We start from the raw sequence: 69,150 nt of genomic DNA, 5'->3' as shown, positions 1-69,150 counted from the left end.
GTGTTGGCGGTCAGTTCATTTGTCATTTTTTGAACATTGATTGATGCTTTGCAATTTGGTTTCACACTTGTACATAGATTCGCTGGATTGTGCTTGTGATGAGTACTTGTATGTTAGAATTTATTCAGGATGATTCACTTGTGTTGTCTTGTCATTTTGTAATTCCCATTTGGGTGGACTACACTTTTGCGTGAATTTATTGGATCAGGTCTTATGTCGCTCACTCTTTGTATTACTTTATGTTTATTTAATCTATTTTTCTATTTGCTTAAAAAAAATCTCTATTTTTCTATTTAATCTATTTTTCTATATGCACCCAAACTAGCATTACAAAAAAGCTCCTGCTGTATCATTATTTTCGGCAGAACATATGTCATGAATTACTTCCCTCACGCTGCAAAACTGCTGCAACCGTGATGATACTATGTTCTCCAAACCTGTAGATTGTATTGCTTGTGTACTATAATTACAGCTGAACAGGACGTGCCACCTCGTCTTCAACATCATGATAACAAAGAGGATGTGTCAATGGGCACGGAACACACTTTTCTTGAAGCCGGACACGGGTTGGTAAACACCCTCTGCATATTCTCCACAGGAGATGTTTAGCCTTTGGAGGAGCATGAATTTTCCAAAGCTTTGTCCATTCCTCTTAACTTATTTAAGACTAAATTAATATAACTTGCTCCACATGGTTCAAAATCAAAGTTCTTTTGGCCTATTCTTTCCGACCCCTACAATTTGAAGAGACAATTTGGTAATTTATCCATCTCTTTTAATACAGTAAAAAGTATTTTAGTCGTCATCATGGAAAATAAAAAAAATTAAAATTCCTTACATTCTGAACTTATGCTTTCATATGTTTCTGAAGTTGTCTTCACACAAGTCATCATTCCCAAGGACAACAAAGGAGACACCTCCACTCCATACATAACACATTGACATTTTTCAAGATTCTGTAATTGTAGAAACAATTGTGTTTTTTTACGTGTATGTAAATTACTTGACCAAAAACATAGAAATAGTTCTACTATCTTAGTGGATACAAGACAAGAGGGAGGGAGCAAGTAAATCACTCATTCCCTGCTTCAAATGAGAATATTAAACAGTCTCTAAATTCCTAGAAGATGAAGATGAAGATGTACCCTTTGGTCAAATGAGTATTAAAGAAAGAGGTTCAAAGTTCAATGGCAGATAGTGACAGAATGAGACATAACATTAAGATTGTTTATGTACTTTTATTTCTTTCATGGACAAAATTGGTGGTTTTACTAAAATTGTTGTAGCTCATGAAACATAACATTGCAGATCACGAGCAATCATCTGCCACAATTATATCATTTTCAGAGCCAAGCAATACCCCACCACTGTTGGTGGAATCCAAGGTAAGCAAACATGTCTATGAACAATGAGGAGTCTTTCCTGCCATAGTGACAGAAAAACAAAGTCACTGTTATATCATTGTCATCTTCACAAGTGGGGGAGTACTCTAGCTGGCCAACAACACAATGCATACATGAATGCAAACATAATAATCAAATTAAGATGTTAATACTGTATAAAGAAATTCGGTTATCTATTACCTGCTACCACTGGAATCAGTAAAAGAAATTTCTAATCACTGATATAATTTTTTACTGTACAAAAAATTCTACACCAATTTGTTAAGGCTTCCCTCTAGAAAGCTTTCATACAACAGAACATGTAGTTGATTGATTCAACCCATCTTTGAGATCGATACACAAATTATCCTCGAATATGACTCAACCTCAGGCTAAGTATGCAGTACCTATTTGATCTACCAGATTTACTGTGATTCATTCTGATGACAAACTCAAATTATCAATGGCAATGGAAAGATCAGATTCCATCACACTATCACATGCCTTTTGTTGACCATCATCTTTGATAGAATTTTCCTCCTTCCCTTCTGCTGCAGCTACACATTCCTGAAATCTGAAGCAACTGATGAGGTGATCGTTGGTTAACCCAACAACCTGCATGAAGGAGTATATGACTGTAGGACCCACGCCACGGAAACCTCTTCTCACCAAGTCTTTGCTAATAACTTCAGCTTTTGGTGTTTTAACGGGAACCTGTCGAGGATAACGGAATTTGCTAACTATAGGCTTGTGGTTCACAAAACTCCAAATGTAATTGTCGAATGACCCAAACTCTTCTATGACCTGGCATCAGTAAAACCTGTAAAAAGTTAGTTGCAACGACAATCATAGCCGTGATGCAAATTGTGCAAAGTGCAATTATGGCAGTTGAGTAAAAGAATACATTGTAGTATTTAATGTTATGTGACTTAGCACATAGCACATACCAGCTAAGCATGTTGGCTAGTTAAAGAATCCAAATAATTAGGTCTCACATCATTGTGGCAAACTAGAATATAGGAAGCTCAAACTGTACGATAGATTAATATAACGGTTTGTCCCATATGGGACATGAAAATTAAATGAGGACCAGGACCACAACCCAATTACCCTCATTACCTAAGCCTCCCAAATCAAATAATCATTAAATACCATTTTTAAGCCATTCAATTGATTCAATATACCTCTCTTATTAGACTCTCATTATCAATGGATATGATGACTTAGAATATTACCAAAGATCTCAGAAAATCAACCAGTTTTTTTCCCCCAGAAAAGGGAACAGTTCTTTAATTAACGAAACAGAATGGAATTATCCTGCTTGAAAGGTTTTTCCTTTTATGAAAATTATTAGACTTACTTTCCTAGTCAGGTATTTCTTCAAAAGATCAACACATTAAATAAAGCTATAGTTATTTTTTTCTCAAAGGGAAAACCTCCAAACTTGAAAAATGAAAATCATTAAGCAGTTGACTTCTTTCCTGACTAGCATATCCTCAGGATTCATGAATAGGAAAAGTATAAAGTCCCACCTAGAACAGATAGTAACATCACTTTGTTTCCTGGACATGTTATTAAGCCAATGTACACCCACCCAGAAGCACTTGGGCGAGGAATGGTTCAAGTCTCTTCCAGGTTAACCAGAGGTCTTGGAATTGTAGCAGCGTTAAAACTCTTCCGCAAGAGTTTTGCCGCCCATTGTGATCCTATCAAGCTCGAGGGATTAATCTCTAGTAGTGTGTGGATATACCCAAATTTTACAACAAAAAAAAAAACCCATATACACCCTATACAGAACTATATATTTAGAATATGGCAGTAAAATACCGCAAGCCTGTAATCTCTCGGCTTCCACTACCAGTGGTTCTCATCCAGAAATTATTAACAAGTAACCGTGATCTAACCCAAGGGGGCAAATTCCATAACGAAAGTAGAAAAAGTCACGAGAAAACTAATATACCTTTGATACTTGGCGTGCATTCTCAATTATTCCACGCAATTTCTGGTCAGGAAGTAAGGAACTTGCAGTGGTTCCAGGCGTCATCATCTTCTTCTCATTTAATTTGGAGACAGCAACTGGATCGAAATCAGCAAAAACTTCCCTGCAAAGAACTTTTGTTAACAATACTAATGCGAACAAAATTGATGACAAAAAATAAGCTGCATATGAGGTAGCAACCAACCAGCAAATGTTTGAGCCCAAGAAGGAACAATAATTTTAAAGAAATAAAGAAATCAGAACTTCTACATTGATAATACCTAAAAATATGTCTCTTGCTTAGAATGGCTGGCCAAGAAAGTTCAGATAGGGCACTTGAAAGAACAAGAAGCTCAAACAGTTTCCTACATGTGATAAAGAGTAGCAAGCAAAATTTAGAGGAAGATACATTCCTTTTCCCAACCAACACAACAAGACTAATTTTAGTGTATAAAAACATACTTGTCATCATGTACTGGAACTCCCCATTCTTCATCGTGGAAAGTAGCATAATATGGCTCTAATATCAACAGGTAAACATAGTCAGGAAAATAAAACTTTGTAAAAAGGCCAAAGTAGTTCAGAACTTAAAACTCAAAATACGTATTATAGAGGAATTTCCAGTAAAGGTATGGCGTGTGCACATTCATCTGTAGTACCATTGACCTGTACTTCTCTTGCAATTCTCAATTTTCTCTTCAATGATCAAAAACATCAACTAAAATTCATCATAAGAGGTGCATGTTCTATCCTATTTTGAGCTACAAACTCATTGCATGAATGATATTCGAAGCACAAGCAATGGAATATCTAAAATTAATATACCAGACAGCATTATTATTCACAATAATTTATCTGGAAAAAAAGATAATGACGCCCAAATGGAGTGATTATATGTTTAAAGTAAAATCTCAATCTTCAAGGGCTGAAATCTATCTTTAAGTTTAAATTAGTCATACAATGCACAATATCTCGATATCAGCTCAAATGCATTTAAACGGATGGAATGAGACCAGACATTGAAATTAAACTGCAACGGCCATATTCATGAAAGCAATTCAGCATCCAAAAGTATCATGAACCGAACTATCCTACCAAAGGTAGTACATGGTAATAAACAACTTATCATTAAACACATAATTATGCCCCTGTCTGTTAAGTTTTAACATCAGTATAGCATGACTTCTTAAAAATTGAGTGAAATTGGAGGAAGGAGTCGAACAAACCAGTATTAGGAGTGATCCAAGCACACCTCTTCTTGGATTGTGCGCCATCAGGAGGAGGAGATTCCAACACACCATCAGAAACAACACTTCTTGGCTTCGACACAGATCGCTTCCTTGTAAAACCATAGCTATTAGACCGAGTCAATCTTCCAGTAGACGCTCGGCTATGAAATGAGTCGGTGGACGCATCAGAAGAACACGAAGCATTCATAGACAAATTAGAATGCAACAACTGCTCGTGTCGGCGCAGCACTGAAGATACACTGGGAGAATGTGACTGAGGAGAAGCATCTTTCTCTTTGGCCAAATCAACCTCCCTGCCCAATTTATCAGTCTTCCTCAGTGGCTTCGAAGAATCTTTCCTAGAACTATAAGAACCTGTCTTATTTCCAGCAGGACCAAACACAGGCCTTGCTTCTGAATCAGCAACATTCATAGACCTCAATCTAGGACCTCCTGAGGCTGACATTGACACAAATCTTTCTAATTTAGGTTTCACAACCCACCAAAATACACAGTCACCTACCAATTTCTTCTTCTCTTTTAACCTCACCACTCACCCTTTTGAAAACTCTAATTATCAATCAAAACTACCCAAAAAAATCTACTGAAACCCTCACTTTTTATTTCAGCTGGAAGCTAAAGAAACACAGAAAAAAGGATCATATCGAACTTTTAACAAACACCTGGTGCACAATGACGTGGCCCAAAAAAACAGATCTTGAATTTTCAACCTTCAAAATGAACTACAAAGAACCCCATTTATCTGAAACCCAAAATGGAAAAGCTATAAAAAGTTGAAACTGATTGGATTTGGGAAAATGGGTTGACTTTTTTTGGGAGCAAAATTAGGGTTTAGGTAGAGTTGCGTTTAGTTTTGAAATGAGCTAGAAAGAACCTCGAAAGGACAAGATTCCGTTCTGCATTGTGGAAAAAGCAGAGTGGTCTTCGATGGTACCTCAAAAGCCTGGTGTCATGCCAGTAACACACGTTCCTTAATCAGAAATTCATGGTTCCACTTTTTCCCAGTAAAAATAGCAAGGAAATTTTCCGAGAAAATGCTGGGAAAAAGTGGTGTTTGGGAGTGAAAATTAACATAAACGTGGAACAATGGAGAGAGAGAGATGGGTTGTTCACTTGTTTGATGATTTATCTTTATTTGGTGAGTGTGGGGTTTGATGATTTGATCAAACAAAGAAAGCAAAGGTACAAAGTACTATTAACAGGAAAATATATGCCAAGCATGAAGATAGAATAGAGAGAGTAGGAAAGAAAAATAATTATTAAAAGGTAAGACTGTGAAAATAAAAGAAAATAAAAGTGTCAACAAATACATATCCTTAGGACAATGTTTCAGACTCAAAGTGGTTAAAAAATTAGGTAAAAAAAATTATGAAGATTCACTCCTCAACCAATTGATCTATCGGGAAACAGACATTTTTAGTAACATTTTGTTTTATATTAGGAGTTGGCATAATTTTTTTTGAAAAATGTTAAATAGGCACCCGGTCCACTAGTTAAACTCAAATAAGGAAATGTTATCTTGAAACTCGTGCATTCAATGCATTAAAAGTGTAAGAAGTTATTTTTATCAGTATTAACTTTATGTTTTATTTCTATTTTTTGTATGCTTAAAAAATGCACCGGGTGTAAGGTTTAACATGACTTTTTTTTTTAGACAAAGGGCTAAAGTTCAAAAGGAAAAAAACTACAACGCTACTAATCCAGGGAAGAAAACACCCCTATTATCATCAGCTAGCACTTGCATCAAGTTAGTTGGTGGTTGGTGGTAGATCAAGGTTCCATGATTTTGAACACACCCCATATTAGCGAGTATATTCGCACATCTGTTTGCTTCTCGATGAATATGATAAATTTTAACATTTCAATCTAAGCTCAAGAGACTATGAATTTTCTTGATGATAAACCAGAGACATTTCCATGATCATGTTTGTTAATGATATTTACTATAAATTCTGAATCCATTTGCACTTCCAACTTGTAAAACCCCATGCTTCTCGTCATAGATAAACTTTCCAACAATCCTCAAAGTTCAGTTAAATACGCAGTTGTTGATCCTAAAGATTTAGAAAAACCATGAATCCAATGACCTTCTTCACCACAAAATGACCCTCCAGAACCAGCACTTGTATTATGACTCTTAAAAACGTCATCCGTGATCCGTGTTAAGACAAATCCAACCATGCTCCGGAGGATACCATCTCATATCTTCTATTCACTCTACCCATGTTTTTTTTTTTTGACAGTAATTCACTCTACTCGCGTTGTTTTGCTAGCTTCGATGAGAATACGTACTACTCATATAATATGTGTCAATAAATTCATTCATAATAATTTCCCAAAAGGATCCTGAAAGCTAGTATCATGTGCTCTTTGATTCCTCCATTGCCACAAGTAATGACAACCCATTTAACCTCTTAATTCCTCCCAGTATGAGTTCTCAAATTCAATTCAAACCATTGCTCTCTGGTATAAAGAAAAAACGTGCTCCAATGGTTTACTTCTACTAGGTGTCGCCACAATATAGATGCAAGGGGACAATCCCTTAATTTTGACAGTGAAATAAAAAAAAATAAAAAAAAAAGAATTAATTTTGACAGTAAATTAATTAAAATAATGACATTGGTTGTAAGTTGGGACATTTCTATTTTTTGGCAGTAAATTAATAATTAAAATAATGAGAGAACAATGTCATTGGTTGTAAGTTGGAACATTTCCATCTACAAATTGGCTACCAGTTAGCCAAATATACAAGATATTGAAATATAACATAATTTTATAAGAAAAATTGACATTAACAAACTAAAACTTTAATTTTAATAATCAAAATTAATTTCTTGACACATGATGAAAGATTCATAGTCTTTAATTGACTATCTTCAGAAAAAATTATTTCTAGTGTTTGCTTGATTATAAGTGGTCTTAGAAATTACTAATATAAAGAGATGTTGCCTAGTCATTTTTAAGGTTTAAAAGAACTTTAAATTCGGTGATAATCAGTATAAACCTCCCTTACTCAATATGGTGCCAACACAATGAGTCACTCGCAAACATTTTAACATGTGAATTACAATGTTGGTCAATACGGTGTTGCTCGTCAATGTTGGTAATGTGATTAGATGAGTTTTGTTGTACATAAATGTTTAGTGGCACAGTTTGTTATTCGTATACCTTTCGTTTATGTGTAATTATCTTATATATAATAGTATATATTTTTTTTTTGAATAAACCAAGAGTACAATAATGATAATAATTATTGTATACTAAGATTTGATACTCATAATAGCATAAGAAATACTACAAGTTTTTATATCTTCTATAAAAAATTAATATGTTTTGATACCCATTACCATACTTTCATAATAACAAATACCCAAGTTTTGTCGAGTACCCAAAACAACCATCAATCAGTAATCACCAAAATATTCATCAAATCATTAAATTAATCTCAAATTCATTACCAGATTAGGGGAGAGTTTGGGGAGAGGGAATAATATGACCTACTTTGGTACAAGGAATAAACAAATGTAGAGATTAAATAATCATTAGTGCACATAACAGTTACAAATAATAATTATATAGAAGACAAATAAAGAGAATCATTGAAAAATTGCTCACAGTCCATTGGTTTTCATAGTTGTTCCATTCCAACTGCAAAACTAACATCTTTTGTTTTTATTTTCCCATCTGGTTAAAATATTAAGTTAGATGAGTGATGACAAAACAATAATATTTGATTTTCTGTTTGAGATTAGAATTGGAATTTATATCTCCCATGCCATACTTAGGACATGTTTGATTGAATTGATTTATTTAAAATTATCTACTTGCATAAACACTTATGAAATTGTTTAAGAGAACTTATCTAAACAACTTAACATATTTATAAGTTATTTTTAGCCTATTTTCATAAGCACTTATATATGTTATAAGCTGCAAATTAAATGTTTATCTAAGCATGGCATTAATTATGGTCCTGGACTCCATACCAATCTTAACGTTTTTGTTCAATACATGCTTGAGCAGTCACAAATCACAGCTATGTCTCTATATCGAATCATTTGAGTGGTAATGATATAACACTGCAATACTACAATTGTCCTCTAGTACCATGAAAATGGATTATGCCAATCAATTCTATATTTGTTCAACTACTAGCAAACTGTTTCAGACAAGCTGAACGGATGTACAAGCAAATAAATGCAACACAAACTGTTCCGCTAAAGACTGCATAAGAAGAAAACCAAGAAAAAAATAAATAAAGGATAAACACAGGAAGCTGTGAAATTACAAGAGACCAGCTAATTGATTTTTATATTACAACTGCATGGTTTATGAAAGATGAATTCAGCAAGGCTTAATTTCAAAACCTATGCTCAGAAGGGTTTTAGCCGATTCTATTGCTTTCTCACCCCCTAGTTCCATGGCTTCCCCAGTTAGTTCTCCTTCTTTGCCTACTGACCACTTAGTAGAAACTTTCTCGTTTTGTGGCGAGTCCGGTTTAGTCAACTGCAAATTGTTCATGGAGACAGGTGCTGCTGCGGCCACAAGAGGAGCACTTGGTGGGCCATGTCGTTTCTTGGGCACAGGAGTGTCATGATCATGTACACCCTTGTAAGTTATGATGACAGCATCTGAGTTGTCTACAGCAGTCTCAATGTGCTTCCGGACAGGACATCCAGCAGAAGTGCATCTATAGTAGTTTCTGAAATCAAGCAATAGATATGAAAAAAAAGAGGAAGATGTTTCAATTTCAGTGGGCTTTAATATCATTCATAAAGAAAGAAAAAATCAGTTTGTCAGTTAAATTTGTTTGGATACATTTTCTTGAAGATCAGGTTTCATGGATGCATGTAACATGATGCTACCATATGATGGATGGAAACATTTCAACATTTTGTAGAACAAAAGATGGAAACAGACATGTTTCGGTCGGTGACGGATCTTTTGAGTGATAGGTGGAAGCCATGTCTACGATGTTCAAGTTCAACATGTGTGTTGAACAATGTCCGACATCTACACATCATGTGGTTACATTTAATTACTACTATTTTCTTATATAGAATGTTTTCCATATCTAGCATAAAAGTTTACGGTGCACTAGTGGCCACAATTGTTTTCCAAGAATCAAACCTACCGCCAGATAAAAAATAAACGGGTTAACCACTACACTTCCACACCTCGATACACAAATTACACATTACTTGTGCAACATATTTACGTGTACATTCCTTAACAATTTGACCCCCTCAAAGAAATCATCCAATCTCTGCCACTGGTTTCAGTTTAACACAATATTAACAAACTTACCTAAGCCTCTTGTTTCATAACCTATAGGCTAGAGTAATTTGCCTAAACCTTTCATTTATTAATTTTACATTGTCCATATTTCTCTTAGCTTAATTTTGAGAAAAATACAGCCTTTTTAGCTAAAAGGTCTCTTAGCAACATTTATACTTTAGACACACTCTAAGCATAAAATAACCCAATACAAACATGCATACAATACAAGTGCCTTCAAAAAATAAAAAATTGCAAGTTTCATTTATCTAGTCTACAGATTTTCATAAAATTCAAAATATATTTGATGCTTTATCAAATAACTTCATTTTTTTTACAAGGCTTTATCAAATAACTTCTTTTTTTTACAAGGCTTTATCAAATAACTTAAAACTATATTTTTTTATAGAATCAAATAACTTAAACGTAAGGAATATGTCTGTAAAATAAAACACTAAAATAACATAATTATATATGTCCAATTTATCAAGAATTTGGTGTGCATAATCGTTAAGATAATTTAATGTGTACAAAGAGTTATTGTGACAAGAGTTACTCTTAAAGTTAAGTGGATCTCTACCCATATGACCAATATTTATTTTTTTTTACAAAGTAGAAAAAAAAGGGCACCACCTTGAAATAAGATCTTGGCCTTCTTGCCATTTTTCAAATTGCATAAATAAATAAACACAGCATGCAACTTATTTATTGGACTTTTACTTTTATATTTTAGGTTTATTTTGAAAAATTAAACACTGTTTAAACCTAAAATCCAAATACAACTTTCACACTTTTTAACTAAAGATACTGATTTATCAATGCACTAATAGGATCCATATCAAGAACAAATTAAAAAAGAACAAAAGAAAATAGAAATTACGCATACTTGGCTTGTGGATAAAGGCATATTTACCTGGGATGTGGATTACCCTTCACCATTTTTTGTCCATATTTGCGCCATCGGTATCCATCACCTGATATCCCCACATCTCCTGCTGCATGTACAACATACTTGGGTTTCTTTCCAGGATTTACGGGAGAATCTGAGTGAATTAAGTCGTCTTTCTCCTTTCTGGTTATCAAATTAAACGAGAGAACATAAATCATTATATCCTGCCACAATTAGAATAAATAGGCTTATTGTCTAAGCTTTATCAATAAATAATATGATTCCATATTCGGACTTGCCTTCGCTTTGGCTCTGGCTCGTCAAGATGTTCCTCCTTCAAAATAACTTTACCATTACCATTGATATTTGATGAGTTTTGTGGTTTCTTGTCAGTACCACAAGGTGCTTCTTCTTGAGCTTTGGAAGATGTGGATGGGTCGGATTCTTTCAGAACATTGACGGGCTTAACTAAAACACTGTTCTGTGCAGTAGGTTCAATAGAAGGTGCTAACTTGCTTTCCCTAACAGAATTTATCTTCCGTGGGGGATCATGACTGTGCTCACTTCTATAAACAGTCTCTATCACATGACCTGAATGATCCCAGCATTCAATCTTCTTAGCACAACAGTTTGATTGAGTACACCTGTAATAGCTTCGAGAACTTGTAGTAGGACTCTTAACTTGCTTCTGACCATATTTCCGCCAGTTGTATCCATCAGATGATGGTGTCCTTGGAACAGTAACAGAAGATAAGGGTTTAGCACCAGAAAGATTTTTTTTGCCTGCTGGCACAAGCATGTTACTAACATTTGGAGTAGAAATTTTCTCTATTCCTATGGTTGGACTAGGAACAGATGATAAAGAGTTTGTAACAGAATTTGGAGGTGAAAACACAGTCGATGGAAGCTGATTTCCAGTCTGAGTTGGAGGTGTTTGGGCTTCTTGTCTTGCAGTAATTTCCTTTTCAGGAGGTCCAACCGTTTCCTGAGCATGAAATGGCCTATTTTAGTGCAAAAGAAATCAAATACATAGGATTGTACATTACACGCTACTCTCTAATGCTAAATTTGAATGCAAAAAATATGCTGTGTTAGGAATTGTTCATTTAAGAAAAGCAATCCATTATTACTACGAAGTAAAAATTGTTAGATGGAAGCTCAAAAAAGGTATATATCTCTGGCAATTCGCGACTAGATTTTCTAGCACTAAATGCACTATCAGATAAAGATCTCTTTAGTATGTCAGATACCAGTATTAAAATTCAGAATTGAGCAGTGTAAAAGAATCCTAAGAATCTTGACAAACATCATACTGTCATACAGGATAGTAGGAGTTACATAAAACATGAAGTGTCAATTTTGGAGCTAGTCTATCGTTAGACGCAACGAGTAACTCAACTTTTATGGGATTCTGGATCACTTTGTAGACTGAGATTCTGGTTGTTGCATCTCATTTTCTTTTAAGATTTAAGAAATTTCATTCCTCGTTTTTATGGGATCAGTCAAAATATATACTGACTATTGAGTCGTGCAAGTTCATGATGAAGCTGAAGCTTCTAAGGCTTAAATAGACCAATCATGAAACAACATTGCTATTTAGTACGACGGGGCACATTAGTGAAACTCATGAAGGCTGGTGTGCTTAACGCTGGATAGATATAAGTTCCAGATTTGGTGGAATAAATGTTGTAGTGGTGGTATAAATACTGTCAAAGTAACTGCCATGTCGATCGCGGATTTTCATTTTTGTGACAAAAAGCATTTCTCGAAAAAGGATACAAACAGGAGTTCCAGAAAGCCTTTTCCAATAAGAAGTTTCATAAATCCTAAACCCTAGCTATAATGAATTACTGTGAAACTGACATTTAAAGCAGAAATTAATATCTATCTATGTTGTTCTCAGATCCAGAACAAAAAGGGGAGTAATTAATATTAATGTTTCAAAATTTTCAGTGGAAACTTCACAGTTACATTCAAAACCGTCCCCTAAAAATTTTCAAAATTAACATAAGCATAGCATTACATTAAAAACCCCTAATCAAATTTTTCAAAGTCGAATTTCCCAATTATAACCGTCCCCTAAACCTAAATCCCCAACTCCCATAAATGATCAAGCAAAGTATAAAAAACAAATCAAGTAGATAAAAAAAAAGTCAAAAACTTGAACGATCGCACTTTAACCGAAGCTCAAAATTCCTTCAATAAAACAAAATTTCCAACGATAAATTAATTCTCTCTAACCTTATTTTCAGCTTTAACGCTCGAATTCATCGTATTAGGGCTCCCTTGCAAATCTGCGACTGTCACATAAATCGAATAATTCACTATTTTTTTAAAAAAATAAATAACAATAAAGACGAATTTTTTGGATTAAAATTGAAGCGTACCGAAACTTTGATTCTGCAAAACCGGAGATGGAAAAGCAATTAGGGTTTCTGAATTGTGCTCAATCGGTTGTTCAATAGAACTAGGTAAATCGTCTTTCTTCGACTCGGTGGCAGGCGGTGATTCAGTGACTCGTTCCTTTTTTATCTCTTGAGTTTTTTGTTCATCGTTAGTTTCCGAACAATTTTCTTTTGGGAGAGCTTCGGTGACTCGATGCTCAGCCATGGTGAGTTAGAAGCTTCTAGAGAATTTGTTTGTTAGAAAAGTGAAACGAATTTGGGGGTTTTAGGAAAAAGCACGGTTTGTGTGTGAAGTGTGTGTGTGTGTGTGTGTGGTGTTGACTAATATTGACTCACTCGTTCACTCACTCACTACTCAGGTGTTTCTCGGTGGTTCTTTTCATATGATGCTCTTTCTCGTACCAGTACCAGGTGGTAATACACGCCGTTAGATTCTCCGTTATTTGTTCGTTGTTTTGTTAACACCGTTAGTCTTTTGACTTGTGTGTAATAGTGTGTGATGTGATGTTTTCCTCTTTCTCTTTTGATATACTTGAATCCTACGTGGACAAATCTCTACCATCCTTTTTCTTTTCTTTCTTTTTTGTCTCTTCAACTTGAACTAAAATGAAGAATTTTGGTCTTCTAAATTATTAACACGAACTATCCTAAGGAATAATTTGAGGATTTATGTATTAGATAATACAACTTTAAGTATTAGGTTTTATATATTTGGTGTAGGTTGGATTTGTTCGATTGTTTCGGTTTCGGTTGGTTTGAATTCGATATTGGATTGATTTGATTTAGTTTTTTTCTTTCGGATGATTTTTTTGTTGAGTATGAATTGTTGTTCTTTGTTGGTGGTTGTCTTAGTTGGTTTGATTTATTTTCAAGATTAATTCTGTAACAAGCTTAAAACATAGTAGTAAGATTTAGTTTGAGTTGTAATATTAGAATAAGATGTTTTGAATTTTTATTATTAAGTATATTCTTTGTTTTTGTTTGACAAACAATCGATGGTTCATTTTGATGTATCGTGAGTTTGAAAGGAGGTATTAGATAATAAGACTTTAAGTATTTAGCTTTACATGTCAGTAGTCGTCCATTATATATTATTATAAATTTTCTCGCAACATTTTGACAAGGTATGTGTTGTAATCTTATGAAATTCTAAACTTTTTTGTTCTTTTCAATTTTGTATCTCTATTGTTAACATTATACTATGCAAAAGTTTTTTTTTTAATAGAGACAACGATTGGACTTTCCTTCATGCGTTTTATTACAGTATTAGTAATTTGTGTAACATTTATTTATGTTGAAATTGTTGTACTTTATAAGTTGTTTATTAGACTTTTGGCATGTTATATGTTTTTTTACCCTATTCCCATCGTTCAATTGATTGAAGAATCTTTGAACGTTCACTGTTATTTTTCAAATTTAGTAGCACCTATCAAGTGCTTACTTCAGTAAGATCAGAGTTCATTTCATTTACTCGTACTTTTCATAAGGAAAGTAATATGGTTGTTAATTTTTTAACCAAGATAGTTGTTATGAATAGTGATTTGATATCTCTCTATGGAGTGTATCCGGTGAGAACTGATAATTATTATGAGAAACGATAACTATTAATAATAACCATCAGATTTAATAGACACGTCAGATTAAAATTTTCACGCTCACTTAAAATCTCATGTGATCCTATTTATGCATATTGGAAAATCTTCCTATATAGTATAATTTTTCATAATTTAATCCTATAATCTTTCCTAATTGGTTTGGACTATTAAAGTTCTTTTTAATATTTTGAACCCAAAGTTATTTCCTATAGCCACTATGTTTGGTCTAGTGGTGAGGGGAGTTTGGGTAGTATCAGTATGCTAGAGGTTCTAGGTTCAATCATCAGCGTAAACAAAAAAATAAATAAATATCATTTGTTTTTATTTTATGGATTTAAGGTGTGTTTGGAGAAAGAATAACGATAAGGATCAGTTAAATTTTATTTTAGTTGCATTACTTGAATAAAAATAAATAAAAAACTTAAAAATGTCACAAACTTTATTTATTTTTATTTGTTACTTACGATTTATATGTTATAACATAAAATTATTAACAATATAATTTTTTACAACTTTTGTTATATCAATTTTAGTTTATTTTTTATAGTCAAGAGTCAACGGTTTAACCTGCAAGCTTATGCGGACCGGACTCGAACTTACATATCATAATTCGTTTGTTCGTCCGGTTTAATGCATAGGTTTATGCGGGGTGGGTTAAAAGGAGCGGGCTAGCCCGCATACCCAACCTTAGTCCAAACATACCATAATACACGGAAATGATGGTGTCCGCAAACAGGAGAGGTAGGTAAAGGCGCATTAGGAGATTGAGAGGAAGAGAGGCAAGAATATGGGAAAATTTTAGAAAAATTCGTGATCCATATAGTAAACACGGGTTAAACAGGATATTTGTACGTCATCGTGGAACTTTTTGCAATCGTAGCAGCAGTGGTGGAAGATGCTTAATACGAGGATCAATCTTTGGTCTAAGCTTCAACTAACGGAAATGACTGACTTGAAATCTAAAATAAACGTAAGGGACTAAATTGATACTTTTTAAACGTAAGGGACTAAATTAAAACCTAAAATAAACGTAATTGACCAAATGTGTAGTTAAACCAAAAAAAAAATAGTACCGCTTTGAATAGGAATATGCACAATCAGAAATCAACCAATTTGGCTTATTATGAAGAATAAAGCTACTTTAAAATGTTGACTATGTATTTCATGCAAGGTCTCTAAAGCAGATTCGTGTCTTGTTAAAATACTACTATTACTCATAGAAAATACAGTATTATTGCTTACTTATCATCAGCAAGGATTTAAGATGTCGATGCCTTTGTAAGCGAATCACATTTGTATACAAAAGTTATTTAAATTTAAATATTTCAACTGTATTACATTGGAATCTTTTTGCTCTTCCATAAACATTTATTTTATTGTACAATTTAAAAAACGAATACCATAAATTAAAATTAACGTCCTTCACATTTCACACATTAGCACATTACCACCCACTCAGATTCACTAATGGGTTGATTCCTACAAGAATTTCAAGGTAAATGAAGAGTTAAATTTTGACATTCTCCGATAAGCTCATGACACTAGTTTATTGAGGGATGGCACAGAATTTCTTTTAAAAGTAAAAGTATTATTGCTTAAAGTGAAATGACATAATCTACCCCCCAATAAAAAAGTGAAATGACATGAAAATTGCCTCTGATTTTCTTTCATGTACTAAAAATAGCATGTCTTTCTATTTATTTGGATGTCTTCTAGGAGCAAATTCTAGAAAATACTCGACTTGGATTCCAATAGTAAAATATATGAAGAAACGAATATTAAAATTTATGTAATGATATTTTTCTCTGAAATTATCTCTACATTTTGACACTTGTTTTCCTATACCTTTAAAAAAAAATCTACTCTTAAAAAGCTAGATTCTAATTATTTTTAAAAGTTACTTCAAAATTCTTAAAAAACAGATACAACATTCTTAAAAAAAAAACTTATTTTAAAACATTTTTTATATGCTAAAACAACACCTAATGGAGGTGCACAAAAAGCGTACTTCAAGAGTTTCACCATTGAACACAATCTATAGGTGCAAACACGAGTTGAAATTTACTTCAAAATTATGTGGCACGGTGGAGTCATCTTAAGCTACTCATTGGAGGTGCATATCCAGTACCACAGTTATTATCCTAAATTTATTTTTCAATCAATTATTCGACAATTGCACAAAGAGGAGAGTGATAGGGCTCAATATTAAACTCAACAAAAACGATAAAGATATAAGAGACACTTATAACAAATTCATCCTCTACCAAAACACCGGAGGGTTCAATAATTAAAAAGACGAAAGATAAATATGGTTCCTTTTTTTCCCTACCTCAAGCTTTCATGAGATTCAAGCTCAAGGCAGTTTCCATTTTGTCAAGTTTATTGCGCACACATGCATATGACAAATTACTACCTGTTAGCACATTTAAGAATAAAATACGTGCTATCACCCATAGTGACTTCCAGAGAACCATTTTAATTTTTAGGACCAATGTCCTTCAGGGCACATATCTGTTCTTCTCCCATTGCAGACATGACAGAAACCACGAGATCTTTTCCTTCAGCAAATCCATCTTTAATCTATATGAAAGTATAAAAGAAATCCATTAAAGAGGCACAAAAAATATGTGGGATAAATTCACAACTAAAATTATAAAACCCAATACCTGAGTAAGCAGACTATCATCAGTGGGAAGCTTCAGATCATCCTTGGTACTTCCGTTATCAGTCAACAGACTCACCTAAAAGAAACACTCAAAAAGGTTAAGAAATGTTTTTCTACTACTCTTGGACAATATCAGAATGATCAATACTTTCTTCGCTAGAGTCGAGTGGGTGGTAATTTCGTTGTAACTTTTCTAAGTATTCCTTGTACTTAGAAAAGTTAGATTTTAGGTTATCTAATAAAATTTTGTTGTTTAAAAAAAAAAAATCTGTCTCTATTTCTTGCTATGTGGATGAGTTTGTCTTCACTCACATCAGCAGTTGGAGTCCTATTCTTCATTATTTTTCTTTTCAAAACAACAAAGTTATATTTATTCATCTTATTTTGACATATGTACCAAAAAAACCCTTATCTTGAATTGAATATATAATAGCTTTTTGAAAATAATAAAAGGTTATTCTCATTCCTTTGGTAGATTTTATTGTGAAATATTTGACTTTCTTCATGTAAGGAAAACATGCCAAAAGACTAATATTATCTTCTAAAGTAACCTTTCATAAAGCATAAATCTCAGTTCTCAGGACATGATAGCAATCTCAATAGACAAATAAAACATTATCTATTTCAAAAGCTTCAAATTAATTTGTTTCCACGAAACCTCGAATATCATAAGTAAAGAAAACTTACAAAACCATCTTCAGAGATATCAATCAGCTGATAATCAGTACGATTCACATGAGGAACCTGAAAAGAAACAACAATATGAGACATAATTACACTGCGAGCAAATATTAGACACGTAAATGAAATAAAAGCTAACTCACATCACAATTGTGGGATGAAGGAACAATATCTTCAAGCTTTTTGCCGTTGAAGATATCAATTGCAACAAAGTGACACTTTGCATGTCCATGCTTTCCTGTTTTTGAAGTAGAAACTTCAACAACCTAAACAGACAAATCAACCAACAAACATAGCACCCCAGAAACAAAGTTAAAATCATATTAACAAATAAATATTACAGAAAAACTATAATTTCACAGTCCTTATTATAAAGGAATTGACATCTAATTATAACTTAACTGATTGATAGATAATCCAGTTATATTAAGTTTATGTATCGAATCTAACTCATCGACTAGTAAAGTTAATCTGGTTTTATAATCACTTTTGAGACCTAATTTTTCAGTTGCAACTAATGTTAGATCTAGATTTAAAACAACATATGAGTCTATGTTTCAACATAATCCAATCAAATCAAGTTCCAATTTTTTTTTAGGGTTCAAACGTTAGCGGTTACTAATCAAGTGAATCAACAAAAATCAAATCAATTAATATATAAAATAGAAAACGCATAAGAAGAAGAATTTTATAAACCTTGCAAGGTCTGCCCTTGATGACGATGTAACCGTTTTTGCGGATGGTACCGGCCTGCTGAGGGTAGGTTTTGGAGGCTCCGGCATCGGCAACTGAATCAAAGTGGTGTTCCTCGTCCGACATGATTGATGATGTTTTTCTGTTTGTGGTTTTGTGTGTGTGTTTGTGAGAGAGTAATGAAGAAGAAGAATTTAGGATACGGGGTCTTCTCTTTTTATTCTAAACCTAGATCCAATCCTCACCCTGTCATTCGTTATTTATTTTTTTCCTTTTTTGGCCTTGTGATACACATTCTATTTTTTAAAAAATAATTTTATTTATTTGTTAAAAAAAAATCACAATAGTACAAGCTAGATATTTTCTAACAATATTTTCTTTTCTTTTGGCTCAAATAAAACTATATTTTCAACACTAGGGTCTAGGACCACGTTTAATTTACTGCTAAAAAAAATAAGGGGTCAAACATGATTATTTTAGTGTACTAAATTTTATTTTAAAACTAAACAAATTAAGGGCAATAGAATGAACAAATATTGAAATTTTAGTCTCACCGGTAGTCTATTTGAATCTGCGATAGTTTTCTGCGGCAAGTTTAAAACCACGTCAAAATTTTCACGTTTGTGTAGCTTTTGTAAATTTGTAGCTACTCATCGTAGTTTTGCAGTGACAAAATTACTTGATGTCACAACTGACCTTGAACCAGATTAGACGGTTAAGTGGACCAGATGATGATGTCAAAAAAAATTACAAAAGAAGGTCGAGGCCGAATAAGAAACTAATTAAGAAATACAGACATTTCTAGTCGTACAATTAATTATACTCAAGAACATAGACTTCAAAATTAGAACCAAACATAGACTTATTAGAATAGTTTTACTCTGCAAAGTTTAACAATTTGGATACTTCCCTTTCAACTTTTAGTCGATTAAGCAATTGATCTAGTTGTTGATGTTGCAAGTGATTTTTATGATTCCCGTCCCAACCCCAACCTTTTTCGTTCAAATCTAGATCCACAACCACGTAATATATTTATCTTACGTGAGTTTTATCTTCATTTTGAGAAAAACTTAAGCCTCAGTAATATATCTCATCTTATAACCCATTTGGGGTTGGTTTAGTGGTGTTAGCTTGGTTCTTGAAGTGTGTTAGCTTGGTTCTTGAAGTATGCTGCTCCCAGATATATAAACACTTATACAGTATACCAAGTTACCACACATGTATACCAAGTTACCACACATAGTTGATAGAATTCACCCAAAGAAAAAACATAGTTGATAGATGTACACATATTAAACATATTCTAAGAAGCAGCATGAGTCTATATTCAACCCTGCACAAGGATAACCATGGCCAGTTCTTTAAACAGTATGTCTGGTTTTTTGTTGAAAATATTCTCAAATCACATAAAGTGATTTGAAAAATTCTCCATGGGAAATAAAACATAGTTGAGCACATTAAATGTAAAGTAACTACAGAGTTCTTTTGAAATAAATGTACTTTCTAGATTGCAAGTTGCAAACCAACCATCATATATTTGGTCACATTTGTACTCAAAGTAACTATAGAGTTCTTTTGAAACAAATGTACCTTTGCAATTTACAAACCAAGCATAACATATTTACTACAACATGCTGCAGTAACATGTCAGTTAAAAGATGAACTTCTAGTGTATATTCATCAAAGCTAGACACTTTTTGATCTACCAGAAGAACTGGTTGAAGAAAAAACAAAAAAGATCAGCATTACAAACAGAACTCAATAACTTAATAGCTCCACATTTGCTCCATGGTTGCATAGGAAGCTCTTAATCTAAGTACGAGAAAAACAAAACAAAAAGATAAGCTAAATAAAAAATGACCACAATTCTTTTACATCATGTGTTGCTAAATTCTAACTAGTTGTAGGTTCAATATCCTTTAGAAGTCCAACTATCTGCTGCATGGTTGGTCTCTTGAAAGGTAAATCAGCCGTGCATAGATATCCAATCTTAAGAGCTTCCTCCATTTGTTCATCCAATCCTGTATCGCGAATTTTATGATCAATAGCTCTTGAAGTTTGATTCTTCCTTACAAGTCCTCTAACCCAACTTACCAAAGTCGTTGCTTCTTTGTCATCAGTATAATCATCTCCAACCGGTTTCTTTCCAGTTAGTAGCTCAAACAGAACAACACCAAAACAATATACATCAGATTTCGGGGTTGGAGAGTCATCAAATTCCGGTTGAGAAAACTCCGGTGGAACATAACCAGGTGAACCACGCGCAATCTCTTCGTCCAAACCACTTCCGAAAATCTTTGCAAGTCCAAAATCAGACAACCTAGGCTCCAAATCATAATCCAAATAAACACTGCTAGCTTTAACAGCTCTGTGAATCATTGGAGGAGAGCATCCATGGTGAAGAAATGCCAATGCTCTTGCAGTTCCAAGAGCGATTTTGTGTCGAAATCGCCAAGTTGTGAGTAATCCTTCAGAACCAACATTTTGAATTCCATTACTATCAGCAGCTTCTTCCCATGTGTCTGTGCTCCAATCATCTGTGCTTTGAACACCGAGTGGCAAATCATAAAGAAGGTTTTGCAAGTTTCCATTCTCCATGTAATCATATATAGCAATTCTTTGATCACCAGCTACACAATAACCAGTTAAAGGAACTAGATTAGGGTGCTTGATTCTACCAAGAAACTCAAGCTCTCTAGCAGCTTCTTCATCTGTTAATGTAGAACCAACAACCAAAACTTTAACTGCAACATGAATATTTCCTGGTAGAAAGCCTCTATAAACAGGTCCAAATTTTCCTTCAGCCAAAAGGGTACCTCTGTCGAAATTTGAAGTTGCAGATAAGAGATCTGCAAAGGTTATATTCAACAACGGCTTCTCAAAGATTACTACTGGAACTGATGTTGCTTGTTTCACATCAGCCACCCAAGTTGTTGAATCAGTTTGGAAGGAAAATGGACCTGAGATATTCTGTTCTTCTCTGTATGAACCTGGCTTTACTTCCCACATTTTCTGTTTCCTTCTGCAACCGAATGCTATAAACAAAATCCCGGCAAGCGCGAATATCAATACAATGGTCAATACAAGAGCTAACTTCATTCCCTTGTGGTGAGTGTCTCTTCTTCTTTTGAAAAAACTCGGATTCGCAGCTATTGGACAACTGTTAACTGATCCAAAGAACGATGTTTGCAGGACATCGGATTTGATTTCTGATGCACAAAGGGTTAAGTTATTATAAGAGAAGTTGTATTTCTTCATCTTTGGGAGATTTTCCAAGACAGATGAAGGGACTGGTCCACTCAAATTGTTATGTGAAAGGTCAATAACTTGGAGGTGTTTATTCTTCAAAAAGGGAATTTTCCCATCAAGATGATTCATAGAAAGATCAAGTGCATTCAAATTACCAAGTTTTGAGATATTGTCAGGAATGTGACCAACAAGACTAGTTTTGGACAAGTTAAGATATTCCAATCCTAATAGTATTTCAATCTGTGGGAATTTCTGTCTTGTAAATCTATTGCATGCAAGATTAAGGTGCTTTAAATTCACTGAATTGTTCAAATTTTGGAAAATTTCACCACTAAGTTGATTCTCAGACAAATCCAGATAAACTAAATGAGACCAATTGTAATGTACCTGAGAAATGTGACCTTGAAATTGGTTTCTGCTAAGGTCCAAAACCTCCAACTTTAACTCAAAGACTTCAACAATAGAACCCTGAAATGAATTTCCTGATATATTAAGACTCAAAATGGACTTTAACCCTGAAAAATCCGAGACACCTCCATCGATATTATTCTCGGCAAGATTCACAGTCCTAAGCTTAGGAAAAACATCACCGAAACCATGTGGAAGTGTTCCACTCAGTTGATTTGATGAAAGGTCAATTGAAACTAGAGACTCACACTTGAGAATTCCTGAAGGAATACTTTTAACAAACATGTTATGGTGAAGTTTAAGAACCTTCAAATTCACAAGGGAACTCAAAGCTTCAGGAATTTCATCAGAGAAATTGTTTTTTGACAAGTCAAAGTTTTCAAGTAAACCAAAGTTTCCAATGTTGTTAGTCAATGAACCTGAAATTTGATTGGAAGAAAGGTTAAGGCTTTTGAGAGAGTTTAAACTCCAAAAATCTGAAGGCAAAGAAGTGATTTTGTTTTTGCTAAGATCCAAAGATTGAAGTTTGCTAAGTTTTCCTAAGGTTGTATCAGGAATAGGACCAGTGAGACCAATACCAGAAAAGTTTAACTGAAAAACATATACTTTATTTGAATCACAGAAAACACCTTTCCATGAACAAACAGAAGATGAAAAGTTGTAATCTTTTGAGGATGATGTTAAACCCATTTTCTTCAAAAACTCAGATACATAAAATTCATCAGTGTTTGGTTGCTGAGAAGCTAAATGCTTGAACAAAAATGTTAAAATAAGAACAGATCCAAATACTCCTAAACCCATTTGGGAATGGTGTTCTAATACTTAAAAATTATGGAAAAATTCAAAACCTAACTATCATAGATTATGGATGTTGTGCTCTTTAACTCCATTGGAGCTAACCCTTTTGTGCATTCAGTATCTTTTCATGGAAAAATGGTTTTTTTTACTGCAAAGTGTATATATAGTATAGAAGGACACAAGAGAGAGTAAAAGAAGGAGCTAAATAAGGTTAAAGGTAAATACTAGTTGTGTTCTTGAAGAAACAAATTTAGTTGCTGTGACTCAAAAGGTTGTGGTTTGGACTATAACAAGAGAATGTGGGGAATGGTTGTCTTTATCTAGACTCAAAGATGATTGTGAAAAAGTTGTCATGCTTTTTTACTTTGTTTTGTGGTTTGGAAGGACTTTTTTGTCATGGAAATATAGAAACTGATTTTTCAGGAGGGGCTTTTTCCACATGCAGTGCAAAAACAAAATGTTAAATTGTTAATTAGTGTCGCATGTGTTTAATTCAGTTGATAAAGACATTGCATTATATATGTGTGGGGTCAGGATTCGAATTCCGATTATCTCATTTATTTATTTAAGGGTGGAATTTCTAGTGACTTTGACAAAAAAAAATGCTAATTAGTGTATCGAGGCGCTAATTAAAGAAATTTAATATAGCAAAATTATCTTGAGTTTTATGGAGTTAATATTTTAAAAATATAAAAAGATACAATTTTGAATACAAGGTTTTACTTTTTTTTTTTTAATTTCTTAACTAGTCTCACGAGAACATTAGTTAACATGACTCTAAACAAAGTAACTCTCATGTTATCCGCACGTGGTGTGACGTATTTTAGGGTATAATGGAACTTTGGCGCTAAAAATAGGAGTTCACATTGTATTCCCTTTTAGCTCATATCAAAGCTAAAATTAGTTATATATAACACTCACACTCTTCAACCATCAAAATAACGACAAAATTGTCAAGACTCATATGCAACCTAAAACACCTAAAACAGACAATATCTCAATATAAAAATATCATTGTCTTGAAAATTATGCAATCAATTTCTTAAAAAACTTTAAAATTACTTTTTTTTTTCAATACATAATATCTACTCTACTGTATAGCTTAACTTGACACCTTAGGACACAAGTTAGTGTATAACCTTCCTTTATTACTCCATAACATGGAGGAAATTAGGAAAAGGTGAACATGAATGTTATTGAGTGCAGGGAAGTGGGTTTGAGATTCATAAATGGAATTGATATACTTATTGTTGAGGTTGACGGTTGGTGATTGTAAATATAGTATTAAAGATTTGTTGGTGTGAATTTAATGATTTTTCATTGAGTCACTGAGTGAGTGTATTTATCACCACCACTATAGTTAGTTGGAAAAAATCTTTTAAATTTTTATACAATAACTACTATAACTAATTATACTATGAAAGAAAAATACCATCATATCTTACTTTCCTTTCCTTCTTTCTGGTCTCTATATACAAACCTTTTTTATGATACTACAATAACTACATGGAGTACCTAGATTAGCTTTATTTTCTCCTAAAACTAAACATAAATCCGAACATAGACTGGTATGTGTACTTGTGATGTTTTAGTGCTTCCTTGATATTGACGGTGTGTACACCCTTCAAAATAAAATAATTCAAGAGAAATACTTTTTTGAACATTGAAACTTCTATATAAAATGTCTCACACATAGAGTTAATGGTATTTCATAACTAATCGATTGAGCAGCAGCTCGTAGATCACTCAAAAAAAAATATTTATTATTTGACCCATATCCCGACATAAGAAGTCCAATGGAAGCAATACTCGAAACAGCAATCCATAAAAAAACACTGATATTGAAATCAGATAAAACAAAGTTATAGTCAAAGAGAATTACTGATATATATGTTTGAAGTTTATTTTTTTTTGTTAAATAGTTTAATTGCTAGAAATTTTATCTTTAAAGTGAATAAACGAAGTGTTCGGAGTTCGAACTATAACTAATACATATAAAATATGGTGTCTCTAAAAACTAAGTTATGCTCACTGAGACGATACATTCATTTATTCACTTTAAAAAGTGTATCTCTTATACTTAAAAAAAGAAACTTCAAAGTCAAATAGTATAATGTACTATGATTCATATGTGTATTTTTGAAATACATATATAAATTTCAAGATAAAATGTAAATGAAAGATAGAAATAAAAAATGTACAACTTTATATCCAATTTTTTTGATAAAAAATAAAAAAAAAACTTTATATACAATTTTTATATTTTAATGTTCCAATAACACAATTGAGAGTAAAAAAAATAAAACATTACAGATGGTAATTCAAAATTTGGATCCCCTCTTTGCCCTCAAAATAAGGTAATGTTGAGCTAATATCCTATACTCCGTGACTTGTACTTCAACATAATACAGCTGCCTCTATTGTATATTTGTCATCACTATCTTCCATTCCATTTCCTCTTCTCTTTCTTTAGTACATAATTTTTCATCAAATTTAAGAAGATTTGTTCTTTTTTGTGCAATTAATGTTGTTGGTACAGTGAAAGGTTCACGGTTGTTACCAATATATTATCATGTCTCCAACCCACTAAGTACCAAAAATCTTTAAAATATGAAAAATGTTAATGTGTGCCTTAAAAACACATATTAAAGAAATAAACTTTTTATATTTAGATAGATAGATACATGTTAATATGGGCGGATTCTAGGGTGGGAGGTCATGATAGGTCTCTCACCAATGCACCACATGTTTTGTGGACTGGATTGAGTGTGTATATGATATTATGGTGTACTGGTAGTATTATAAAAAATTCCTGATTTTTTTAGAAAAAAGTTTTCGATTTTTTTCAGAAAAAAAGTTCTCGATTGGTAAGAGACCTATCATGATCTCCCACCGTCGAATCCGCCGTTAACATGACCTTTAAAATATTGAAGCATTTGATAATGATTTAATTTTCAATGGAGTTGAATAAAATGTATATTTTTGACTTTAGAGCATGGGAAAAAGTCCCATTTTTCCAAGTGACCCCCCAATTTATGCATGCTAATGCTATTGCTAGGGAAATGGATTTCCTGCTGTTACAGCAGGACGCTGTAACAGCTAGGGACTGTCCGATCATAATCGTGTGGCTGTGATTATTTTGAGTAATTTTATAAATGAATTGTTCTGATCGTCCGATCTGATAATGGATGGCTGAGATGCAAAACAGCGTGAAACTGTGTGATTCCCAACAGCAGGGAATCCAGATCCCTATTGCTAGTATGCAAATAAAATACTAACATAATGCGGGCCATTGTGAATGTCAGACTCAACTATTGGGACAATGGCAATAATAACCAATAATCTACCATGTGGACCATTTTTTTTAACTTGATTTGAGTAGTTTAAAGTGTAAACAATCATCTATTTTCACTTTGGATTTTTTAACTTTTTTCGACCAATTTCACGTGAAGCAATTCAACAGGGACCAACATTGTCCATAAAATTATCCTTTTGTTTTGCATTTGATTAATCTCTATCAAGTAATATTTAGTGAGATTTTACTTTTTAACCACATTTTTCTATCTATATGATTTGAATCCAATAATTTGCTTAAAGAATCTACCTTCAATTTTATTCGGACCAATGTATTGTTGGTGTTGGTTTTCTTTCTTTTGTTTCCATGTTATTTTATATTGCCTAATGTCCATTATTTTTTAACATAGTTTCATTTTGAGTCTCAAATCTAAATTATAGCATGTTCTACCAATTTTGTGGTCCATAAACCATATATAATTCCTTTCTTTCTCCATGACTCAACTTGTTTGGATCTACATTGGAGCAATATTTCTCCAACACCACTTTATTTTACAAAGACAAATCTTCACATACAAGAAATATATTATTTGGTTTTCACACATGGCAAGTTGGCTTCTTTGTGAAACATGCGCAGAAAGTCAGTTTTTGACAAACCTTCACTTTCAAGTTGGGTCAAATAAGCATAAATATTTAGTATAAATTGAGTTTAATTGATATGCACCGACAGTGTAAAATAGTTTTATAAGATCGTCCAATAAAAAATCATCATTTTGTCATGTCATATCAAGAAAGTGGGGTGAAGTGGGGTGATGTGGCGGAATACATGGTTGATATTGGTTGATAGTGTAAAATTATTTTACATTGTCGATGCATATCAATTAAATCCAAAATAAAAGAGTAAGAATTTGTTGACGTCAGTTGTCAAATTTAAGTTTTATGTAAAAAAAATGGCATGTTGGGTCATGGTCCAAAGATCATCACATTGTACTTTCAACAACTACATATATATAAGTAAGTTTGACACCATATTTTAATCCAAAATCTTAAGACATTAAATTCATTGGACTCTCACTTATAAAGTGTTGAACATTCACTTTTATATTCAAAACGAGACTCATCTCACAATTGAAATAAACAGCTGATAAATTATCTTATAATCAATAAATTTACACTGGATAACAATCAAGCAATTTTTTTTTTTTTTATAACGACAAACAAGCAATATATTGATACTGTGTTCAATCATCAAAAAAATATCTATATAATTCGTATTTCACACCGGTGGACGGTGGTTCAGTGGAAGTGTGTAATGTGTCAAGTATGTAATTACTCGGAATAAAATATATGAAAAATTATTTTTTTTACGTTTGAGTTGACTTAGAGTTTATACAAAAAAAATATATATACTGTACTTGTCTGAATTAACATATAAATAATGCTTAGACTATCTTTTATAAACTCAAAAAAAAGTAAAATTCCATTATAAAAATAAAAATAAGTCAATCCAAATAGACATAAAAATAAACGTTATAGATTTGATCTAATGGTTAAAGATTTAGTAGTATGATAAAGGACGAGGTCCTGAGTTTGATCTTAACTCTATTTCAAACCCAAAAAAAATTAGCCATAAAAAAATTGTTTATAAATAAATATTTCACTATGTGTGTAATTGAGAGAAAGAGGAGTACACTAAATTAGGACAAAATTACATTGAAACGGATGGTTTTACAACCTAACATAACATGAGATGCTGACATTGCTAAGCATACACTGAGAAGTGAAAATCGAAAACAAATGGTATGGGGACATGCAGGGTCTAATGATGGCACTGATTATGAAGGACGAGGTTGGGTTCATGAGTAACATTAATATGTACCGACAAAACTAATTAATAATCATAACATCCCCATAGTATCCATTTTCTTAATCATGCTGCCACTATACTTATTATTCTTCAAACCACGTCAAATAAGTGTTTATGTACGTCCAGGACCATCTCATTATTGCTCTAGTTTAATGGGTTTAACTTAATTTTTTTTATCAAAATTAAATAAATAAATAATTTGTTTTGAAAAAGTAATCAGGAAATGAAATATGTGATTGTGAGTAATCTACATAAGAAGAAGTACATTATTATAGATAATAAAATATGGGTCATGCTAACTAGTGCCCCCAGGGCACTAGTTAAGGATACAATAAAAGCAATTTTTGCATTGAAAATGACACTTTTTATACTTTACAAACATTGACTACACAAATTTCAATGTAATTTTACTATAATTAGTATCTTTAACTAGTGCCCCGGGGGCACTAATTAGCATTTTCCATAAAATATATACCTTCGTATTAGAAGATAGAACATTCATTTGGGAGCAAATAGTTGAGTTCATCAAGTGCATTAATTATCATGGGTAAAAAAAGTGTTCATTTCATAACTATAATTAAGAAAACTTTGTTCATATTTAAGTTGGTACAAACATTATAATATACAGAGGTTGAAATTCAAACTTAAAATTATCCATTTATTTTAAGGAATAAAATTTTGACTACTAAACTAGATCTTGACAAAAAACTAAAATAAAAAATTATAATGGAATTGATTTAGTTATATTAATATATACTCCCTTCGGTCCTTTTTACAAGAAACACTTTGAAATTTTTATTTAATCTTTTTTATAAGAAATACTTTGACACAATTCCATATGTACTCTTATTAAATACAATCAACTAATTCATTATAATGCTAGTGCATTAATTAGAGATGCCTATTTCTCATACTAGTCAAATGTTAGTTTTGGAATATAACATAAAATGTTAGAATCATTAATGAGAAAATTTACATTCCTTGGTCTGTGTGATTTTGTCAAAGTGTTTTTTATAATAAGAATCGGAGGGAGTATTCCAGATAACCACTTATGGATAAAAGAGAATCAGACAATAAACTGCAACGTTAAACCTTTTTAGATGAAAAAATTAATCCTACTAATATATAACTTTGATGTAAAAAATTGTTAAGAGATCACTACGTTTGATGAGATGTGCATAGAAGGAAAGCACATATTGTAGTGCTAGTAAATGTCTACCAGAGTCAATTTCTATATTTAAGTCTTGAAGAACAGTTGATGGTTGAATTGTATGAAGTTCACATTAATGATCATGCCACAGAACTAAACCAACAAGAATAAATAATCTATGTGCTCCGTTCGAAAGTCAATGTCCTTCATTAAGGATCATGTCAAAAAATTGAAGTCCCTGTCTGACAGCTTTAAATTCTTCTGGACAGTGCAATATCATTCATTCATTTGTTTCAGCTTAAAAAAAGTTGTTTCTAACTTTTCCCATTACCAATAAATGAAAGGCAAAAAAAAGTCAACGAAAAGAAATATATGAGCGAAATTTGTCCCAAATAGTACTTCACTAATTTATCCAAGTTATCTTGCGATTTATTAATTTTTAAATTAAATCGCACAACGATTAATTAATGTTTTAATTTCACTTAATCATAAGCCAAATACAAATTTCAGTCCAAAATACATTATGCAAAGCTCATATAACATAAAATTCACGAACAAAATTTGCGCTACGACGTGCAGCTATTACAAGAGAAATAAATAATACAAAGGGTTTCATTTTACACTTTTCCAAACATGCATGCAACTAATAGTTGTCTGGATTGTGAAATGAGAAATGCCCTACAAAGAAACCAAGGTGCATAAATAATTCTAACCCTCTTCAGTTCGGCTACAAAGACAATATGATGCAGCCAACAAAATTTGTACCCAAAAAAATAAGGTAGATGCTCTCCTCTTCACTACATTTTCAGCGTTTGATGTCGACAGATAATAGAAATGAATTTTGGAGTCATATCCTAAATGGAGGGTTCCCTGAGCTCGAATGGTTCAATTTTGCACTTTTAAACTTCGATTTCTCGTTAGCGTTCAATTTTGAACTTTTAAACTTCGATTTCTCGTTAGCAATTTGTTGGAAAAGATTTGGTCCACCAAAGCTCTGCTTCAACCTTAACTTCTTCCTCTTCCCCATGTCATATTGCTCATCCCTGTAAATTTTTAGGCAGTAAGATACAAATTTATAAATATATGCAGGGTTTTTTTTAACGGAATAAATAAATATGTGCAGTTATTCATCAAAAGAGTCTAAGTCACAATCCCTACATAAAAAATTCATACATTGCTATTAGCAGCTCTAAGGTAATGGTCAGTAGAGCATAACAACATGAAGGGGTTATTTTATTCATAGATCAGAACAAAACATGTCCAATGTACGATGCATTGCCTAAAGGACGTGATTAGTAATAAGTGAATCTACAAGCCAACATTCTACATAAAAGCAATCACTAGGTCAAATTTGGAAGTGAATTAAGCCTAAGTACAATATAAGTCCTGCTTATCTAAAAAACAAATTCGACTGAGTAGGAAAAAAAAAACCATTTAGGCACTAACAGATTTTTCAAAGTAATCATTTAACATAAAATTGAGCTACATCATATTTGGAAATAAACATTTACCACATCCCGGGAGAAAATAAATCACTTTCAAACCATAGGACTTCAAAAAATGATTCAGGCATTCAATTGGTTCCAACACAGAAATGCACAAACTAAAACAGACCAAATTACTTCAATTACTTCCATAGTATACAAGAAAGGAACCATATATTTAGAGCTCACCATTCATCCCCAACATATCCAATGTGTGCGATCTGGTCATTCTTTGATTCCAAGGGCTCAGATGAAGGTAATTCCACATCATCCCAACGTGCAACTGTACCAAACGAGAACATTATGTTATTATACATAAAGGTGTCAATATTGAAAGTACAGAGGTGGAAAAGGTAATACAAAAATGCAAACATAAGATAACAAATTGAGCTAGTTTAATTAAAGTAGCTTTATGTTAATCAAGGATGGCAAACATTTAAATGACATTTAGCATGTGACATGAAAGATCTTGCACAGTCTAGAACCGAGAAATAAAAGTACATAGATGTGGAACACAAACTTTATGTGTCGTGCCAAACAAATCTGAAATGAAAATGCCAATTGAAACATACCAACTGTCTCCTCTAGACCTCTAGTGAGCATCCTCATAACACTATTATGCATTTGATCTGTCTTATCCTCCTGTGGACTAAAAGCATGTGCAGCTTCAAATTTATTTTCCAATAAACACTGGGACATATTTTCTATTTGTGTAGCTGTTGCAAGCACAGCACAGTTCTGGTCCATCCTCTTCCTCTTCTTCAACTCTCCTTCAGCATTATGTTCCATCAGAGATACATCATTACGTTTCATGTTAGCAACAGGCATAGGACATGGCTTAGTTGCTTTACTTTCAGAATAACTTGTTACAGAGGGAAGTAACTGTGCTTTTCCAGAAGTAGATAGTCCAGCATCTGATGAGCTAGCAGGTTTATTCAATTTTTCGCGGCGTTTACTTTTTTTGTGATCCTTCTTCCGCGGCCCTAGGTATGCCACATAACGGAGGATCGGGCGAAGTCGCATGATTGATCCGTGGTACTTTGGAAACTTCTTCTTTGGTTTTTTCACTTGCTTTTGATTAACACTTGAGTCACTCGAGGATCTATTTGATGAACCTTTAAGAAGTTTCTGAGAAACAACCGCATTCTCAACCAATAAATTGCATGCTTCCTCCTCAACCGAAGCATTTGAAGTTCCAACCTAAATATATAAAAGTAGGGTAAATACACCAAAACAATAAGGCCACAAGATATAAACAGGGGATACAATGAACAAATTTTGGTTTAGTTACCGAAGTTACAAGACAAGCTTTCTCTGAGAAATTTGTGACTGAATCTTGAGCTGCAACAGCATCAACTTCAGTGGGGGAATTCATCTGGGAATGAATTAACAGATAAGTAATCAACAAAACTGAAATAGCACCAGTTTGGTCCAAAGAGGATACATAAAGTATTTTGAATAACTTACCTTCTGAGACTGTGATGTTCTGTCACTAACATTTTGACCAATAAGAGTTTGGGGATTACTTATAGCCGGCTCTTTTAAAGGAGAACCTACACCCTCTTTTAAAAATGCATTCTTGTTGAACAGATTAGGTCTGTCATCAGCTGTTGCATCTAAACATTTCTGATTACAAGGGACCTTATCTTTTCCAGGGTGATCTAAGGATGACAAGCATTCAAGTTCTGATTTAGCAAAAGAGACATCGACTGTTGAGTTCTTCTGAGCAAGTTCCTTAGAAGTGAGTTCAGATACAGGGGTTTCACCATGCATTAAGCCTTTTGCTAAAATGAAACTATTCTTTTGCTGAACCAGAGCATTATTCGCACATGAAACCCTTGATGGATCCGCATTTAACGTATTTTTCTGAGTTTCAGCGGTCAAAGAAGGTTCAACACATAACTTATTTTCCACGTGACCATTTGGATAATCTTTAAGTGCATTGTTTGAAGTTGGATATCTACTTCCAATAACATTGGTTTTCACATTTACCTCCTTAGGGATATCAACAGGTTTGCTTGGAGCTACACTTTTTCTATCACGAACATAAAATAACATGTAAGCTTGCTGTTCTAGAACTTTCGATTCACTGACATGACTTACCTGTCACAACAGTAAAAATAGGGTTAAAATGATTAATTAACTTAATGCAACTGCAGAAACAGGGTCCCTAGTGTCTGGTTTTAAGAAACTATTCCACCACAGAACACTCATCAATACAATGATTCACAACTTATGCAAGGAATTCATGACATATAATTCATCACCTTTATGTACATCATCAAAGCAGGAGTATTTATTTATCCAGTTCTAATTAAAAGCACAAGTTAACATAAACAGAAATTGGAAAGAATCTCGGATTCTGGTGAGACACAAATTAATCAAAAGAAGACCAATGTTTACTTATTTTTCAATAAAACAAAAGGGTTCCAGAAAAGATATTTATTCTTGATGATATATTCTCTTTACTTATTTGCCCCAACCAGATAACCCTAACTGATTTTTCTTGGGTTATATATATTTATAAAATGAATGCCAAGAATTACACAATTCATAACACTAAATATCAAATGATATTAACATATTTTCAGTACCCGACTGTCATCCAAGGTATACCACATGTTATTTGAAGTGCGAACAAAGCAGTAATAGTGGCCAGAATGAGTGCTGAAACCAGAATGAACAAGGACCCCGTATAATGAGTACTTGCAATCTCCATCCTGCCAAACAGGAGAAACTTGAAAGTAAGAAGAATAACATAACAACGTCTTGGGAAGATACAGAAAGCAGTCAAATAGAGCAACAAATATTTTGAAATGTTTTCCAGGCCTGTCCTTTTGAACACAGTAATCACTTCACAAATTAAATATTTTGGACACTAATTTTGTATTTTATTTTTATCTTACAAGTGAGATTACATATAACTAAAAAAAAGACCGTTGCTTACTTACATATGAGCCACTGACAAAAGGTTTCAAATCCAGTGCAGAGTCAAACTCAACATTCTTTTTAATCTTTTTATGAGGATCATAAGCATAGAATCTCTTTAGATGAATTGCCAGCACATAAGGTGCCTTATGAATTGTCAGTTGTTTGATAGCCTGCACTTTTTGTTTGCAATGTTGACAATGGTATTGCTTCTCTCCCCCATCCAACAATTCTGAAGCTGTGAAATTTGCAAGTGCCTTTTGCAGTGAATTTGCCTTCAATATTTCAAGACTTAAGTCTAAGAAAGGATCAAACTTGTTGGATGAAAAAGAACACTGTCTGCATTTCACCTGGAAAAAGAACCCAAACAAACTTTTTGAGTTGTTGTCATCCATGAAATCAAAACATATACTGATTTTCCCGGTTTATGGCTTAAATATCAACATAACTCTTTGAATTCTAGTTGTACTTAACTTACCCCTACGAAATAAGCTTGTAAAATGGGGAGTGCCACTATTTTATATACTCAATACAGGCTCTATCTTTTATTCTCTGTGCAACTTGGGTCTTTTCTATGACCCCCTCACGCCCAACTATTTGGGCTTAGAGCGTCAATATAAAAGATGGGCGGCTCGAATTGATAGGCTTATACCATATCAGGTTTTTATATTGGGCATAACCCATTGCCACACTTATAAACTCATTTCAAGCCCTCTTTTTTTTCTATGCGGGACTTAGGATTTTCTCAATACCTATTCACACCCGGCACTATAGAGCTTGGTGTGGGGGTATAAATGATGGGTGACCAACATCAATAGACTCTGAAACCATATTAGGTTTTTATAGAGTCAACTCATCCTTACAAGTATGGTTTGTAAGGTGAGAGGTGTCACTCTTTATAACCTTTTTTCAGGTGGGACTTGGGTTTTGCCACAATAATAATCATCTTCATAAAAATCCCACCAAATCAAGTACCTGACTTCGAAGACGACCACCGAAGATCTTGTGAACCAAACTTTTCTCAAAAGCACCAGGTGATTCACTCGGTACTCCAGAGGGCAGGCAACATTTATGCATTGACTCAAGTAAGTTCACCATATATTCATGTGCATCCTCCTGCCTAGATTTTCGGAAATTGCGTGATATGCCTAATCTTATGTCAGGAAGCACAAGTATGCAAGGGAATAAAATGGAAAGTGCTTTTAACAAAAATCGGGGTAAGGGGAGGGGACTATACTTAAGGGTAAAACCAAAAAGCAATCAGCATATAGTTAAACTTAAAGCATGTTCGATTTTGTTCTAGAGAAGAGTAGTCAACAAATTTCTTAGTTTCCTAAACCTTATAAGATGTAAAATTATATATTATGAAAAACCTTTTCAATCTTTTCCCTAGTTTAAAGAAGCTGAGCTTAAAAGGAGTAAATCAGCAATGTGGAAGCTCCAAAAAGATGCATGTGGACAAATCCCGTGTTTATTAACTATAAATAAGTCAAGAAGTTGGTTCTAGGCTTTTAGCCTTATTTCAAAAACAGACTGCATGAATAATGTGGACTTTTGTGTTAAAAACGATAGAGACCCGAGTACGAGGATAAAGGAAAAAAGGCTATTATTGTAATAAAGAGTTTGGCCATGTTAAATAAAAAGTATAAGCAAACCTTCATTACTAATTTATTTAAATAACAATAAAAAACGACATAAGGATACACCGCAGATTTCCAACCAGATCACTCGGAGATATATTTCCAGTTGATTGCAATGCACGACTAACATGATTCTGTATTGCACAAAGAGCACAAAACCCAGTAACTCGGCCTATAAAGATAAATATTGCAAACTATAATTAGAAATTCTATGTCACATATAAAGGGAACTAAAAAACCAAATCATTGACATAATGTGTCATTGAAGTAAATGTATTGCTCACATGAACTTTTATGTTTGCCACTTTGCAGATACGCAGCTAAAGGCGCAGTATATGTCAAACACTGTAACACTGAATTCAGAAAACAAGTGTTTCCAAGATTCCATAATCCAGCTCCCTGAAAATTTACAATAATTTTTTTTTATAAATTAGCCAATAAAAAAATATTTAAGCTAGCTAAAAAAGATCAATTACAATTGAATTTAACCATTGCAAATCAAATTCAAACAAATTAGCATCTCAAATTTCAAACATCACCGACCAAATTTTGAGCTGTACAAATAAATGAAATTCGAGAGAAAACTAAAAATAAAACAAAAACTCACAATTCTGCGAAAGGTAATTCCAACGTTGAGCTCTGGATCCAAACCAAACTCGGAGAATTCGGAACCATCGTGTTTTTTGGGAGGTGGATGAGAGGTAGTACCATTAACGCAAACAAGTTGCCGTTTTTCGGTGGTGGTGGTGGTAGGGTTTAGGGTTTCGATATGGAAATCATTGGAAAAGCCTTTAAAAGGTTTGTTGTTAGGGACAAAGACGATTTTTCTCTGAATTAGATCGTGTTGTTTCTGAGTTTCGGTTTGAGTTTCGGTTTCAGCCATTGAAGAAAAGCTTCGATTGGATTCGATTTGGGAGTGAAACGAAAGTGTAAAGTTGAATGTGTAAAGAGGAACAATATAACATAACAGAAGAGAAAAAAAAATAACAGAAGCGAAAGGGTTTGAGCTTCTGCGAAAGAGAAAAAGTGAGTGTAAGGTGGCTGCTATTAAACCCTACACTGCTCAGCAACACGACAAACGACGCTGTTTCTTTCTCTCACGTGTGATTAACCATTGGGCCTAGCCCAACCCGGCCCATAATCATAATCACAAACACCACAACTTTCATTCTAATGTTTTACTATTCACACTGCTCAAAATCTGCATTGTCTGTATAAAACCCGACTCGACCCGTTAACTAGTCTTGTCCTGTAATTTTTGGGTTAGGTATGACCCTAACCCAAAAAAAAAAAAATAGAGACATAAATGTGAATAAGACATGAATAAACTGAAGTATGGATCGAGTTCGGATTAATCCTCGAGTTTTATTTTTCTCATATTCAACATTTTAATATTTTTTTCCTCTCATGTCTATCGTGTGCTATACTTTTCTTTTAAAAATAAGGTTCAACGACTCATTTGCATAAATCGATTGTATTGATATATATATATATATATATATATATATATATATATATATATATTGAAAAATATAAATGATCTTGTTCATATTTTTTTGTACTTATACAATTTAAATTTTTTTTTTTTTTTAATCTTTGTCATCTATGTGTATGAGTCATATTAATCTCTCATTCGTATCGTTTTGATTATATCAAATATCCCCAAAGGGATATCAAGTAACCTTTAGATTTTGTATAGTTATATTCTGTTTGTATCATTGTTCTTGTAGAATTTAAATTTGAAATTTATTATATTTATTTATTTAACTATCATGGAGCATTTATATTTGAAAATAATATTGATATTTCACAATATAGTAGTATATGTTAAAAGAGTTCACGGACATTCAATTTTTTGGGCCACATGTTTGAATTCATAATTCTTCACTTCATCATGTTTACTGTATGTGGTTCTCGCCACTAAGTTATTTAAAAGAAAATGAACTACCAAATTTGTCAATGACTCTGTAAGTCACTCTCAAATACTTATGAACTACTTTAATAATCTTAATATTTTGGTTAGATGTTTATTGAAAACGAGCTTTCATATGTTAATATTTTGATTTTAAACATGTTTGTTTAAAAACGTTAATGTGTAGTAATAATGTTGATGAGAATATTTATGCTTGATAACTATTTATTTTTGTATATTGTAAATTGAATTGCATAACACATACTAACTGCGGGGAATGCAAAATTTTCAAGGGACAAAGATATATACCTTAAGGAAACCTGTAAAATTGAGATTATTTCTTGATTCCAACATTACATAGTCTCACATTTAATTTGTTCGCATTTTTAGTATAAGGATTATATTAAAAAGCATGAGAGCGACTACAATGAATTTACGAAAATTGGAAAACATTGTTATTCTCTTGAAATGAACGCCGAGTATTTAAAAAGTGCAAGGTAAGCTTATATATAAAAAGTGTCAAAATCTTTTAAGGTATCAGCAGTTATTGAATTTTAATATTCGAATTGGTCTAATACTAATAATTTAAATTAATGATCTTAATGTCCTGGTCGGATGTTTATTGGAAATGAGTGTTCGTATATTTAATATTGTGATCATAAATATTTTTTGTTGGTTATATTTTGTATATTTTGCTTCTTCATTCCCAACAACATGAGAGTAGATCTTCGTCAAGGCATGCTGAGCAAGTAGTAATTTGTCTTCCCGTGATATTAAAAGGGTGAGGTAATTTAAGTTGGATTGATTATTTGTATTCCATCAATTATTGTGTTACTCGGCAAAAAAAATGACACTTTTACCATATCACAGAAAAGATCAAACACAGACGGACTATTAGATTAACTATCTAATCTAGTTGTAGTATCTTTTTAATTTGTCTCCCTTCCATATTTCAAGTTAAAAAGAAACTGCTCCTATATTAGATGGTTATTTTTTCATAAAGATAATTAATCTAATTCTTGTTTCTCTTCGTCGAACTTGAACCTTGGGCTGAAATACGTTATTCGGTAGGAAATGTTGATGAAGATTTAATGAGACGATTGGAAATGCTTCAACAACTGATCCCTCACCAAATCTTCCATCAAATAATCAGTTTCTTGCTAAAAACTTTGACTTGTGCGCTGAATGTGATGGATAATTTTTAAATATGACCGTTCCAAAATATATAGCTGAAGAAAATTGGATGAAATTTTGTTTCAAGAACGATAATACTTTCAAAGTTTCTCATGCCAGCGTATATGTGGGGATATATTTTAAGGGAGCATGTCATGACGCGAGGAGTTGTGCATTGTCTGAATTATTCGTTCACTTTCTTAAGGATGAGTTATATGAAGTTACGTTTGAGGTAATCCATTTATCTTAATTATAAAAACCATAACACGACCATAAACGAAAAAGGTTATCCTTAATTATAAGAACACATCATTTTATGAGAAAAATAATTATTATTAATGTTGTATTGAACGTCTTCGGTGCCTTACTTCGAAAGTCAATCATTTGTATAATAAATTTGTGGTGGTATGTTGTATTTTATTGTTTATCCAATTTGTTTGCCAATTAGTATTTGTTGAAAATAAAATGTATTATTGATATTACTAATTTATGTACTCATTTTTCATGACATAAAATAAAAAGAACAATAAAAAAATTCGAAACTCGTTGTTATTGGTGGTTGTAAACTTGAAATTCGTTGTTATCGGTAGAGGTAAACTTGTTTTCCAAACTTTTTTTTTGACATAAAATAAAATTTTACAAATTTTATCCTTTAAGATATATCACATAAAATAATATATTTTATTTAAATATTAATATATCTTCATACATAGTCTCTCGATATGCTTCAAGATTATGTTATAAAACAATTTTGGTGTTTTGTCCGAGGTTATAAAGTCTCCTTATGATATTCGGGAGTATCGTGCCATAAAGGTATGCCATGGTCTTATAGTACTTATTGTGCATAATAATATAATAGGTTTAAGTATTTTGTTTTTTTACGGTGTGCGGTAGCCATCTCCGTAGATGCGAGGAGCCTTCGTGCCCCGAAAAAAGTGCAAGGAGTGGCACATATAATAGGTATGAATACACCATACTTAACTAAACTTTTATTTATTTTAAATTTCATTATATGATAATTTTAATACTCTGCAAATTGGATTGCAGAGCACATGCTGACCATGGGGAGTGAAAAAATTCGAAAAAAACGAAGATGTAAGTTCACGGAAACCTATTATCGACATTATTTCCGTTGTTTCAATATCACATAGTTTCATATTTAATTTGTTTATCTTTTTAGTATATGGACTATATTGCCGATTACGGTTGTGACAGTGATGAAGCTACAGATGTTGACTGAACATACTTGTTATTCTCTTAAAGTGAACAAAGAACAAATGCCTTGGTTAGATGTTTAGTGGAAATGAGTGATAATATATTTAAGGGTAAATGCCTATTTACCCCCTGCAAAATTAAGGATTTTTCATTTATCCCCCTGCGCGAATTTTTTTTTATGTTTACCCCCCTGCATATTTAATAAGAATGTATGTTCATTCCTTCATGTTTTTCAGTGTACATATGTGATTGGGTCGTCTATTTTATTTATGTTTGGACTGTCTCTTCTTTTGCTTCCTCTTAAACTCGAGACTGTTGTTTGTTTCTTATTCATTTTTCCCCTCTCTTTGTCATATTGTTTGTTTTGAAACTTAAATTTTTAATCTGTATATGGAAACAGGACAAACCAGCAGATTGGTTATGATGTTAAATGCTATCCACTTATATTGTGCAGTGTTTTTGGGTTTTGTTTCCACATTAAATCATCTTATTATAACCCAAAACAAGTGGAAGAATCTCTTGATAAGTTCACAAATGAAGACCTTGAAGGAATTTTTGAAGGCGTTGATGATACAAAATTCAATAACTATAAAATTAGTTTGACGGAGAAGCTGATGCATAAAGCTCGATCGCTTGAAGAAGAAAGCAACAGGCTGTGGTCAGAAATTTTAGAACAAAGGTGTTTTTATTTTTTATTCTTATTCTAGACTTTAACTAAAATTGTTTGTTATTATTGACAAAGGTTTGTTTATATTATTATTTTTAAGGTGCAATTTTGACATCGAAACGAAAAAAGCCGAGCAACTAAAAACAATTGAGAAGAATGATGTCATAGAATGGTGCGGAAAATATTTGAAGGAATCATCAAGCAAGTGCAGGAGGTTGAAGATAAGATTTTGGGCTAACAACGCAACACGGAGGTTGATGATTCAGAGAGTGACCACACCACATAGATGATGTCTGATGATCCAGAGACAGAAGTTGACTGCAAAGAATATTTTATTACAACAAACATGATGTCTGATGATTCAAAGTCAGAAATGGACTACACCACGAAGATGATGTCCGATGATTCAGAGACAGAATTTTACTACACCACAGAGCTGAAGGATGGTGATGATTCAAAGTCGAAAATAGAAGAGTTTAAACAAGGACGCGGATTTTATAAAAAATATAGAGCCTTCTAGTTAAATCTTGTGGTTGATGTTTTATGTGAGTACTCCTCCGTGTTTGATATATCTCAGATCAAGACTAATTGTTAACTAAGTGACTAAGTGTTGTTATTATCTAGATTCTAGGAGTATGCTGAATACAACAATAGTTTTGTTCTAAGTGTTGGCATTTTTAAACATGTTTGTTTAAACAAGTTAATGTGTAGTAATAATGTTGATGAGAATATTTATGCTTGATAACTATTTATGAATTATTGGTTTATAATCAATTCATAAAAGTTTTTTTTTCTTAGCCCAAACATATTTCAAACTAAGCCCAAAAAATCAGATTTTTTTAAGCCCAAAATAATTAAAATACAGATTTGTTTAAAAAATAAAACCATCAAAAATCTGTTTTTTATAATTATTTAAAAAATAAATAAATTTTGTTAAATAAAAAAATAATTAAATATTAAAGGGTGGTTTGACGGTGGGCGGCCGCCGGAGCGCCACCACCAACCACCGTGCTAGTCACCGGAGCGCCGCCACCAACCACCACGATGGTCACCGAAAGTCCGTCGGAGGTCGTCGGAAAACCATGTCCGCCGCCGTGCTCGCCGGAGCTCCGCCGCACCGACCGCCGTTGGTCCGACGTTGACCACCGCTTTGACGACTCCCTCCACCACCTTATTAATTATTTATTTATTAAATTATATAATTAATTGAATTTGGAAAATTGGTTTTTTTAACAAAAAAAATCTATTGAGCTTTTTTCTTATTGGGCCTCCATTTAAAAACCAATTTTAAACCAATTATAAAAAATTGGGTATGGTTTATAATTGGATTTTTTCTATTGGATTGGTGTGGTTTTTTTTCTAAAATGGATTTGGTTATTAATTTTGGATATGGTTTGGTTAATGATTTGGTTAAGGATACTTGGATTTTTTGCACACCCCTAGAGACCGGTGCGATAAGCTAGAGTTTACCCCGTGTAAAATAGTTTTTATGAAATTTTTATTAGTTAGAATTTGTTTCACATATGATAATTATTTTGATTTTTTTATCAGTGATAATTTATCTTGTATATGATAGTTAAAATTTATATATCAGTTAGAATTTACCCCGTTTAAAATAGTTTTTTTGAAATTTTTATTAGTAAGAACTTGTCTCACATATATTAATTATTTTGATATTTTTATTGGTGATAATATGTCCCGTAAAATTTATATCAATTACAATTTATCCCATGTAAAATAGTTTCTTTTAAAAAATTTATTAATTATAATTTGTCTTGCATATAATAATTATCATAAAAGTTTTATCAGTGATAATTTGTTCCTTATATGATACTTAACATTTATGATTTTTTCTAATTATTTATATTTATGTTAAACTAGGGTTATAGTTTATAAGGGTCCACTGAACTTAACAACAGACACAACACTAGTAATAAAGTGATATGGTTTTTTGTATTTTTGGTATTGCGAAATTTGGTGGGATATAATTTTAAAGAGAAAACTCTCCCCAAATATAGTGTTATATGAAGAAAACTAAAGTTCTTGTTTTATTCATCATGCTTATGACTCTATATATATAGAGCTACATAAAAATAAATCGTATATTTTAAAAGAAAAGAAACCAATCCTATAATAAATTTTAAACAAATCTTAAATATTCTAATAAAAATATAAATCATAAACGCTAATATTATATTATTTCAAATATAAATCTAAACTATATTTAAATAAAATTTTTTAAAAAAAGATATTTCCCAACATAAAGTTTGATGAAAACCCTAATAGGATTAATATAGTATAAACTAGAACATTGACTCGTGCGGTGCACGGGTCTAATTAGCTATAAGATATGTAATATAGAGCCATAAGCGAAGTCTTAGTCGTATCTTCGCTGTCATCATCGATGATCAATATTTTTAATTATTCTCTAGAAGTAACTCTTGAAATCGCAACATATAGCTGACCATGTAAAACACTGGCGATGGAAGATATATCCCAACATGCTTTAAAGATTGTCCCTGACTCTTATTAATAGCCATCACAAAAGAAATCTAGGTATGAAAACCTAGGTATGAAAACCTGATCACCAATATTACTTCCTGAAATAATTTTTTCTTCAAGAGTACGTTTTCTCAATCTTGTAATAATAAGTATTGTTCTATTGCATAATCCTAATTTTTGATTCAAATTCCTTAATAACATAACAGTAACTCCAACTTTAAGTCTCAACTTGTGATTTGGGAGTCCCGACGTAGAAATCGTGTTCAAAAATTCGAGAGTATGAACATCATCCACTGTTTGACCATCTACATTATATGCGAATAGAGTATCATAACTCAAATATGTTTTTTCTTCACCAGGAATTAACTCCAACATACAATCATTTATTATGTCGACTATTGAATTTTTAGGAGCTAATATAGCTCTATTTTGGAAACACGTTATATCGTTTATGTTTTGTAAAAGTTTGGGATATGTGTTTTCAACGATAGAAGCAAGAGGATCACATGAATTTGGAACCAATAAATCAGATGGAATGTCAAGTTCTAAATCATCGTCTTTGTCATCTTCAATTTCTCCATCGCCAACACCCAAAACCCATTCAGAAAACAATCTTCTTTGATCCAGAAAGGTTAGGATACATTGTTAGCAAAAGAAACAAATGTGAATCAGTGATTTTTTTCGCAATTAATAATATAGTCACGTTGATATATACCTGGAGTCAACTACTATTTGCATAAATATCACCTTGATATATATTTGCAGTAATGCGATCAATCATACTCATCAACATGAACAAACTTTTAAGTTCAGAAAGACATAAAAAAAGTATATTTTTCTTAGCATGTTTAGTTAAAAAAAAGTAATTTTTAAGTCCAATGATTTTTTTCTTTCCGCAAAAAAAAAAACACTAAGAAAATGGTTAACATGTTTAGTTAATTAGTAAAAAATATTGAATTAAGATAAAAAATGTAATTTTTTCAAAAAATAAAACACTAAGAAAATGTATGATTTGATGATTTGCTAGATTTCTAATTATCAGTTTTTAATTGTTTAAACTGTGCAATGTAATTTGATGGTGTTTAATTGTTGTATGAAATCTTTGCTTTGAAAATTGATGGTGCTTATCAATAATTGCACATAAATTTAATCACAATCTATTAAATTTTTTTGGAACTATACTAACTTTGGTTACGCAAAACTCAACGCAGTAGGTCCGACATCTAATTTGCAATTCATCAACCAACTTCTCCCTATCAGATAAAGGATTGGGATTCAAAGGACCTGTTTAAATAAAGTTGACATAAAGTTTTAAAACAATATCGATTTCATAAATAAAGATAATAAATCACAAAACAAGATGAAAGTTTATACACACCTCTAAGTAAATTAAGTCGAATTGTAGTGAAGTTGTTAACATGAGACATCGAAATGTGAAAGATACTTTTTTTTTTAATAGATTTCAATATTGTTGAAGGTGTTATAGTATGAGAATATATATATATAACTTTCCAAATCAGACGTGATAATAACTTTTCAAATTTCACATTATAATTATTCTCTAAATTTATGACCCGATAGAAAAAAAATCATTGATTAGGAAAGACATAAAAATATTTCGTGATGAATAATATAGTCAACAATAATTTTGATATGATATACTTTTAAAATTGATGGTGCTTATCATTTATTGCACATAATTTTAATCACAATTGATATACTTGTCATAGTGGTTGGAAATATTGACAAATTTATATTATTTTTTAATAAAAATTGCAAGATAAAATAGAGGAAAACAGAGAAAACAAATTAGAATTTAGGGTTTACTTGTGTATACAAGATTATAATATAAAAAAGGTAAAGGTACATTAGGAGATCGAGAGGCAAGAAGATGGCAAAAGCTAAAGGTACTGGTCGGTCGTTGAAAACTTGTTGTGGTCGAAGTCGTAGTAGACTACCTCCCAGAAAACTACATTTTCGGACCAATCTTTCGGCTAAGGAAATTATGAAGCTCAAGCGCAAGCTCAATTCCGATTCTCATTTGACTAAGTGTTCCAGCTCTGCTATTGGAGGAGAAAAGGAAATTACCAATAACAATTCCGATTCTGAGCCTCCCTCTTATTTGACAAAGTGTTGCGAAAAGGGAACTACCAACCAAATTTCCGATTCTGATTTTGATTCTACTGTTGAAGCGGCGGTGGTGATGGATCGGAAGAAGAAAGGAAAGAAAAGTCAAAAAAGCGGCGGTGGTGATGGATCGGAAGAAAGTTTATTATTAGTTTAACTTTTTAATTAATTACTATCTTCTTGTAAGGAGCATTGCTCCAACCATTGTATTTTCCTAATTATTATTAATTAACATTAATAGTTTAATTGTTTTGACTGTGAATTGATTATCTACATTGAAATTTACTTCTCAATTATTGTATTTCAACCATCATTTTGATTGTTGATTTGGCACCTTTCATATTTCATATCTAGATGAGATAGATTCAGAGGCACTGTCAGCTGTTTGAGCAGCTTGTGAGTAGAGACATGGTGGAGCAACTTGTTGTAAAATATCAAGTGGGAGGCTCCAAGGGAGGGTTGGATTTTAATTAATACAGGATGGTTGTGGTGCAGTTTTAAGACGAGAGCATGGAGAGTGGATTCTCAAAGTATTTCGGTGTTTGTTGTGCATATGTTGCCCAATTTTGGAGTGTACTTGAAGGGTTAAAGCTAGCTCAAGCCTGTGGGTTTCATTTCATATAATGGAGTGTACTTGAGAGAGATAGAGAAGATAGAAGAGTGAAGAAGAGGATCCAAATCCATATCATCACAACAATATTGAAAGAAAAAATAAAAAAGAAACCCAATATTCCATTTATTATCCTTTTAAAAAAAAAAATCCATTTTATTATATTTCATCATTTCTCTGGAACTTTAAGCACAAAATTGTTCCCCTTCCCTCAAATATTCTTCACCAATCTCTTTCGAAATTAACAAATTTTCAAAACCTGAGTTGGAGGTGCAAATCAAGTATTATCAGCTGGGTAAGTCTTAATAATGTTAGAGTCAGTTAAGGTCACAATGTTTCTATCTTAATTAGTGTAACCATGATAAATGCTTTCATTCAGAAATACATGTAAAAAGAGTGCTATGTATAGTTTTCTAGAGTTTGTGTATTTATATATCAATCTGTTTCTATGTGTGCAGACGAAAATTTGCCATGATAGATATGTTAATATCTCTTGTTGACGGCATGTTTGAGCTAAAGGTTAATATCTCTTTTTATCTCAGGTGAATGGCATACTTGTGCTGATTTTTTTTTTCTTCTATGTTAATGTTAATTTTGTCCTTTTTTGTTGTTCTAACACTGCTTATTTTAACAGTTAATGAAAGAAGCTATGATGAAAGAATTAATGAATCAAGACACTAGTCTTCTTGAAATCCTTTGTAAGCAGTAAGCACAACTATGATTGGAATGAGAAGTGCCCTCATCTGGATGGATGATTTGTTATTTGATGATTTCAAGGAGTTTATTAATGAACTACGCTCAAAGGTATGAAAGTATTTAACATCGGTCACATGTGAAATCAACATTAGGTGTACAAACACTAGATTAGCTTCTAACTAGGATTCTTATTAGCAATCAGATTAAGTTGTATTACAGTTCTTCCCTCAAAATTAAAATAGGAATATAATAAAATGGATACCTTTGAGCCAGATAGTAAGTAGATCTCTGAGCTCAATCCTATACCAAACCAAACCACCTAGTAATTCACTTTTTATCCATTCTGTTACAATTCACCCATATAATCATTTTGTACTTTCTTTCACTCTCCTCAACTGGCATAATATGTTCATATAGTTATACACTACTAAAGAAGTAGTAGTGCTGTTGTTGAAATAAAATGTGATTGCATATAGCCTTAGATAGAGACCAACAAGTGTCTGAGCCACCTCTCAAAGAATTTATTTAGAAAGTTAGTAACTCTACTTAAATTTAGCACAACATATCAGGTTGTAAATGGTTGTTTGGGATGTGGGGAATAGTTTATAGTTGCTAAAGAAAGTTTGTGAAATGCTCCATTATTTAGCTAATGGGGAGTATAAGTTTTGGGGATAATGCTACATTATTTTGGTACTGATGATGCTTGTTCAGCAATAAGCTGAATGATTCATATGTAACCATTGGTACTGATTTATGCTAGATGTAGGAGAGTTGTTGGGGCTGAGTTCTTTGAGATTATGGTTGTTTTAAGTGTAGAACTCTATTTTGGGCGAAACAAGTTTAATTGGGGCACACATATGCACCCTACCGAGTGATCTGTTTTATACACACTAATGAAAAATTCTATAGTTGATTTGATTAGAAAACATGAGTTCCATGATGATTATGGATAATTATACACTTTTATTTGTTTTGTTGACTTTTGTTTTTGTTTTGTTGAATATTTATCTGGTTAAATTTTAATTGTATACAGCTATACCTAGAAGGTCTATGCTATGGAAATTTTACCAAAAAAGAAGCCGTGGACATAAGTGAGATGATTAGGAAGGCTTTTCCAGGAGATCCACTGCCTGTTTCGTCAAGACATGTTGAGCAAGTGGTTCGCCTCCCTTCCATGAAAGATTCATTCGACCGTGATTTCCTTGATTAATATTGTACAAATAAGTCATTACTTAAAAGTTGGCATGAGCCATTGTCTTGTTTCCTTAAAAAAAAAAAAAAGAGTTGGAATGATGGAACTTTGTTAGAATATGCATTCAACAGATCATCTAAAACTCAACATTTTATTATCTGTCAAGGTAACATTTGTTGCCCATATTGGATACCCTAGGTAAATGTTTCTCTAAATATAGTGGTTGCCTTTACTATCATTTGTCATTGACAATATGTACTTTTAGAACTATCTAACTTCCCTGAGGTTGAAAGGTCCCAATGTTCTATCTGATCTTTAAATAGCTGGAGCAAAGGTTGCACTATTATGCATATAAAGCTTAAGAAGTAAAAAAAGAAATTGCTTGGCGATGTAGCTATATCTATATTACTGTATTACATAAAAACACACAACTTTGACCAGCTAATTTATTCATCTCATGTCTTAGAACCCAAAAACAAAAGATAAAGGGAAAAATAGAGAAATGTGTAGTGACAAACTCTTTCTCATCACTAAGTATATAAGTCGAATTAACTAATTTGGTTCCTTGATTAAGAAGGTAAAGAAAATAGCTTTCATGGTAGCATTTTTTTTTTTTTGGTTTACAAAGAAGTAGATGATCGAACCCAAAATTTCATGCATACAACTCAAACCTAGTGGTTTAGAAAGAAGCTTTCATGGTAACATTTGTTCGAGTCAAATTACCACTAGTTTTTCTTTATCCGCGATGACTTCTTTTTTAGTTTTCTTTTCTTTCCTTTCCTTTCTTCCGATCCTTCACCGGCGGTAACAGTAGAATTAAAATCAGAATCGGAACTTTGTTTGTTAGTTCCCTTTTGTCCTCTTATAGCAGAGCTGGAACACTTAGTCAAATGAGAGTGAGAATGAGAATCGGGATTGAGCTTAGTAGAGCTGGAACAATTAGCCAAAAGATAGTTCAGATAGGAAGGGGATGGTAGTCTTCTACGACTTCTACCACAACAAGTTTTCAACCGAAGACAAGTACCTTTAATTTTTCCCATCTTCTTGCCTTCTCTTCCACCTAATTTATACTATCCGGCGGCCTATTAAGGTTTTCATCCAACTTTTTTTTTTCTTTTCATCCAACTTTATTATTATTATTATTATTAGTTTAAGACCAATTATTTTTTTTTCTATGCTTATATTTTACATGTCGATTAGGTATATATGTTTTTTTTTTTGCTTGTATTGTATGGTCTTATATAATTTAGTCGCGCACACATAATAACATATACTTGACGTTTTAGAAAAAAAATAAATTAAGAAGCTGTATTTTTACACCTTATTTTTTTATTATACCCTTATTTTAATTTATCAATATATATATTTTTTTGCACACACTTTCTCTTGCCAATAAATTTAATATGTTATGTACCAAAAAAAAATTAATATGTTATGTACCAATTTTTTATTTTTTATTTTAAAAAAACTTTAGTTTTTCAAATATATATTAAATCTTTTTCAGTTTCAACAACTCCTTCTAAATATTTGAAATTTACATGAGGGTATAATAGACAAAATATAACTTTAAATTACCAAAACAACAAGTAATTTGAAAAAATAAAATTTTCTAAAACGTCAAATAATTTGAAACTGAGGGAGTATCATTTAATTATTTTATTTATTTATTTCTACATTCTTCTCAATTATATATGTATAATTATCAACAAAAAATGTGTGTATGATCAAATTGTTTCCAAATTTTAATGATGATGCAAGTATTCCTTTGAATATCATGAGTATGAGTTATGATTTGGATTCTCAGCCGCGACAATCTCTGTTGCGAGTTGCGGTGAACAATAGATTAATTGATCAATATTGGCCAGTGCGTTATGCGAGTCAAAATTTTTTCTCACAATTTTAATGATGATGCAAGTATTACTTTGAATATTATGTGAGTTTATGCGAGTCAATTTTTATTGTTAGCTTGTAAGATTTTTTTTTATTTTTATTTTTTTTTACAATTTTTATTTTACTTTTTCTAATCTTTTGTTTCTTAAAAAAGTGATTATTTTTAAAAAATATTGAGCAAACCAACCTGTTTAATCCGTGGATAATGCGAGTCGGACTCAGGCCATTGTATTAGAACTTGTTTTCATTTGAAGACGGGAAACTCAAACCGTTTAACACATGAGAGTTGAGATCCTCTCTATTTTCTATCATTTCCATTTTTTTTATTACCAAAGTTTTTAAATGTTTTTTGGTGTATAAAAAGTATTTTGACCCACTTAATGTCATATTTTTACATTTATATTCCCAAAACTATATAATAATGGAGGAAATGAAAAGAATGAGAAATGGAGAGGATCCTTAACATATGAGATTATGTAGAGCTGATTAAACAGAACAACCGTATACTCGACTCAATTTATTATAAATGTATATATATTTTTTTTGTTACAATTATAAATGTATATATTTGACCCATAAGTGTTTGGTTATATGGGAGACATGGAAGAAAAGAAACAATAAGAATATATAAACTTTACTTAACAAAAAAAAAACTTTACAAAGGCTGATGTATTATTGCATTTTAATATCTTTCAAGGTAGCATTTGTTGCTCATATTGGGTACTCTAAGTAAATGTTCCTCTTGAGTAAAAAAAAAAGTAATTGTTCCTCTTAAAAATAATAAGAACTATCTAACTTTCCTGATGTTTAAAGGTCCCAATGTTCTATTTGATATTTAGCTATTTGTAGTAAAAGTGGACAGTTCAATTGATTAGATTTAAAAGTTAAAAGTGTAAAAATATATACGAGTCAGAATGACTAATATAAAAATATTTTTTGAGCTATTGAACTAAGAAATGCATTGAAGAAAAAGAGAAAGATAAATATATAAAAATGCGAAAATAATTTTATTTGATTGTGACATAAATAGATTTTTTTTGCATAATTTTAGTTTATTTTAAAAATGGGTCATGATAACTAGTATTCCACGGAACAACAGTTAATAAAATAAAAAAGAAATTCTTTGAATTGAAAACAATATTTTTCATATCTTAAAAATATTGATTAAACAAATTCTAAGATAATTTTTTTTTATATTTGATTTCTTTAATTAGTGTGCCACAGTAATTAGTATTTCTCTTTAAAAATCTTTCCGAAATTTTCTTTTACTTATTTTTCAAAGACTTATCACAATATATACACATAAGGTGGATATCTAAATATCCCCATAAACTTAATTTAAGGGATAATGCAATATATAGCAAAGTTAAAATCTGAAAATTTAAGCCAATAAGTTTGGTCTAGTGGTTCCTTCAAAAAAAAAAAAGTTTGGTCTAGTGGTGATGGGTTTGGGTAGTACGCTATAGGTCTCAGATGTGATGAGGGGTTTAGGTAGTACGCTATAGATCTTGTGTGTGATGAAGAGTTTAGATAGTATGTTATAGGTCATGAGTTCGATCTCCAGCTCTCTGTAAACAAAAAAAAAAAACTGAAAATTTTCATTTATATTAAAGGGTGAAGTTCTTATCATTGATACTTCAATTAAAGTGTTTATTCATAGCGTTTATAAATCATAATTTAACCGGAAGAAATACCAAAATTAATAAGTTAAATGGTATGATCAGAATTCGAATTTCAATCCTTTATTTTATGTATGTGAATTCTCTATCACTAGTGATTTTATATAAAAAAAAAAGTTGTCTGTTATCATAATACTTCCATTTTTTTTTAACAAGACTTACACAATTGCAAAAAATCGAATCCACACCAAGAAATTGCATTTATCATAGGTGCCAGCAAACATAATGAGTGAGTACACTTGCTAGACAATAGATGGTATGACACTTGTGACTTGCTAGTGAAATATTCAGTTATATATACCAACTGTTCTGGTAAAAAACAAAGGGGTTTGTATTATTGATCAAATGGTGTGATTACACTCAGTTCAATCCCAACAACCCTGGGAGTTTAATAAGTCAGAATTCGATAGAACATAGGGGTTTGTATTATTCAAGATTGATAACTGATACAAGTATGTCGGAGAAGAAATTGAATCTCTTTACAAGAATGAAAATATGGTGGTTTCTCATGATGAGAGTGAGTCTATGTAGAATCAGTGAAAAGTTCTCTTCTTTCTCTTGAAGAAGATCCTATTTATAGGCAAAAAATCTCCCTCTTGTTGCTTGATAACCGCCTTGCTTGGAGAGGAATTCATGGGTAGTGGGCGGTTACTTTTACTTCTTCTCCAAGCTTCTTCCTTCTTCTCCAAGCTTCTTCCTTCTTCTCCAAGTTTCTTCCTTCTTCTCCAAGTCATGGTGGATCATGCTTATCATGTGTTTTTCATGGTTGTTTTCATGCTTCTCCTTTAGATGCTCCCATTGGGCTTTTTCGTATTGGGCCTTAACAAATCACACCCTGGTCCATGGCCCGGTACACAGCCCCCCAAGCACGAGGCTTCAAGAAGGCGAAGTGCTTTTGAATGAAGTAACTTGGCAATTATTATGTCTCGGCGTGGTTCTATGTCGCCTATTTGTTGCTGACTCATACTCTTTGTTTGCTTGTCGCCTTGTCCTTCCTTTTGTTGTTTATATTTCTTAGATAATTTGTACGTCCTTCTATGACTTTTGAATATCTTGATGCACGCCATTTGTGGCTTTGAATATTGTTGTCATTGTTTCTTGGCGACTTTGAGCAAGTTGGCAAGTCGCCCTTCCTTCTTTTCCATCGTATTTGTATTTTCGAGCCAGCGTTGTCACCAATCTCGCCTGTTCTTCTTTCGCGGATCGCCTTTCCTTCTTGGAAACGAACTGAAACTTTGTGGCTAGTAACTTTGTTAGTCTATACTTCTGCTTCTTCTACTCAACATGAGTTTCTTATTTTCTTTGACACTCTATATTTGAGGATTGTAAGTATTCTGGCGTAATCTGTCTCGCCACTTGTAGTTGATTTTCGTACTGCCAGGCTTGCACGCCTTATTTTGTAACTATTGTTTCTTTGGAGATTTAGAAAGAATTGGCGCTGCTCGGAGTCGCCCTTCCACTGTACTTTGTGTTTGGTGTTGAAAATAATCTCGCCTTTGAAATTTTTAACTTTGCACCTGCAATGTCTTTAGCACTTTAAATATAATTATATATCATTTATGAATAACTTTATACCTGATGCCTTTTTGGCGATTGTAACTAGTATGGCGATATGTCGCCTTGTTTCGCTGCATGACGAGCGATCTGGTTGTGTCCTTCTTGCTTTTAGAATCATATGACTTGACGTTATGGTGAATCGCCTTGCTTTGGTTGTGTGTAAGCTTCTTCTGGCGGTGTTGATAATCTCGCCTTTCTTTGCTGTATCTTTTTCTGACGCACTCAACTCGTAAGACTTACAGGTAACGCCAAGGCCTTGCAACCTTGTTTAATTTTTCTTTTTCTGACGTACCCAACTCGTAAGACTTACAGGTAACGCCAAGGCCTTGCAACCTTGTTTAATTTTTCTTTTTCTGACGTACCCAACTCGTAAGACTTACAGGTAACGCCAAGGCCTTGCAACCTTGTTTAATTTTTCTTTTTCTGACGTACCCAACTCGTAAGACTTACAGGTAACGCCAAGGCCTTGCAACCTTGTTTAATTTTTTCTTTTTCTGACGTACCCAACTCGTAGGTGACGCCAAGGCACTGTAACCCTTGTTTAATAATATTTTTTTTTTCTGACGTACCCAACTCGTAGGTGACGCCAAGGCACTGTAACCCTTGTTTAATAATATTTTTTTTTTCTGACGTACCCAACTCGTAGGTGACGCCAAGGCACTGTAACCCTTATTTAATAAAATTTTTTTCTGACGTACCCAACTCGTAAGACTTACAGGTAACGCCAAGGCACTGTAACCCTTGTTTAATAATTTTTTTTTTTTTCTGACGTACCCAACTCGTAAGACTTACAGGTAACGCCAGGGCCTTTCAACCTTGGTTTATTTTCTATTTTTGACGTACCCTACTCGTAAGGTTTACAGGTAACGCCAGGGCCTTTCAACCTTGATTTAATTTCTGTTTTTGACGTCCCCTACGGGTGACGCCAGGGCCTTTCAACCTTGATTTAATTTCTTCAGAGCTTTCATATGAGTTGATCTTGAATAATTTTTTGTTCAGAGCCCGCAGCTTAATCATGATTACTGCAAATAAGCTTTGATACATTAGAGGTTCAACGATAATAATATATGAAAAATAAAACAAACGAAAATGATACCGCCATGGGCGGTTTGTCGCGGCGCTCCTCGCCTAGCAAGAAAAAACAATTATGTTTTGGCGTGGCGAGACTGAGTTCCATTGCGGTAGTCATCGCGGAATATGCTTCAACCTGAAATATTAGTTGGCGGCTTCTATCTCGCCGAGTGATAATTATTGAATTTTCATGTTAATTTTCCACATTTGTTCGTTGTCCTGCACTATGATTAACATCAATGAATCAAAATAGAAATCATAGATGAATAAACTAAATTTCCTAATCAAGATTTCAAAAGAATAAATTTCAAAGAAGGTGACATTATAGCAAGTGCTTCAAGTATCTGCACTAAAAACAGGTCGGTTAATAATAAGTCTCATATACTCCATTAGTTTTGCATGTATGATTGATTTTAATTAATCGATAAACGAAACAGATAAAAATGTGATACGTAGAGAAAGCATATTCATGTTAGTTATAAGTAAAAAGCAAAATACTTTGTAAGAAGAATACTGATTTAGTTCTTAACCGAAAAAATGTAGAAACATATGAAAATTTTTATACTTTCTCTGTTGGTTATATTTGTCTTGGTCATTTTAATTTAAAGTGTTGACTTACTTATCAGAGTTGAAGTTCTTTCATGCAAAAGTTCTTTCATGTTTGAAATGTTTACATGAGGTCTTAAGAAAGTTAGTTCATACAATCACACAAAATATTTTATCGTGTGCTAGAATAATTTATAGCAGGATTAAAGATATCACATATCAAATAAGCACAAACAGTTTTGAACCAAACAGAACAGCGATTCTTGAATTTAGATCTTGTAAAGTGGCACACCCAAAGAAAAACAAGTCTCATTCTAGTGATTATTAACCTTGAAATACATAAGTACCGATGTTCTTTTCTTTTACTCATTGATGAGATTATTATTATTATTATTATTATTATTATTATTATTATTATTATAGATGGCGATAGAATGTGATTCATGAACTATAAATTAACCATGTTAATAAAACCGATAACGTATATATGCACAAATAATATATTATCACAATAGAGAGAGCGAGAACTATATGATTAAATGGTAAGTTAGAGGAAAAGAACGTTAACACCTGGATCGGGAGTCGCCTGTTTTGGCGCGGCGTGACTGAGTTCCATTGCGGTGGTCATCACGGAACATGCTTCAATTGGAATGTTAATTGGCGACTTGTATCTCGCCGAGTGGTACCAATGACCAATTACTCGTGTTTTATTATCACCTCTGTTGGGGCGATGAATCATTTCCATCGTGAAGGACCAAAACAGCGGTTTTACGAACGATTGTCGCTTGAAGCAGTGTGCGAGCTGATTAGCTCATCGGATCTACGCCATTGGATGATGACCGAGACCGGTTGATATGCTGTGAGCGTGTGACAATGAACGAGATAGAGCTTGCGACAACATCAGACTTTGAGATATCAAAACGCTGCATACTCTCCCTGTTATTTCCAAAGCCTGGCCATATTTCTAACTTGGTGCTATAATTTTATTCATTAGTCTCCCTCTGAATGACAGAACTGTTGATTTTCCTTCCATGTGTGAATTTGTAATTGATAATCCAATCCAAATTAGAGTTTGATGGCTTCATTGGATCAAACGTCCTCGAACTGTGTTATTTTCCTTAACAACAATGTATAATTCTTGCTATGTGGCCTGTCTACATTTTAGCAAACACGAAACAGGCATATACACTAGCACTACTATATTTCATATGTTTTAATGTATTTGTGACAATGAAAATCCCACTTCATATCATTATTATGCGGCCATTAACACCAACTTGATCAATCCACATGTTATTAACCATGGGTTTTTCATTAGTCTTGTGGTGTTACGTTTTGATGTAATACGGCATGAATGCCACTGCTAAATAAATCAAAATAATAAATTGTAGGAAAGTTTCACAGTTAAAACATGTTTTTAGAATACTTTCCTGAGGATTATGAACAGAGTAGATTCTAAGTAGATTGTTGTTCTTCATCGTTCTTTCCAAGCCTGGTCACTAGACCGGTTTCCTCATAGACCTGGTGACGACACAGTGGTTCCTACACGAATCTATCAGCGGCGAGGACAGTTCTTTTATGAATCCGATGGTGGCGACAAATCCTTCATAAATCAAACCGCGACGATATGGCGTGGTTGGTAACTAGAACGAACTCGTTTGGCGACGACACGATGGATTGAGATTCTCCAGGAGTTCTTCTCCATTGGTGATTTCGATGGTAATGGATACTGCGAAACAAACCAAGGCTACCTGTTCTCGCCATATATCAAAAATTGCTCCCTTCCTAATTGCCCCGTACGTGTCTCCCTTTCAAACTTTTCCGAATCAATTTTTTCTCGCGACGTTGGGAGATAATCACTGCTGCTTTGTATGACAAGACATTGTTGTTGTGTCGATGAACAAGATGAAACTTTGAGGCCTGGGAATCGTTTTACCGGGTGATGTTTAATTTTTGTCTAGTTTGATGTGGTAGGCTGGGATCAAATGTTTTTACCGCAGCCCCACGGTGGGCGCCAAAATGTTCTGGTAAAAAACAAAGGGGTTTGTATTATTGATCAAATGGTGTGATTACACTCAGTTCAATCCCAACAACCCTGGGAGTTTAATAAGTCAGAATTCGATAGAACATAGGGGTTTGTATTATTCAAGATTGATAACTGATACAAGTATGTCGGAGAAGAAATTGAATCTCTTTACAAGAATGAAAATATGGTGGTTTCTCATGATGAGAGTGAGTCTATGTAGAATCAGTGAAAAGTTCTCTTCTTTCTCTTGAAGAAGATCCTATTTATAGGCAAAAAATCTCCCTCTTGTTGCTTGATAACCGCCTTGCTTGGAGAGGAATTCATGGGTAGTGGGCGGTTACTTTTACTTCTTCTCCAAGCTTCTTCCTTCTTCTCCAAGCTTCTTCCTTCTTCTCCAAGTTTCTTCCTTCTTCTCCAAGTCATGGTGGATCATGCTTATCATGTGTTTTTCATGGTTGTTTTCATGCTTCTCCTTTAGATGCTCCCATTGGGCTTTTTCGTATTGGGCCTTAACAAATCACACCCTGGTCCATGGCCCGGTACACCAACCAAAAATAAGATAAGATGAGATGAAGATAATATATATCTCTAAGTTGAAGTAATAAATACTTATCTAATTATGTTGTGACTATAACAAGTTACGGAATTATAGAGCTAATCCTAACTTATGTTCAAACCTTCTTTTGAAGCATTCTTTCAGCCACATCCCTTATCTCAAAAGTTAAAATGGAAAAGAAGATAGTGACCATCACATAGTAGCTTAGCCACCAAACATTGTCAGATATATCTATAGTAACAAAAAATATCAATATATGCTCTCAAATCTTATTATCATGCTATCATTTATCAAAGCCAAGGTCCACCCGCGGTGTCTTGTTTTTTTTTTTGATAAGCAACCCGCGGTGTCTTGTTCTCTCATCTTGCAAGTCACACAACATGGATTAAAAACATCATTATTATTATTATTATTTTATTTTAAAAAATGTAGGATTTTGTTAAAAAATAAAATAAATGTAGGATTAAAAAAAAGTACTAATATATACGAGATTTATTTGTCTGACATCAAGTGGTTCCAGTCCCCTCTCGATCGCGGTTGTGGGGGATCGAACTGCGGTTCTCCCTACCAAGTTCGCGTCAATCACCACTGAATCTAGGGGTGTACGTGGGCCGGATTGAGTTGGGTTTGGCAAAAACCAAAACCAAAACCACATATGGTACTACGGGTTGGGTTTAGTAAAATAACCACCCGTTATAACATTGGGCCGGGTTGGGTAAATCCACAAATTTCCGGGTTGGATTGGGTTGGGTTGTGGGTTACCCAAATTATTTTTCTATTTTTTTTTATATTAAATATCTAAAAATATTTTTTCGTAAAAAACAACTCAATCAATGTATTTTCTTGAAAAATAGGGTAACTTTTTTTCACTATAAAAAATAATCAACCATTTTTTTGTGTAAATTTACTAATTTACGGGTTGGATAGCGTGTTATCCAAATGATTTTTTTGCTTTTTTTAATATCAAATGACTAAACCATGAATCACTATATTTGTTTATGAAAATTATTCAATTTTTTTTAAATTTAAAAAAAAAATGCGAAAAATTATCATATTTGTTCATAAAAATTATTCAATTTTTTTGATTTTCGTAAAAAATAGTATAACTCATTTTCAATATAAAAATATTTAATAATCAAATGAAAAAATCTTTAGTATTTTCATAAAAAAAATTCAAGAAACATAGCAATAGTGGGTTAGTGGGTTGGGTCCGGTTTTACCCGAAACCCAACTTTTTTAATGGATTTTTCATTTTTGAAATCCATATCCACCCACTTGCCCGACCCAACTCACTTTTTTGGGTTGGATTGGGTGGGTTTGACCGGGTCGACCGGATTTGCCCAACCCATATATACCCCTAACTAAATCAACTAACTATTGGTTACGGGTGTTTTATTTTGTTGATTAGCATTTGGAATATATAGTATTGACATTTAGAAAGTTCTTATTCTAAAGAAGTGTAGTAAAAGTTGTGCTCCTTGTGAAGGTTTTTGCCGTCTACGGCCCGCGATTTGGAGTTAAAGCGGTGGGTCAGGGGTTACAGCAAAGGTTGAGTAATTCAAGGAAATAAAACCAAGAAGGAAATTAAATAAATTGATCCTTTCATATAATCAGGGGGCACATTTTATTTACTTAGTACTGTAATTTTCTAGTAAATAGTAAAAAACGGAAAATAATCTTCTTCTACTATTATTTTTTTTTTTTTGATCAAATCTTCTACTATTATTATTACTTGGCAAATTGAAACTTATCTTATTATGAAAGGACAAATAGAAAAAGTCAATATCCACTTGGTAAATGCTGACGCATAAACTCATCTTGTGTTAATCTATCATCTACTACATATCTATCTTACGTTAAAGATAATCTCGACTTCAAACGTCACATAAACGATAGTGCAATTTGCTCTACCTTCCTTCACTATTAAGATGAGAAGGATTGCCTTACCAATTAGATTTGGAGATGGGAGAAAATTCCTTGGAATGAAGTTATTATGAACTAAATTACGATATTGACATGTAACGGGTCAATAAACACAGATACTCAATAGTCCTAATTGGTATAGCGGGTAGACCGAAATCGTGGTACATTTAAACTGTCTTAAAAATCAAGAATGAGTAGTTTATAAATCTTATCCCTACATATTGTAACGGCTGGCCACCAGAATAATGAACATTAAATACTCATCATGGCTCTTCGTCCGTTTTTTGGCAGCCACTTGATGATATTAATGGCGATCAAGAATCTTAGCCCAACGCTGAGACTATATATACTCCACTCATACAGCGGAGTTGGTTACATATTCTTACTCACCGAAAACATTTGCTTCACATTTAACTACCTTTAGCGTCAGAACACCTGCAGATACACAATCCCCTTCTATTCACCAGAATGGAAGAGGAGCAACGTCAAACGCGATCGGTTACGATGAACAACTTTTAGAAAAATGTAACAGAGTAGACATAGCAGGTCACCACCACTCGTACTAATACTAATTAATTAAGTAAATTAAACTAATCAATAGTATTTATTTAATTATGATAACGCGGATTCTTTACGGCGAAGACCGCGCAAGAAAGCTGACTTCGTGTGAAGAACTAACAAAGGAGCCAGCCACCTTAAAATACTTCAGCAAAAGGGTTACTATCACATGCAACCCTACACACCTTATTTTCAACTTAACTCATTTCATTACATCCGTTTGATATGTCATTAATTGTATGTGATTGATTGGACCCCACGTCAATTATTTTAAATTAATGCTGAAAGATATGTTACATTAAATCTCGAGCCAATGAAAATCAATCATCCTAATGACGTGGAAAATTCAATTTATCGTCGCAAGGTAATTCGGTAGATAAAAAGTTGATTAATACCGATGAGTGTGAATCCGATTCATGTTACCATGGTAAGAATCTATTGTTAGTCGATAATATATATGTTTATTAGTATCACTATTATGAGTTTTGAGATCTGCTCCGACGTTGTTAATGAGTTTTAAGACGCAAATGGACAAAATAATCTTACATAAATAAGAAATCCTGATTCAAATTCAAAATGATACACACGTACAACCTAATTTTTTGATATTTATAGTTTGAGTTACTATTAAACTCTAACTTATTGAAAGAAAAAATAAATCCAATTCATCATTTTTTAAAGAAAAAACAAAAAGAGAGAAAAGAAGAACAGAGAGAGAGAGAACAAAAACAGAGTGACTTTTTTAGAGGGAGAAGAGATCATGAAACTGAGTCAATTCGGTTTTAAATTCCAACCGCTCCAACCCAAATTTGATTCTTTCTTTCTTTCTTTCACCAAATCCCACAATTTCAAAAACCCTCTTTCTTAAAAGCCACAACATCCCTTCAATGCTCATCCATGTCTGGTTTTATCAAAATCCATTCTTTTTCAATTACTACCTAACTTCTACCCTCTGATCTCATCAATAACCATTTTCCTTTAACTTCAATTTCACGTCTTCAAAAACACAATCATCAATTTTGTTTTGTCCCACACAAAAAAAACCACTCATCTTTGTATGTTTCCCAACATTTCGTAGCAGTTACATTACTCCCCTGTTTTTAACTTTGTCCAAAGAAACAAACCCAAAACTATACAACCGTGTTTTATCAAAACAAACCCAAAACATTACAATTAATCAATTAAATTCATTAAATTGAACCCAATTCCCATCTGGGTTTCTGAAAAAGTTTCAAAATTTGAAGGAAACAAATCATGGGGATTAAAAACGATAGAGTGAAATTCAACGTAGGAGGCAGAGTATTTGAAACAACAGCAACAACACTTGCAAATGCTGGAAGAAATTCAATGTTAGGTGCAATGTTAGATGAGAATTGGAATCTGTTACAAGATAATGGAAGTGAGAAATTCATCGATCGTAACCCAGATTGTTTCTCTGTTATCTTAGATCTGCTTCGAACGGGTGAACTTTACATCCCACAAAACATCTCTGAGAAGCTTCTTTACAGAGAAGCTCTGTTTTATGGTGTTCTAGATCATGTTCGTTCTGCAAAATGGGGTCAATTTGATGGTAACAGGTTAAGGTTATCACAATCTGTTCAAGGACAAGCTCCTGGTGATGGAACAGCAATTCGAGCTGGTCCAGATGGTGGTTGTTGTGTTGCTCATGGTTGCATGGTTCATGTTTATGATTGGATGTTAGATGAACATAATCCTCTTAATCTTGATTACCAAAGAGTCAACGATGTTGGTTGGGTTGACCCTAACAACATAGTCATTGGTGTCAGTGAAAGACTTGGTCGTGGTGATGGTGGAATAGGTTTGTTTAGTTCACATGATGGAGAACTTAGGTACAAATTTCAAGTTAGTCATGAAAATCATGTGAAAAGTTACACTGCTAGTGCTTTGAGTTTTAGTTCTGATTATAAGATATTTTCAAGTTGTAAAGGAAGAAGTAATGAATATGGTGTTGGTGTTTGGGATCAAGTTACCGGTAAACAAATTGATTTTTTTTATGAACCTTTAGGTTGGTCACTTGGTGATGCTGATAAGGTACAATGGTTAGAAGGTAGTAATTGTTTGTTAGTTGCTACAATGTTTCCTAGAAAAGATAACTGTTATATTAGTCTTTTGGATTTTAGAGAGAAGAAAATGGTTTGGTGTTGGTCTGATGTAGGAGCTACTTTGGCTGTGGATGAGAAAAGAGTAAGAGATGCTATAGCAATGGAGGATAATAGTTCTATTTGTGTGGTGAATGAGTTTGAGGAATTAGGTTTTATGGATTTGAGAAGTTCTGCTGCTAATAGTGTGAGATGGAGTTCTAGAAGTAGGTTGATGAAAGGGAAGATGCCTGAGGAACCTTGTTATCCTAAATTGGCATTGCATGGTGGACAACTTTTCTCTTCCATGAATGATTGCATTTCAGTGTTTTGTGGCCCTGAATGGGTTTTAACTTCTAGGTTAAGGCGTAGCTATGGTGGGTCAATATGTGACTTTTCCATTGGAGGTGATAGACTTTTTGCACTTCATAGTGAGGAGAATGTTTTTGATATATGGGAGACTCCAACACCACCAATTATATGAATTATATGATTTAGTTTAGAGTGTGTTTTGCTTAGTTTTAAGTTTTTTTTATATAGTTTGCCATAACCAGATTGCTTCTGCAGTTTTCTACATAGTGTTGAGTAAAAACCTTGAATATACGAGATTGAGCATATGTTTGAATTCAAAGTGGATTTGACTGAATCACGATAAATCATCGTGATTTTGCAAAATCCACTATAATTCCAAAAGTAGTGTTTAAGTATCTACATGTGTCAACAAAGTTTGTGTATATCATCAACAGAGAATATTATATATGGATTTGCTTTCTTTTTTTTTCCCTAAACTCTACTGGATCAGATTTCATACATCACTTCATTTCTCTTTAAGATTCTAAATTCTCACAAGCCTTAAATTATTCCTTCTTTTTTCTTTTAAGATGTGGATTGTGGTCATATTTACTTTTGTACCTTCTTTCATTTAACCTTTTCTTTTGCAACTATTACTAACGTGGAGTAAATGAGGTGAAGTCCTTTTGTTGGCATTAGAATGGTGAAGGGAATAATGAGAAATCACTTAGCATGTGGTGGGTGGGGTGAGTTGCAGTTGCAGCTTTTGGGTCACTTTTACTTTCCCTATTTAACTAATATTGCATAAAATATACTTTGAACTCTTTAGGTTGCATTGCACCAAATCCATCAAATGTTGTATAAATCCAAGGTCTTGAGTTATTACATATATGATGTTAACAGATTGTAGTCAACCAAACCACTATGTTCTATGCAGAAGTTCTAATTATTAATCTAATCAAACTTGGTTCAAATCGATGTGTCTCTCTGTCTCTCCACAAGAAAATGTACTTGTTTAGGATATTGTTTCATTGTTGACCCAAAAAAAAATGATATTGTTCCACTAAGTTTGCAAACATTTATGGTTGAATATGGACTTTTCTTAGACCAAAAAGAAAATAAATACTTAAATGCTTATGTCAGTAAAAGTACAAAAACAAAGGATAAAAAATGCCAGTACTCAGTATTAGGCATTAATCTCAAATTAGAGACTCCACATGATTTTTTATCCGTTAGATATCTGTTTATGCATAATATAATACTCTTCCAACGTGATTATTTAACAAGAATCTCGTTCAGATTAACTATAATATAATGTCTACATTAACCTAATGAATGTCTCTCATGGCTTGGCCTTGGACAATCCACAACTAGGTAATATGATTAACTTAAAACGTGAACTTAAAGAGAGCTCCAAGCAATTTTCCCTTGTTATAATATGAAAAATGGAACAATATTAAACAAGATTGAACGTTTAAAAAGAAAATGAATGGTATACCTATCTACTCTGACACACAAATATTATATGAGAATAAGCCAAGTTGGACCTAATTAGGCATAATCAGGCATTACTTCCTTCAAAAATTTAATTGAATTTGATTCTTCAGGGGCTACTTCTTCAAAGGAAACATAATTTTGCTCCTTATCGTACACGTGACATACCGTCAAGATTGTCTTCATCAATCGCCAATTCCAACTAGCTTCATTCAGATACTGTTTTTCCAACACAACAACAAAATAAGACACCAATAATTTGCTAGTGTTATTTAGAGATTTTAAACATGCGGAATTAGAGTTTAGTTGGCCATTGATTAACTGTTTAAAGTTTAAGCAAACAAATTTGCATTAATAGAATAAACAAAACTTCCAAATCTTTTATTCAGATCATATCTAAAGTAGTAAGTTTCAGTGGCAAAGCAAATATTGTTGTAATATTTTCATTACTTTTTTTAACATGGAGACTGGAAAAAGGGAAAGAAGAATCCAATGCTGGTCCTCAGTTCTTTCACGAAGTATTAAAAAGATATTGGCATTGTTGTATTGATCTTACCTTTCCCCAATTTTCTTGGAGTGATTTATGGGCTGCTCGTAAATTGTAGCTTGGTATTTTCGGGGATATATGGTGTGGAATATGGACATTAATATCATGGCATAAGACCTCAATCCTGTTCAGCAAAAAGAAGTCAGAACATATCAGTTAGTCAATCTTATAGACATCAAGTTAATTTTGCAAACCTGCACTTTCAATACATCATGGGATCAAAGGGGAGGAAAAACAAAATTGTTCATAAATCCAAGCAACTGGGGGGTTTAGTATATGGAGAATCAGGCGATTTTAAATATAACAATTAACTGGCAGTAGAGATTTACATGGACATCAGGATTTTGTAAGCATTAAAACATTTCTAAGGTGATTTATAATTGAAATGATAAGCAACATGAGATACAATAACATCCATCAATTATGGAATTGTATGTATAATAAACACGGGTCCTTGTAAAAATCTCTTTCACTTCAAATATGATCCTACAATTGCAATATGCCACTGTAGATGGTACTTTAATGTAAACTCATTCTGGTTCAAGGGAAATATTTTCTCGGATAATATTTTTATGTACTTTCCTTGTCCTTTTCCCTTAATATGGTGGAAACACAAGGAATAGATAGAGCCGAGTCGATAAACTATTCAATATCCACAGAATAAAAGCGCAGTCATCTTCAAAGGGCAATGAAAGAAGAAAAAAACATTCAACAGTAGATGATGCATTATGCACAGCATATACCACCTCCATGCGTCTAGCTATTGGCAAGAAAAACATGCATCAGAATACAACGTGCAGAGAAAATATATTACCATTGAGGGTAAGCACAATGAACAGTTCCATTAAGCTGTGCTTGTGCAGCATTCCACTCTTCTGAGTATTTGAATGGTATGTGTGGTGCAGTATGATGTACCATGGTGAAAGTACTCATCTGTTGAGCAAAAAGATACCTCTTAGATATACACGGCCAGAGTATTGATTAACATCATGAAAGATTTAAAAAAAGACAGGCATGATAACATATTTTTGGGGCACAACCTATCCATGTGGTAAAACATAGAGGTTTAGTTTAATCTGATAACACATTTAGAGGCTTACATTACATGAATGCTTTGAAATTGGCCGATACACTTTTTAGTTTTCATTCACACTGGTATAACCTTCAATAATATCATTATACTACTCCGTCCCAAAATATAAGCAAAAAGAGGTCAACAAAAGCGAATGTATCTGGACTAAATTTTAAACCAAATACATCAACTTTCATTGACCCATTTTTGCTTATATTTTGGGACGGAGGGAGTATTTTGTAAAACAAATAATGCTATATTTATCTATAATTATTAAATTGTGCAAGTATCATACAAACTTTACCAAGAGAGCAGAAATATAAAGATCAATATATTTAAATGATACAATTATGATTTACACGTTAGAAAGTATCACACAGCTTTATAAGTTGAACTTGTACTATAAATTTCACCTATTATTTAATTATTGTAAAAAAAATCAACAAAGATAAGGAAGTTGGTTTTATGCTCCCGCTATTAATTGAATACTCTGATTCATTTGCCTTGAGTTGTTTAATACTTTTTTTTTTGGTTACAAAAGAGAAAAACAAAACAAAAAAAGGGACTAATCCCTAACAAAAACTACTCCTTGAGCATCAGCATGGAGGGCAAGGGACAGCTCAACCGGAGGCATATCCAAAATTACAAGAGCCGAATCGGAAGAAGCTCCCATCTTGGCCAGACAATCTGCACACGCGTTCCCCTCCCGAAGCGTGTGACTAATCACGACATTCCAAGTTGTTTAATATACTGTATACTCATCTAAATTTATCCTGAAAATCAATCTTCACTACTCTGAATATGCTTCAACCTTCCTTTCGATTTTCTCTTGTTACTTATTTATATCTCTTACGTTTAGACTGAAAACTCATAACTAATTAATAAAGCAAACCATTGAACTTAAATTTAACGGCTATACGGAATTGATAAAACATGACCCATAGGATATAGCTTCATTATAGAAAAGATAATAGAATTATGGGTTAGACATTGTCCTAAATTTTCCGGCAGCATACAACCCATCCAGCTAGGGATATTTTGGTATTTGTGTCATTCCCTTAATATAAGATTGTGAGCGAGCTCTATATACATTAAATCTCAGTAGTAATCGCTAACTAATTCTAATTAAAAACATAAATCAAAGTTTAACCTAATGCCTGATTATTAGCTTCTTCCCTATCTCGGCCAAACAGTCACTACGATCCATCCAAACAAAAGAAATAAAATAAAAAAAGACAACAATGATAAACAAAATATTAATTTTTGAGACAAGTGAAATTACCCAGAAGTGATACCCCAGCCATGGCATCAACCAGAATTTTATCCATCCCATGATTCCAGTCTTGTAAATAATTAAAGGCCATCCAATTGCCATAAAGGCAAAAACACAAGCTAAACTTATCTTCACCCTCTTTATTTCGTTTGGTCTGAACGTCTTCAAATTGAAGTGACAGACCAACCTGAAACAAATTAGGATACATCAAGATTCAGTATAAACTAGAATACTAAATGTAAAAAAAGTGAAATCAAGACTGCTGACGTTAATGAAATGGTATTTAGGAACTGTATAAAGACATTGGAAGGCATAGTTGACCATACCAGTGAGCTATAGACATCCAGCATCGAAATGGACCATATCCGAATATTATTGCTTTCCTCAAAAGTGGTTTTGACTCAAACTCATCCTTCCAAACAGGCTGCCAAGCAGTATCTTCTTTCAACCTGTATCATTAGAGATTACTTACAATTGAAAGTAATAAAACAGAAAAGCTACAGTGTCAATCCATACAATGATGTTAACATTACAAATCTCATGCAGTACTTTTGATTTATGCACACTCTGCAACATACATTTAATGCTACAAACGATTTACAAGATGCGCCTAGAAAAACAAAAAATAGAAGGGAACACCACTTACATGTTTGTTTTTGCATGATGTTTGTCATGCTTAAATCGCCATGGCTCATAGGGATAAATTAGTGGCAAAAAGGCCAGAGTTCCCACAATGTCTTCTACCAATTTGTTTGTTGAAAATGATTTGTGAGCGCAATCATGTCCTATAACAAAGAACTGTGTGGCAAAAAGGAAAGAGGGTCACAAAACTTACACCCAAAAAAGAAGCTTTCCAAGATCTTCAAGAGAAGAAGATCTGTTGAGAGATATATGAGTTAAAAGGAATTGAGAAACCAGTAACGAATAATCATAAGGAAAATATGTGCTGAACTAACCCCAGTTACAGCAGTCCCCGTCCAAGCCCAAGCCAAAGGAAGTAGATACCAGGGTGCTTTAGAAATCATAAGAAGCCCCAGCGCATAGGAAGTGGCTGATATCAAAACAGTTTTCCATGCTTTAACATCATCAATCTCAAAAACCTGCAAAATGTAAAGTGGTTATCATTATTTATATATAAATAGAAACTGAAATCTCAACACCATGGAATGATTACAAAAGGAAGACACATCCTTTCTTTCTTTCTGGTTAGTGTAAATATTTTGCCAAAAGTATGGGGAGAGAACAAGAATGGCCTAGAAACAGAATAATCATATATACACATTGTCACTCTGTGTTGGTCATAAAGTGCGGTAAATATTATTGTCATTGTTAAACATGTACATAACTGTGCTATAAGGAACAATTCAGATATTCTTATGCAATAAGGAAAGAAGAAAACACCCTAAAGAATGTCATTTAAGTGAACAAACAAAGAAGTGACTCTACATGCTAAAATTTAATGATATAATCCCAACACTAAAAAACATGACATAGATCTTAAGAAAAACCACCTTCTTAGGAAGAGAAGTCATGACATCCTTTAATGTAACATTATCGGGAAGTGGCTCTCCAATTTGCTCGAAACCATAGCGTTCTGCTAGTTGTTTTCTATACTCCACACTTTCCACCGGAGCCGGTTCAACCGGAATTGCCACAGCTCGTATAACAGTAACTTTATTCCTAGGTACAAAATGTTTCGGACTTTGATGCCTGAACCCTTTATGGATTAACCCGTCACTCTTTAGGTTAAATAAGCCTGTGATAAGATGAAAACTAATTATTTAAAAGGCACCTATATCATTCATACATATTAAGGGCCCGTTTGGATTGACTTATTTTTGAGCTTATGCGAAACAACTTATTCAAATAAATAAGCTTTTATGCATTATTATAAGTTTTTCAAGGTAGTTTATGAGAAAACAACTTATAAAAATACAATTTTTGTTAGTGAAAAATTATGAATTAACATAAAACTTTATTTATTTGCATAAGCTATTTTCATAAGCTAAAAAATAAGCCAAATCCAAACGGACCCTAAGAGTTGAACATAAGCTCCACATTTACTACATAGTAGTAATGTTTATTTATTGAGTGTGTGCCGCCGCTGAGCCTATCAAATGATATACCATGTACACAAAATTGCTAAACCTTTTTCACAAAGATGCATACATATTGCAACTTGATGTAGCAAGAATAAAATTCAAAGTTGAAGTTAGTTGCATTGCATGCATTGAACCAAACAAGTGTTGAATGATTCTGAATTTGTGAATTGGCACAACATAACCAAGAATTCAGTCAAATGCACACAATACAATAGAATAGTAATTGTAATTAATGAATTGATTGTAATTAATTGTAAAGGAAGAATATGAATAGAATACCGGGTGAGTAATGAGCAGCGATGTTTCTTCTGAAATTCAAAACTGGTCTGTGGTGGGAAGAACCCTGCAAAAACCAAACCATAAAAGGCCAAATAAGTTATTTGTATTTAAGAGTTGAAATATTGAAAGGAGAAAAAAGAAAGAGAGGGAAAAGAATGGAAAACCTTTAATTGGAGTAATGAATTAGCAGAGGTGCAAGCCATTTTCAGATGAATTTAAGCTCTCTCTCTCTCTCTCTCTCTCTCTCTCTGGGAAAGATAAACCTTTTTTTCTTATTTATTTTTTAAAGAAAACAACTTAAAAATTATGACTATACAAAAAAAAAAAAAAATAGTTAGTAGTTATATATGGGAATGGATTCTCTCAAGTGTGATTTACACTTCACACTTGAGAGAATAAAGTGTAATCTAAGTATCTAACACCATTTAAATTCATTTTCTCTAAATTTTTATATGTTTCT

The 69,150-nt window shown here is 32.9% G+C and overlaps 7 protein-coding genes across 8 annotated transcripts; 1 reads left to right on the top strand and 6 right to left on the bottom strand.

The window, feature by feature from the left end:
- Positions 1-1,593: 1,593 nt before the first annotated feature.
- Positions 1,594-5,893, bottom strand: LOC123905443 (probable GMP synthase [glutamine-hydrolyzing]). Its single transcript, XM_045955036.1, has 5 exons — positions 4,587-5,893; positions 3,823-3,880; positions 3,642-3,725; positions 3,343-3,484; positions 1,594-2,186 (listed from the first exon to the last, which is right to left on the bottom strand). Exons 1-5 carry the CDS (start codon positions 5,053-5,055, stop codon positions 1,818-1,820), a joined length of 1,122 nt encoding a protein of 373 aa, XP_045810992.1. The 5' UTR covers positions 5,056-5,893; the 3' UTR covers positions 1,594-1,817.
- A 2,802-nt stretch (positions 5,894-8,695) lies between these two features.
- LOC123905442 (probable WRKY transcription factor 32) lies at positions 8,696-13,664 on the bottom strand. Of its 2 annotated transcripts, none has more exons than XM_045955034.1 (5): positions 13,164-13,664; positions 13,018-13,076; positions 11,076-11,761; positions 10,801-10,959; positions 8,696-9,312 (listed from the first exon to the last, which is right to left on the bottom strand). In XM_045955034.1, the coding sequence occupies exons 1-5, from the start codon at positions 13,384-13,386 to the stop codon at positions 8,955-8,957; spliced, it is 1,485 nt and encodes a 494-aa protein (XP_045810990.1). In that variant the 5' UTR covers positions 13,387-13,664; the 3' UTR covers positions 8,696-8,954. The 2 variants fall into 2 exon arrangements, with proteins under 2 accessions (XP_045810990.1, XP_045810991.1); XM_045955035.1 differs by having other exon boundaries at positions 13,018-13,070; positions 13,164-13,606.
- Positions 13,665-16,981: 3,317 nt separating this feature from the next.
- On the bottom strand, positions 16,982-19,108 carry LOC123905445 (eukaryotic translation initiation factor 5A-2). Its single transcript, XM_045955037.1, has 5 exons — positions 18,819-19,108; positions 18,266-18,388; positions 18,129-18,185; positions 17,443-17,517; positions 16,982-17,356 (listed from the first exon to the last, which is right to left on the bottom strand). The coding sequence occupies exons 1-5, from the start codon at positions 18,939-18,941 to the stop codon at positions 17,252-17,254; spliced, it is 483 nt and encodes a 160-aa protein (XP_045810993.1). The 5' UTR covers positions 18,942-19,108; the 3' UTR covers positions 16,982-17,251.
- A 1,222-nt stretch (positions 19,109-20,330) lies between these two features.
- Positions 20,331-23,641, bottom strand: LOC123908285 (probable LRR receptor-like serine/threonine-protein kinase At2g24230). The gene has a single exon (XM_045958874.1). It carries the CDS (start codon positions 23,271-23,273, stop codon positions 20,709-20,711), a length of 2,565 nt encoding a protein of 854 aa, XP_045814830.1. The 5' UTR covers positions 23,274-23,641; the 3' UTR covers positions 20,331-20,708.
- A 6,384-nt stretch (positions 23,642-30,025) lies between these two features.
- Positions 30,026-36,701, bottom strand: LOC123909478 (ubiquitin carboxyl-terminal hydrolase 23). Its single transcript, XM_045960319.1, has 11 exons — positions 36,241-36,701; positions 35,918-36,032; positions 35,698-35,805; positions 34,969-35,141; positions 34,017-34,343; positions 33,660-33,785; positions 32,533-33,168; positions 32,357-32,440; positions 31,638-32,265; positions 31,255-31,348; positions 30,026-30,624 (listed from the first exon to the last, which is right to left on the bottom strand). Exons 1-11 carry the CDS (start codon positions 36,514-36,516, stop codon positions 30,429-30,431), a joined length of 2,763 nt encoding a protein of 920 aa, XP_045816275.1. The 5' UTR covers positions 36,517-36,701; the 3' UTR covers positions 30,026-30,428.
- Positions 36,702-60,188: 23,487 nt separating this feature from the next.
- Positions 60,189-62,420, top strand: LOC123907908 (BTB/POZ domain-containing protein At2g24240). The gene is made up of 2 exons (XM_045958365.1): positions 60,189-60,657; positions 60,693-62,420. Exon 2 carries the CDS (start codon positions 60,788-60,790, stop codon positions 62,114-62,116), a length of 1,329 nt encoding a protein of 442 aa, XP_045814321.1. The 5' UTR covers positions 60,189-60,657; positions 60,693-60,787; the 3' UTR covers positions 62,117-62,420.
- Positions 62,421-63,335: 915 nt separating this feature from the next.
- Positions 63,336-68,966, bottom strand: LOC123907907 (omega-6 fatty acid desaturase, chloroplastic). The gene is made up of 10 exons (XM_045958364.1): positions 68,855-68,966; positions 68,691-68,754; positions 67,821-68,065; positions 67,266-67,409; positions 66,956-67,107; positions 66,636-66,758; positions 66,319-66,496; positions 64,779-64,897; positions 63,974-64,088; positions 63,336-63,636 (listed from the first exon to the last, which is right to left on the bottom strand). The coding sequence occupies exons 1-10, from the start codon at positions 68,891-68,893 to the stop codon at positions 63,475-63,477; spliced, it is 1,341 nt and encodes a 446-aa protein (XP_045814320.1). The 5' UTR covers positions 68,894-68,966; the 3' UTR covers positions 63,336-63,474.
- Between the last annotated feature and the right edge of the window lie 184 nt (positions 68,967-69,150).

This window comes from Trifolium pratense, linkage group LG2 (genome assembly GCF_020283565.1).
Source record: "Trifolium pratense cultivar HEN17-A07 linkage group LG2, ARS_RC_1.1, whole genome shotgun sequence".
Classification (NCBI taxonomy): Eukaryota; Viridiplantae; Streptophyta; class Magnoliopsida; order Fabales; family Fabaceae; genus Trifolium; species Trifolium pratense.
This window is presented reverse-complemented; position numbering and strand designations above follow the sequence as displayed.

Excerpts from the sequence above, each read along its gene's own strand:
- LOC123905443 (XM_045955036.1), bottom strand. The coding sequence starts at position 5,055 with ATGTCAGCCTCAGGAGGTCCTAGATTGAGGTCTATGAATGTTGCTGAT. Across the intron at positions 3,881-4,586 it reads TTGGATCACTCCTAATACTG|AGCCATATTATGCTACTTTC; the intron begins GTTTGTTCGACT and ends TGTTGATATTAG. Across the intron at positions 3,726-3,822 it reads GTTCCAGTACATGATGACAA|GAAACTGTTTGAGCTTCTTG; the intron begins GTATGTTTTTAT and ends TATCACATGTAG.
- LOC123905442 (XM_045955034.1), bottom strand. The coding sequence starts at position 13,386 with ATGGCTGAGCATCGAGTCACCGAAGCTCTCCCAAAAGAAAATTGTTCG. Across the intron at positions 13,077-13,163 it reads TTTGCAGAATCAAAGTTTCG|TCGCAGATTTGCAAGGGAGC; the intron begins GTACGCTTCAAT and ends TTTATGTGACAG. Across the intron at positions 10,960-11,075 it reads GAGCCAGAGCCAAAGCGAAG|AAAGGAGAAAGACGACTTAA; the intron begins GCAAGTCCGAAT and ends TTTGATAACCAG.
- LOC123905445 (XM_045955037.1), bottom strand. The coding sequence starts at position 18,941 with ATGTCGGACGAGGAACACCACTTTGATTCAGTTGCCGATGCCGGAGCC. Across the intron at positions 18,389-18,818 it reads TCAAGGGCAGACCTTGCAAG|GTTGTTGAAGTTTCTACTTC; the intron begins GTTTATAAAATT and ends TTGTCTGTTTAG. Across the intron at positions 18,186-18,265 it reads CTTCATCCCACAATTGTGAT|GTTCCTCATGTGAATCGTAC; the intron begins GTGAGTTAGCTT and ends GTTTCTTTTCAG.
- LOC123908285 (XM_045958874.1), bottom strand. The coding sequence starts at position 23,273 with ATGGGTTTAGGAGTATTTGGATCTGTTCTTATTTTAACATTTTTGTTC.
- LOC123909478 (XM_045960319.1), bottom strand. The coding sequence starts at position 36,516 with ATGGCTGAAACCGAAACTCAAACCGAAACTCAGAAACAACACGATCTA. Across the intron at positions 33,169-33,659 it reads ATACCTTGGATGACAGTCGG|GTAAGTCATGTCAGTGAATC; the intron begins GTACTGAAAATA and ends CTGTTGTGACAG. Across the intron at positions 32,441-32,532 it reads GAACATCACAGTCTCAGAAG|ATGAATTCCCCCACTGAAGT; the intron begins GTAAGTTATTCA and ends ATTCATTCCCAG.
- LOC123907908 (XM_045958365.1), top strand. The coding sequence starts at position 60,788 with ATGGGGATTAAAAACGATAGAGTGAAATTCAACGTAGGAGGCAGAGTA.
- LOC123907907 (XM_045958364.1), bottom strand. The coding sequence starts at position 68,893 with ATGGCTTGCACCTCTGCTAATTCATTACTCCAATTAAAG. Across the intron at positions 67,410-67,820 it reads TGACTTCTCTTCCTAAGAAG|GTTTTTGAGATTGATGATGT; the intron begins GTGGTTTTTCTT and ends TACATTTTGCAG. Across the intron at positions 67,108-67,265 it reads CGGGGACTGCTGTAACTGGG|TTCTTTGTTATAGGACATGA; the intron begins GTTAGTTCAGCA and ends TTTGCCACACAG.